This window comes from Lepidochelys kempii, chromosome 22, assembly GCF_965140285.1.
Source record: "Lepidochelys kempii isolate rLepKem1 chromosome 22, rLepKem1.hap1, whole genome shotgun sequence".
NCBI lineage: Eukaryota > Metazoa > Chordata > Testudines > Cheloniidae > Lepidochelys > Lepidochelys kempii.
The window spans coordinates 12,471,691-12,543,779 of NC_136401.1; positions in this window are offsets into that span (position 1 = coordinate 12,471,691).

Below are 72,089 nucleotides of genomic sequence, written 5' to 3' on the forward strand. Positions count from 1 at the left end.
AGCTGGAATAACAGTATGTATTCCTGAAAAATATTTTATATTCAAGTACAAGTATCTAACATCCAGTTCAACCAGCAGATACATCAATGCAAACCTGATCATGTCCTAAGTGCTGCGTTCATGTAACATGCTTTAAGCATAGTCAACATATTCTAGCTTTTGAGTAGAGTTACAATCTGAAAAGTTATTTTGCACAGAAATGCCAGTAGTGATTCTGGGGGGACCGCTTGCTCCCCTGGCTCATGAAGTCACACACTGGCCACTTCGACCGCAGGTGCAGGATGACAGCTGAATGTGCTTTCGGTTGATTGAAGGGACATTGGCAGTGCTTACTCACTAGATTGGATCTGAGTGAGAAAAAAATATTCCAGTTGGTTACAGCTGCCTTGTGTGTTCTGCTTAATATCTGTGAGGCAAAGCAGGGAAAGCTGCCACAAGTGTCAGGGCAGAAGTGGAGCACCTGTCTGCTGCCTTTGAGATACAAGGGCCATTACAAGAGCTCAACAAAGAGCTCTGCAGTTACGTCAACCTAACTTGGTAGTGTAGACCAGGTCAAAGGCTCGCCAGGAATAGGGACGCCGAGAGATGAAGGGTTATTTTTAAACAGTCACTTTTCAGATCACAGGCTACACTTTAGCAGAAAATCACTATGTCTAACCCCATTATTACATTCTTTAAAATCCCTTTCTTTTAGGAAACAAGGAGAGTTTCTGCTAACTGTGCTATACAATGGATCCTACCAGCAGAAGCATGGATTCAACTGCCCTGGAACTTTTATTTTTAAATTAAAAAATAATAATAAATAGAGGATTACATGGCTCAAGGAATTGGTATCATGGCACAGAGCCACACATCTCTAACTCACCAGTCTGAACACATTTATGCTGGTGCTGACTGAGAGCTATTAAGAAGCTTGTTCCTAGTTTGGTGACTTGTGAGCCATGAATAAAACATCTTAGTTTAGTTCCAAGCATCCACATGGCTAAACAGCGGTATGAACTGGGCATAGGACAATCAGCCAAGAAACCTAGGTTTTAATCCTAGCTCTGCCACTGACTTGCTATGACACTTTGGACTAGTCACTTCCCCTCACTGTGCATCTCTTTCCCTTCCCACCCTTCATTTATACAATAGGCTCTTCAGGTCAGGGACTACATTGCACTCTGTGTATGTGTGGTGTCTCACACAATGGAGGCCCCATATCAGCTGAGATCTGTAGGTGCTACAGGAATCCAAAAACAAGGGCTGGTTGAAAAACAGGAAAATGGTTTAATGAGTATTTCTGAAGTTGAAGTTGTCACAAGGTTTAAAATGTCCCCATGTTCTGTTTTTGGTGACATTTTCTATGATACTTTTAACCAAAACTTTTACTGAAGTGGTCTCAGATTTGTATGTGTGTCTGTAAAAAAAGCCTATTTTCATGAAGAAAACTGGTATTTGGTAATCACAAGATTACAGAAAAATGGTTTCATTAACAATTTTGGTTGAGTAGATCACACAAATCTTCACAAAGAAAAAGGAAAATGTTGATCACGTAGGTGATTGCTGTAAGTCTCATATTTTTAAAGACCTTCTTAAAACCAACTCATCCCCATCTTTGGATGACATTTTGCACCAGCTCCCCAAGTAAATAATAACAAACAAACAACCCCGAGCCAAGCACTAACCGGAATCCTTGATGGCAGCCACAACAGAGCCCAGAGCTGGATGGAGCCTAGTGGCTGAATTTCTGGCGAGTGGTATCCAGGGTCATAGTTGAAGCTGATGGCCTGGACAGCTTTGAAGCAGCCTGTGCTGAAACTATTCATTCTTGATGCAGTAAGAAACAGGGGGAAAAGGGTGAGCTCTTAACTCAAGCTAGCTAATATAAGGTAAAATCCTAGAGAAGGCAAGCTGGTTTGTAATGTTCGTGAGTTAGCAGGGTGAGTTAAAGACTATGGGAGAGCCTGGAGTTTATCCTGACCTGCTAACTCGAGTTAAGAACACACCTTTTTCCCCCTAGTGAAGAAAAGGGCTTGCAAAGCTTTCAACAGTCCCATCAATGCCTATTTTAGAACACAGCTCTCTATAACATCCCTGTGATTGGGGGCTCAATGAGCCGCCGGGAAGATGCAGCCACCATCACTGGGGAAGGAGAGGTTAGTCGCCCGTATTGCGGCTTGTGTGGGGAACAAGGTAAAAGTTGAGCCTTCTGCAAGCAGCTACGGCTGCAATGAAGTCAGCAGAATGGCACCCGTCCCTGGTACTAATCCAGGCTCTGGAACGATCCTTGAACTAAAACGCCCGCCTAGGCTCTGGGAGGCATCTCAGCTGAGGGTCATGGGCTGGAAGGGCCAGGAGCAGAAGCAGCAGCATCCTGCTCTAGCAAAACTAAGGTGTTGAAGCTATTTGTGTAGCACTGATGTGCGTTCGGAAGACCACAGAGGCGGCACCCTCAATGCCAAATTAGGGTGGCTTTGGAACGAAGCTGTCTTTACAGTCTGGTGGCAGCTTCTGGCAGGCCACGGCCCTCCTCAATCACCACTCAAAGCCCAGGGCAGGCTGCTGCAGCAGCTACTCCCCAGCCGGATGCAGAGCACCCCCAACTGTCACGCCAGCCCGCTTTCCTGCCCAATCAGCAACGGCCAGAGAAACCACACGAGCACCCCCCTAAACAACCAGGTTTAAGCACTGGTTTCCAAGGTTAACAGGAGGCCTGATCCTGTGCCTGTTGCAGTCAATGGTAACATTCCCATCGCTTTCAGTGGAAGCAGGATTGGGACCCCTGCAAATTCCCCAGCTGATGTGGCGAGAGGGCCAGATTGAGATCTCAGCTGCACCCGTGTAATTCCAGCCTCGCTCCAGTGAAGTCAATGGCACAGTTGTCAACTTTCACACTGCGAATAAGCACCCCGACTTTCACAATAAGTCAAAAGTCAAGTTAATCCCATTTCAGAACAAGCCCATCCCTAAGAACCCCAATACTCTATGTGACTAGATCCCCCCGGTGTGCAGTCTGGGACTGTGGTGGGCCCACTGTGCACACCTGACTCTCCCCCCCCCGGAAAGCCCCCCCGGCCCGGCTTGCTGGGAGCCGATCAAAAAAAAAGAAGCAACAAGCTACAAGCCAAAAACTAGCCAACAAACAACTCACAAGCCAATTAAGCCAAAACCAAGCCCAATTTCTGCGTTTTTTCCATGGGTTTGCCATGTTTGCAATGGAGCGAGGCTCAGTTTACACCAGATCAAAATCTGGCCCAGGACCTAGTTCGTAGCCTCCCAGCCAATGCACATTCTGACAACAGGGCCATTTACTGAGTCCCTGGTTCTCTGTTCTGTCTGTCCTGGAGAATTCAGCAGCTCAAGGGAAACTGTTTTTATTGTATTGACTTTTCAATAAACGATGCAATTTAAAAAAGGGGGGGGGGAGGGAAGGGGGTTAAGTTTAAATGCCTAACTAGGATTCCCAGCCTTTGGTGCCTACTCAGCCATCATTGGCTCACCACAGCCAGCGCTTCCGTAGGAGCCCGCCATATTGATTTCTGTGCTGCTCTGGGAAATGCATACAGCTAAATTAAGCACAAAGAACTAGGAACCAGCAGTCCCTGAACTGGGAGCCAGGAAATGTGAAAACCTGATGTTAGACCTAGGAACTGGGAACCAGCCAATCTCAAAGAAGGTGAAAAGAAACAATAACATCATCAACAACAACTGTTTTTGGTTCTTTGGCTTCTTTTTTATTTTAACTGAGAATCCCTGAGGCACTTTGCAAATGGTTTTTAATGAATTCTGTCAATGAGCTTGAGTCAGATGGAGCAGAGAGTTGAAGTGACTTGCCCCCGGCCACTTAGAAAGTCAATGCAAGATACATGGATAGAATCCATAAATCCTGACTCTCAGTCCAGTCAGAACCAGGAACCACTGAGCCCTGAACTGGGAGTGAGGAATTATGATTATCATTATACACACAGGTTTCAGAGTAACAGCCGTGTTAGTCTGTATTCGCAAAAAGAAAAGGAGTACTTGTGGCACCTTAGAGACTTACCAATTTATCTGAGCATGAGCTTTCGTGAGCTACAGCTCACTTCATCGGATGCATCACGAAAGCTCATGCTCAAATAAATTGGTTAGTCTCTAAGGTGCCACAAGTCCCCCTTTTCATTATACACACAGCTGATCAAAAGCAAGGAGGAATCATGCTTCGGAGCCAGGTCTTACAAGATGTTCATGTACATCTACCATACCCCAGAGGTTCACCACAGATCGGATAAGCATCCTGTCTTTTGTGTGCCTAAGCAAGCCGCACAGCTGAAACTATTGAGGTTCACCCGACAGTAGGGTGGATGAGATATGAATTGGAAACAAAAACCTTTCCATGCTCTACACACGGTAGTCATTTCTCAAGATACCTTAGGAGGGAAAGAGAGAATTCTGCCTCTCAAGGGAAGCACATGCCATTCATTGATCGGGGCTGGGCTATGCTGATATTTACTAGCTGGGCACGACATTTGTGTTTCTGTTTTTACTTTATTATTCTTTTTTAACTGCGGAGTGATTTTATTAATATTAATAAACCTGCAACTAGTGCTAATTTCCTCCATCGTTTTACTAATTAGCTCGATTGAATTGTGAGGATCATCTGCATGAGTAATGACTCCCTGTGCACTAGTTCACTGTTCTGCTTTTGCTCGGAAAAGGAAGCAGAGAGAACTGAATCTTGCATGGCCACCCAGATGTCAGAAGCAGAAGGAAGTTCTCAAATCACCAGATTCCCCCACTTCTGGATCATATTTGTATTCATTTTCATGAACTCAATGTACAAGTCACTAGTAGAACACAATCTGCTAATTAAATTTCACTCAATACAGCAATTTTCACCTCAGATCAGCTGTGTCCGTGCACATTTTTGCTATTAAGGTACTAATAACATCTTATTTACCTTATAATGAATTCCACCAGGCTTATCATTCAGTTCGAGATATTAATGAGCACAAATGAGAGCAACGTGAGGGGAGGGGGAATAATTCCAAAGAGATGGAAACCACAATTCCATTTTCTTTCCTTTATAGTCCTGGCAAAAGGTAGTGCCAGGGAACGAAGACCTTGATTTAACCACAGAAGAATCACATACAAGGGCAGCAAGCTCCTCCCATGCATCAGCCCTAACTTGGAGTGAACCATACCTTGGTGTATGAGAGGAGGCCAATTTGCATCCTCCACTCAGCTTCTTCTGAGAAAGCAGAATGGTCATGTTTGCCGGTGAGGAACAGTGCCTCTAGTGGATGGAATCAGGACTGCTTAGTTGTATATGTCAGGCCCCATGCTGCAAACAAACTAATACTCTCTTTTAGCTCAGCTGGCAGGGTTCTGAGCTCTTGAAGCAGGACGAGCCAAATTCTATCCCTGCTCTCATTGGGAAGTCCTAAGTTTCATTACAAAAAAAGGTTTCTTTAAAAAATAAAGTAATACGTTTGCATCGAAATTCAGGGTCTCAAATTTCCACATGAGTTTGCACTTGTTGGGCTAGAATACACCCCTCTGGGCATGCAGAAGGGCAGGTGTGGCTTTCCAGGAGCCTGGCCACTGGGCCTGCATTAGAAAATGGGGATCACATTTAACCTATTTGTCAAAGGAAGGTGGGAGGTGGGAGAGGCGTTCATCTAGATTATGGATTTTGGCAGGATGCGGCTGTTGCCTGTGTTTCCCTGGGAATGGTTCTAGGGATGGGTCCGAGCTGCACATTTTAAATCCAGGTCTCACCGGTGTGGCCCCTATTCTTTCTCTTGTCGGAGTCGCTGCTTTCTGGAATCCCCCCATTGCGCTCCCTTTCTAAGGGCTTGTGCTCCAACCATCCTTTCCCAGGCCTCGGAACCTTGGATTTGATCTTGGCGGTACACGAGACGCTCTTACTGAGCATCAGTCAAGTGTAAGTCACTGAACAGCAACTCAGTGTGCTCCCTCCCAGAAGAGGCTGGACATGGTCTCTCAGCACAAATGTGTCCAGCTTTTCATGGAACGGAGGCTCATCCTTTCTTTGTCCCAAATCAGGGTCAAGTCCAAGAGACACACAGGATCAAATCCAGCCCTGGCTAACCTGACTTCAATGGGAATTCCACCTACTTCCAACCAGGGCTGTGACCGGTCCATGGTCTCCTAATAGCCAACCACCACGAGGAAAAAAAAACAATCAACTAACCAACCCTGCTATTCTGCAGAGTGGCTTTTTCTTTTCTTTGCAAGTTACATTGATGTTCACAACTATAATTGGCTGAAGCAACATTGACATCCAGTGGCCGATTAGACTAATTGCAGAGTATCTACACTGTATTTTCTCGGGGGATGGAGAAAGGAATTAGTGCTTTGACAAGGAAGGAAGTCTGATTTGGAACTGAACAGGAATGCCCCTGGCACTCCACCCATCTCCATCCAGCATTACCCCTATGCTGTACCTAGTTCAATGGCTATGACAACAGGACCGCATTTGTGTCCCTGCTGTGTTGGGGAATCCCGTCTTAATGTTGTGTGATTCATAAGACCCTCTAAGAAACTGGAAACTATTGGGAACTGGATCCTCAGCTGGAGTAAAGCCGCACGGTTCCACTGAGTGGTGTTCTACTGATTTACACAAGCCGAGGTTCTAGCCCCGTGGCTTTGTCTCACCGTTTCCCCTTTCCAGCCAGGTTGGCAGCTGGTGTAAACTGGCATAGTTCTGCTGAAAACTATGGAACGACACTGTTTTACACCAGCTGAGGGTGTGAACCAGGGTGTTTCCCTCCCGCCCACCCCCCTTTGTTTCTAAACAAGTTAGAAACCAGCACAGCTGCCTTGCAACCAGTTCCTTATCTATATGCCGGCATCATGCAGGACATCAACTGCTCTGGCAGCAGTGCTGGTCTGTAAACAGTGGATGCAGCCTGCAAAAAGCAGCAGCCAGGCACTAGATTTTACATTGGGGGGGGGGGGCTGAAAAGTGCAGATCCCATGTGTGGAACAGTAAATGCAACGCCACTGGTACGATGCGCCACCGCCTCGGCTGGACAGGATCGGAAGTCTTCAGCTCTGCGACAGACTCAACGCTCCTTGAGAACGAATGGAGGTTCTCGGTTAGCTCAAGTGGCATGAGCTTTTGGGCAGTGATCTGATCTATAGCTCAGTCAGCAGAACATCAGATTTTTAATCTGAGAGTGTTAAGGCTCATGCCCGATTCAGATTACTCCTGCTCTATGCCTACAAAAACTAGTCTGGTTAATTAGCTGGTAAGCTGTGACTACCTCTTATCATGATGGATCATAGCTGACTCATTGTTACTTGGTGCTACCCGCCTGGTTGTTGTCTCCTCTTGTTGCCTATAGTCTTATCCTTGACTGTAAGGTAAAGGGGCAGGGCCCCTTTGGTGATACGTTTGTACATCACCTACCACAAGAAGGCCTCTAGGTGCTACCTCAAGACAAATAATAAAATATCCCAGTGATTGCCATGAAGTTCTGAGTGGACCGTGGTGTGTGGCATCATGACAGCTGTGACATCTGGCTGGCCGCAGATACTTTCACAATCATAGGTGCCGACTCCGTGGGTGCTCCAGGGCTGGAGCACCCACAGAAAAAATTTAGTGGGTGCTTAGCACCCACAGGCAGCCAGCTTCTCCCTTCCCCCTGCAGCACCTCCCATCTGCCAGCGACCCCGCCAATCAACTCCTCGCCCTCCCTCCCAGTACCTCCTGCTCACCGTGGTCAGCTGTTTTGCGGCATGCAGGAGGCGCTGTGGGGGGAGGTAGATGAGTGGGGATGGGGCACACTTAGGGGGGAGGTTGAAATGGGCAGGAAAAGGGGAGGTGGAGCGGGGGCGGGAAGAGGCGGGGCAGGGGTGAGGGCTTGGGAGAAGGGATTAGGTGTGGGCTGGGCCTGGGGTGGAGCTGGGGGGTCGAGCGCCCCCCAGGCCCGGAGGAAGCCGGCACCTATGTTCACAATACTCAGTACTTATATGCCACTTTTCATCTTCAAACACTGTACCAGCATTAACTAAAACCAGATACATCCCCTGTTGCGGGGTTATCATTATCCCAATTTTACAGATGTGGAAACTGAGGCACAGAGGGGAAACATGAAGAATCAGTAGTAGGAGTGAGATCGGCATTGAATCGGTTTTTAGTCCCCTGTTGAGACCGTGCTGTAGTATATTCAGAACGGTCATTTCTATATTTAAATGGGGCATTTAGAATCCAGATGCCGTCTCCTCTCCTGAGGGTTAAATCCGGCACTTAGGCTACTCATTAGATCCATTTTTAACGTTCTCCCGTCCCCACTCCCCCCTTTTAAAGAATGCTAAGGAATTTATTGCACTGCACAATTAAATATTGATTGGAAATTCTCCCCAAGTATATTTCCCCTCCATCTCTCCACCTCCATGGGGAAAACGTCAAGTTCTGTTTCCTAAGCTGTTCCCATCTAGTGATTACTTTCATTAGGACACCAGCCTTGTGGTTCAAGTCTTTTCCTTGCTCCCGTACGTTTAATTAGATAATTCTTCCCTAGAAATTATTTATAGCCGAGCGCGGGAGCTATTGTTAGTCCTCATGTAAATAAGACTCAAAGAGGAATTCCCAGAGTCCCCCTGTGACTGGTGAGCCGCTCACTTCATTCCATTAGTGCCAGTCCCAGCACTCCTGCTTAACGCAGACTTCCAGGGGTTTTATGGCTGGAGCTCCCGCTATTAAAAATAAAAAAGTCCAGGCATGAGTTCCTAATTAAACTTTTGATACAGGACCACACAAAGGACGAGTTCCACAAGGTCAGAGCAGGGGACCCACTGGCGTGTGGCAGGAAATTGATTTTTCTAGGGAGGGAATTAAAGCAGAAGGCATGAATGGAGAGAGAGGGGGATGGGAGTTGTGAATGACAAAACCCTCCTGAAACGTGGGGCAGGTGTGTCGAGTCTATACAGGGAGCGTCTGGTTACCTGGAACAGTTTAGAAAACACCCAGCTTCACAAACACTTCGATGACTCAGTCATGGGGCGACTCTTTATTCTTGAATATTCAGAGGGCCACCTGGTATTTGTGAAAATGTGCTCCAACGTAAGCACAGATGATTATTCGGTGGACAGTCCGTCCTGGAAAAGAGCATCATTCCCTATTCTTTATTCACCTGTTCATTTTCCGTCATCTGACCAGGGAAGGGGAACAGTGGCACATGCCTGCTGTTGCCAATCGCGTAACACAAACACATATCAAAGCTTTAAAGTTAATGGTTGGGCAGTGAAGCCATTCAGTACGAACAAAAGACAAAAGCACGAAGACCAGGATCGGTTTTCAAATGAGTCTGTCGCCAAAAAACAAGCCAAGTTTACAACAAATCCTGGGCCTGATTCACCGCCCACATCTGGTTTATACCATTGATGTGTGGCCAATTTGCATCTGCGAATGGGGACTATTTGATGCAAAGAGCTGCATCTAGAGATTGGTTTAGTTGCCATTACTCGAAGGATACGTCCACACTGCATTTGAGAGTGGATGGGAGCGTGCCACCCAGTCTGGGCCGACAGATTCGGGCTAGCATGGCTCGGGCGAGCGCTCTAAATGTGGCTGGGCAGACGGCACTTTGCAGTTGCGGCTTGGGCTCTGAAGCTTAGGGAGTGGGCATCAGAGGGGAAATAAGTCACAGAGATGAAGTGACGTGCCCCTGGTCACAGAGGGAGCCTGGAACTGAACCAAAAGACCTTCCATCCCCCGACTAGAAGCTCAACTGCCCCTCCATCTCCACATGTGTGCTACAAGTCTTTACCCGCCTGCGGTTAGAGTTCTCTGTGCCACACGTGTCCCAGGGGCTGGGCACGCTCTGGCTGCACACACATGTTAGCGGCACATGTGCCGCGTGTATCTGGTGGGAGGACATGCCAGCTAAAACACACTGGTTCCGCTGCCAGTTTTGATTTCTGTTGCCTCCCTGAACGCCCTGCTCTCCGAGCCTGCCTGTGTGAAGCTTCCTGGCCCAGCCAGCGACAAGGGTGCCAGCCAGCCCCTTCTCAAAGCTGCAGAGCCTTGTCAGGAGCCATCACACTTCTGGAAGGGGAACGCCAGGGGGAGGTCTATTATTTTAAACATATAATTGATTCTAATTCATCACTTATCACACAGTGACAGATTTTTATATAGTTTATTATCTCAGTCACAGCACAGGGGTCCGCCAGGGCCGGCTCCTATGGTTCTGCATTTCCTACGACAGCCTCCACCATAGCTGCTCCCGTTATCTGTCGGATTAAGTTAGGGATTCTGGTATCGCAGGGTCCCCAGGTAACCATCAGCGTTCTCCTCCTCTGACTGCAGGCTTGAAGCAGCCTTTTTACACCGCTCCTCCTTGACCTGCCTGCCACACTTAGTCTCCTAGTTCGCTGATTAATTGGAGACTTTGGATCCCCATGACCTGCAGAGACAGCTATTACTCCCTGCCTTCTCTACACAAACACATCCCGACATGAGGGAATCTCTGAAAGAGTCACAGAGCCCAGCACGTTCCTGTCTTTGTAACTTGTGGGCAGATGGGCTACCAGGCCATGATTCCTAGACCCCTCTCCCAGCAGGAGGGGACAATCTCTTTCTCCTCCCTCATTCTTCAGTGATGCTTCTCTCTCTGAAGAGGCTTGGCCGTCAACAGGGAAATTTGCAAAGGTGGCCTCTGATTATGGGTGTCCAATGACACCAGACAGACTGGCACAGACTGTGGCATGGTACCCTCCCTACCAGGCTCTGAAACGGCCCACTGGAGATTACAATGGGCTAGGCTGTGACTTTACAAAGTGCCTCGAGGACTGGGGGGGGATGACACACACACACACCCATAGCTACACTGCCCCAGGAGAGGCCAAAGGAGGAATTGTGACTCAGAGAGATCATGATTTCCTCACCTGCCGCCTGCCTGCTGGGGCAGGGGAGCAAGTATTATATCCCTTTTTATGGAGCAGACGACTCCTTCCTGCATGCCCAGGCACTTATTCTGGCCTATGACTGGCGGGGCAGAGCTAGGGCTCCTCTTGTTCCCCACCCTAAACTTGCTCTCGGGCGGGGGGAGAGGGGCCTTGCTCCTCTGTTCCAGCCCTAAATGCCATCTGAGCAGGGGAGTAAGGTAGGACATACTCCCCTGTATGTCCAAGTAAGGGCTAGGACCCATTACTCTCCTTCCATCCCAAAACAGACCTAAGTACGGTTTGCATGGGACAAGTGTCAGAGTCATAGAGTTTAAGGCTGGAAGGGACCCCCCAGATCATTTAGCCGGACCTCCTGTAATCACAAGCCCACCCACAAACCCTCTCCAGTTACTCCTATATTGAGCCCAATAGCCAGATTAGCCTAAGGTATTACAGCCCTACAGAGATCAAACAATTGTGTGCAACAGGCAGAGAGCAGCAGGGACCGAGAAGCGCCAAGGCCCGAGGCCCCTGCAATGGAATGGAATTGATTTGGTGAGATAGACCCAGAGGATCCTAGCAAGAAACTCATGCCCCAAGCTTCAGAGGAAGAAAACAAAACCCAAACAACCGTTGCCCCCACACCATCACCACTGCTACCCCAGGTCCCTGTCTGATGGAATGAGAGGCCTCGCTCCCCCTACGGCCTCTTGCCAAGATGTCCTGCAAACAAAACAGCTGAATTTGCTTGCATGTTCTAGCAAAGGAGACCTCTGGCAGGAATGTTCCCGGGCACGGTGAATTTTTAATCAAACCGGAGGGAACATTAATGAAAAAGTAATGTTGAACAAGACTATTCACCTCCAAATCCAAACACTAAAAGGTTTGTGGTCAGCCGGCACAGCTAGATGGAACAGACCAAAACCATGGGAATGGGGCACCGGAACAGAACTATCCAGAACAGCTAGAATACTGTCAAGTACCAAATACGCGCAGCAAACTGCTCACCAGTGATCCAGAGGCTAAGAATCATTCGCAGACAGGGCTAGCGAAGCAATTTCGAAGAGCAAATGCATCTGAAAAAATGGGGAACCTCTGGTGGACAATTAGCCAAATGGAAGGAAGAGACTAAATTATTGTCTCACCTCTGGTTTGACCTCACCACGTGGTCAGTGTCTCATGCAATGTGGGGGTTCTGATGTTCATTCAAAATCTAGATACTGCAGTGACTGGTGTTCAATAGATTTCATGAATAAATGAAATAAATTGAATAGATTTAGATTCAATTCGATTAAGTAAAAAATGTCGAATCATTGAAACGTCGGGCTGGAAGGGACTTCAAGAGTCAGCTAGTCCAGCCCCTGCCCTAAGGCAGGACCAAGCAAACCTGGACCACTTCTGGCAGATCTTTCTTCACCGTTTTCCTTAAATCCTCCAATGAGAGGGATTCCAAACCTCCCTTGGAAGCCTGCTCCAGAACTTATTTATCCTTATAGTTAGAAAGTTTTTGCCTAATAGCTAACCTAAATCTCCTTGGCTACAGAGTAAGACAATTACTACTTGTCCTACCTGCAGGGGACACAGAGAACAATTGATCACCATTCTCTTATATAACACCCTTAAAGCATTTGAAGACTTATCAGGTCCCCCCTTCAATCTTCTTTTATCAAGGCTAAACAGGCCCAGTTCTTTTAACCTTTCCTCAGAGGTCAAATTTTCAAAACCTTTTATCATTTTTGTTGCTCTCCTCTGGACTCTCTCCAATTTCTCCACATCTTTGTAAAGTCTGGCACCCAGAACTGGCCACGATACTCCAGCTGAGGCCTCCCCAGTGACAAGTAGAGAGGGACAATTACCTCCCATGTCTTGCGACTCTCCTGTTCATACACAGCAGAACGATTTTAGCCTTCTTTGCAACTGCTTCACATTGTTGACTCATTCAATTTCTGATCCACTGTAATGCCCAGAGCCTTTTCTGCAGTACTAATGCCTAGCCAATTATACCCCCTTTTCATAGTTAGTTATGTGTTTATTTTTTCCTTCCTAAGTGAAGTACTTTGCACTCGTCTTTATTGAATTTCATCTTTTTGATTTCAGACCAATTCTTCAATATGTCAAGGTTGTTTTGAATTCTAATCCTGACCTCCAAAGTGCTTGTAACCCCTCCCAGCTTGGGGTTATCTGCAAATTTTATAAGCATACTCTTCACTCTAGTATCCAAGTCATTAATAAAAAATTGACGAGTACCAGATCCAGGACTGACTCCTGTGAGACCCCATTAGATATGTTCTTCGTTTGACAGTGAACCATTGATAACTACCCTTTGAGTACAGTCTTTCAACCAGTTTTGGCCCCCTTATAGTAATTGTGAAAATGTTTTGTGGGACAGTGTCAACAGTCTTACTAAAAATCAAGATATATCATGTCTACCACCTCCCCACTATCCACGAGGCCAGTAACCCTGTCAACGAAGGAAATTAGGTTGGTTTGGCATGATTTGTTCTTGACAACTCCATGTTGGCTATTACTTATAACCCTATTATACTCTAGGTGCTTACAAACTGATAGTTCAATAATTCGTTCCAGTATTTGTCCAGATATCAAAGTTATGCTGACTCATCTGTAATTTCCAAGGTTCTTGCTCCCCCCTTTAAAGATAGAGGCTACGTTTGCCCTTCTCCAGTCCTCTGGGACCTCACCGATCCTCCAGGAGTTCTCTAAAATAATTGCTATCGGTTCTGAGATTGCTTCAGCTAGTTCCTTAAATATGCTAGGATGAATTTCATCAGGCTCTGCAGACTTCAGTACATCTAAATATTCTTTAACCTGTTCTTTCCCTGTTTTGGCTTGTGTTCCTCTCCCTTTGTTGTTAATATTAATTGAGTTAAGTATCTGGTCACAGTTGATCTTTTCAGTGAAGATTGAAGCAAAATTGGCATTTAACACCTTCGCCTTCTGATGTCATCCATTATTGGCTCTCTTTTCCCTCTGAGTAGAGGGCCTACACTGTCCTTCATGTTTCTCATGCTCCTGAGGTATTTATAGAACCTCTTATTGCCTTTTATGTCCCTTGCTAAGATTAACTCATTTTGTTCTTTAGCCTCTTACCCATTAATGCTTTTTTTTTTTTTTTTTGCACTCCTCCTTAGCAATTTGTCCATCTTTCCATTTTTTGTAGGATTCCCTTCTGATTTCCAGGTCACGAAAGAGCTCCTCCGTATTGGCCTCTTACTATTCTTATCTGTCCTTCGCATGGGGATAGTTTTCTGTTGCACCTTCAATATTGTCTCTTTGAGAAACTGCCCGCTCTGCTGAACTCCATTTTCACTTTGATGTGTACAGGGAGAGAAGATTACTTTAGATTGCAAACTCTTCATTTACTGTGTGTTTGTACAGCACCTAGCACAATGGGACGCAGACTGATTGGCCTTTCAGCACCCCCACATGATAAATAATAAATAAATAACAAGGAAAAATTAGATCAGACAGGTTTAGATTAAATAGATTGAGATTACATAATTATAGATGAGAGAATGGGGGATTAGATTACACTAGATGAGAAGAGACTGATTTAGATTAGACTAGATTAGATGTGATGTGTGATCAAAAATATTTAGATTAGATATGATGGAAGAGGATAAGGGAGAATACTTTTCTGTGCTTTAGGGTTTCTCCTCTCTAGCTATCCAAGTGCTCTTTTCAAATGCAGGTACATACTATTCCCTATGTTACAAACGAGGAAACTGAGGCAGAGAGAGAGACACGAAGCAACTTGTTTGGAGTCACACAATGAGTTAGTGACAGTGTGTGGAATAGGGACCCAGACTGCCTGAGTTCTGGCTCCATGCTCAATCCCTGGCAATGCAAACCCTCTGCACTTGAAATAACTATCTGAAGGGGGCCCCATTGACTATACCTCTTGCTGCTGATCACAGATGACGTAGGCTGGGGGGCTTTGAATTGCTAAAGAAGAACAACTCCTTTCCACACCAACTATTGCCTTTGCTGGTGACATTTCACTCGCTGCATTATGAGCTTCCTCCCCCACTTCCCCTAGGAATGACACTGCTGTTATCTCCACTGCATCTAAAGCACACACAGACTCAGTTTAGGGACAGTTAATTTCCAATTCTTTCCAGATGGGTTGGAATAATATCCCCAGGTGGTAAATACATTATTAAGAAGGCAGTTTGGTGTGAAATTGGCTATTAAAATATAGATAAAGTTTAATATATTGAGCTCCTTGTCAGAAAAATCACTTTAGAGGGAGCTTATTATTTGTTTGATATTAAAAGAGTCACAGCTCCGCTCCAAGTGACAAATCGCAGGGGGGGGGGAGGGGAAATGCCACTGGTAATGAATAAAAGCTTTTTAACATTTAAATTTAGGTTTCTGTGCAACGCCCCATGCTGCTCTGAGCATGCCCACGCTGCAGATCCATCCATGGTTACTAAAATGTCAGCAGGTCAGGGTGCCTGGGAGGCTGTTGGCCTGCACCGGCCGTTCGAGAAGAGGCCTCACTGAAATCAGAGTGTCTGCGATGAGATGAGTTTGCAGCGCTCAGCTCTGTTGATCAGAACTCCCACCATGCCGCGGTTGGGCTCTCTCTTTCACAAGGGCCCCTCTGCCAAGTTAGCTCCAAGATCTCTTGCGAGCTTGCCTCCTGGTGGCATCCTACAAGGTTAGGGTGGATGGACCAGCGTATAAGGGAAGTTTAAACATGCCTGGAGATCGAATGCCTTTCGGATCCCAAGAGAAGGTGCTCTCCTCCAAGGCATGAGGAGTCATTTGCAAGGAATTATGGGTAAATTTTCAGTTGTACCTACCCTAGGAACCGGTTTTGATCAGATCTCACCCAAATCTCAAACGGGAACTCTTTTTGGAGGGTCCAATAACCACACCAAAGTGTGGATCACTTTCCCCTCTGTAGGCTACTGGCCCATCTCCCCCAGCCCAGAAGGGCTAATGCCACACCCAAAGTCTGCTCAAGCCCTTCCTCCAGGCTGCAGTTTTATTCCTCAAACATAACGCTCACAAGGCAACACCCAACCAAAGCTATTCCCCTGACCAACACAGGCTGCAGCTGCCCTGGCTACTGTTTACACTGGCAACTGAACGACAAAATTTTTGTCTTTCAGAGGTGTTAAAATAAACAGACACCCCGAAAGACAAACGTTTTGCCGACACAAGCGCCGGTGTGAACAGCACTTTGTCAGCAGGAGCGCTCTCCTGCCAACAAAGCTAGTGCCGCTCGTTGGGCGTGGAAGTTTTCTGTCGGCAGGAGAACTCTGTACTGACACAGCAATGTCGCTAAAGGCTGCATAGCGTAGACACAGCCCCAGAGACATTTTCCCTTGAAACTCTGCCACCGTACTTTCCACAGCTCCCCTTCAACTGAGCACTCTTAGCCCTTCGCAGGAGTCACCTGACCCCTTCCCAGCTGGGCCTGATAATCAAACAGGGTTGGCTGGCCTCCTCTGGCCCTTAAATGGGGAAACCCCCTTGTTATAGCCTCTTCCCTCCATTCTTCCTTTCTCATTCAACCTCTATATTTGAGATCAGCCCTGGGAAATCTGACCAAAAGAAGCCACTAGCATCTGAGAAACCCCAGTGCAATTCTGCAGACCCAACAGGTTAGAAAGAACCTCGAATAAGTTTCAGAGTAGCAGCCGTGTTAGTCTGTGTTCGCAAAAAGAACAGGAGTACTTGTGGCACCTTAGAGACTAACAAATTTATTTGAGCATAAGCTTTTGTGAGCTACAGCTCACTTCATCGGATGCATTCAGTGGCTTTCCACTCCATACGGCTAAATTCAGTGTCTTGCATAATGGCAGCTTTCAGAGTAGCAGCCGTGCTAGTCTGTATTCACAAAAAGAAAAGGAGTACTTGTGGCACCTGAGAGACTAACAAATTTATTTGAGCATAAGCTTTTGTGAGCTACAGCTCACTTCATCGGATGCATCTGATGAAGTGAGCTGTAGCTCATGAAAGCTTATGCTCGAATAAGTAGCATCCAAATGCACAGATGCTTATCTAGACGCAAACTCCCTGTCTTCAAAGGTCTTTCCCATCACTAGGTTCAAAGGATGAGTTGTTTTTCTAACCAACCTGTAGCAGTTTCAACTGGACTAACGTTCTGGGTTCCAGTTCCTACTGGTGCCGTGTGAAAAACGGTACCACTGCAACCCAGATCCAATCTGTAATCAATAATTCAACAGAACCTCACAAAGTCCATACCCATCTCCCCCCCCTACTCAGCAACCCAGATCCAATCTGTAATCAATAATTCAACAGAACCTCACAAAGTCCATACCCATCTCTCCCCCCCTACTCAGCAGACAGCTCGAGGTAGGTCTCATATTACTAAGACTTCATTAGTTTTACAAAATACACTACAGCACATTTACTAGCAGGCTATGAAGTATCATAAATAATTAAAACCAAATTACACTTGTCAAGGGTACGAATGAAGTGCATTTCGCAATGCGTTCTCCTTACTTTTTTTAATTGTTTGCCTGCTTACACATTCACAAGGGTTTTATGGGGTGTGTTAGAATTTGGAGATCTTTGGGCCAAAGACATCATGAGCCTGATTCTTAGCTCACTCACCATTGATGTAAATCAGGAATAAATCCAGTTTAAGTTAACAGAGTAATATCCCAATGCCACCAGTCTGAGATCAGCATCAGAAGCTAGAATCATTATTAATCAGCATTATTATTATTACCTGGCAGTTTGCAAAGTTCCGTAATTGGCACTTATTAGATCTTTCACTTGATGAGAATCTACAGTCATAATCCTTTGAGGGAAGGCACGATAGCAGTCCAAAGTGTTTTACAAACATTAATTAATCAATCTCAGGACTTTATTAAAAAAAAGTACTGTTGTATTCTAGATTCATGTGCCGAAACAATGCACCAGGAGAGTACGTTGGGCTATTATTTTATAGACCGGCAGTAGTTTTCTAAAGGAAGAGGAGGTAGGTTGGCATTATTATCCCCATTTTATAAACCAGTAAACTGAGGCACAGAGAGGTGAGACAGTGTCAGAGCTATGGTCGCTGATGAGCTGTCTTTTGCTATCACCGCTAGACAACAGGGCCCACTGCATTCTGGGAAGTGAGAACTTACTGCTTTTACCCAGATACAGTCCCAGCATCTGGTTTCTCCGTTACTGTGTGTGTGCAGGCTTGCAGGCTGACTCACAACCCCTCCTGTTCTCATTCATCCACCCGCACACAAAGTGAGCACGAAACGTCACCATTCTGATCCGGTAGAGGTTCATCTTCACTTTCCACGGGTGCAAACGATGGCAGAGGACACAGGGTGGTGGAGAATCGTGCTCCAAAGCTTGCTTGCTTGCTCTCTGCAAAAGGAACTAACTGAGCGCATAGAGAGAAATAACAGTCCATTCCCCAGCACTGTCCCAAATGTCCTGGCAACAGGGACCTGCTGATTCTAATGCAGAGTGGGGTGTGGGTGCGTGGCAGGGTAGGGTAGAGGAGTTCATTGGCAAATGAAGGTTGTGCAGAGATTTGGGCATCTTACACTGTGGGAGAGGAGGAGCACATGTTGCCTGTCTGTGTGTAATGTGACTGCTTCATGCTACCTTGCCCTTGTAAAAATCCAGACTCTACTTCTATATCCCTGGGCCTCTTCCCGCCATGCCACCCCCCCCCCCATCACCTCCTAAAAGTCACTTCCACAAGTTTATACACCTCCAGGGCACAAGCGTCTCTTTGGGGGACTCCAGGGAGCTGAAGCATGTGATCTCCTTTATCTCCCATTTCTGTTTGGCTCTTTAGATTCTAATGGTTTTGATGTTTTATTAATGGTCCTGTTCTCTTCGAGGCGGCTGGAGTCCTGCCTGTCACTGGGGATTGACAGCTAAACACGAGGCAAGGAGAGGGGAGGAGAGGGGGAGCAGCATTTAGCAGTTGAAGCAAGGTAGTAGGACTCTGGGATTCTATTCCCAGCTCTGCCGCTGACCTTGGGCAAAGCGCTATGTGCCTCAGTTTACCTATTTTGCAAAATGAATAATAATCCCAAAGCAAGGGGCTTCTTCAGTTTTCATTAATATCTGTAAAGAGCTTTGAGATTCTTGGATGAAAGATGTGATAGAAGTGCAAAATATTAATTAGTTTATTAAGAATTAATTAATTGCTCCAACAACTACAAAAGGAAAAAAAACCCCACAGATTCATGAGTGGCTCAGAGGGTCGCATATGTCCTGTCCTGCTCTTGCTGCTGGATCCCACTACTGGAAGCTTTACCACGAACATGACTTGTTTTAGTTTATCACTCTTTCCCCTAAGGCTAAGGGTATGTCGGGTGGGGGGGGGGGGGGGAGAGAGGGGAGAAGTGTGTGACTGTCTTGGCTTAAAACAGCAGCAAAGACAGAAGAGAGTTGGTTTTTTTAGTTGGGTTTGCAGCTTGAGTTCAATCTAGCGTGACCAGATCGTAAGTATGAAAAATTGGGGCGGGGGTAATAAGTGCCTAAATAGGACAAAACCTCAAATATCGGGACTGTCCCTATAAAATCAGGACATCTGGTCACCCTACTTGAACCCCCAGGCTGGTCTATTGGCTTTAACTCCAGCTGCTAACCTGAACTGTCGTGTCTTCACTGCTTATTTAACCTGAGTAAGAGCCCTTTTTTCCCTTTTCAGTGCAAACATATCCTAAGACAAAAGAGGCACACTGGTTAGGAGCTGGCTACCTGTAATTTGGGAGGAAAAATGCCAGTTAAACTATACTACAGCCTTCCCCAGTCATGCCCCTCCACCAATGGATAGAGAGCAAGGGCTTTGCATGCAAGTGTTCCCAGCTCTGCCATGATGTTGCCACATGCCATTGTGCAAAATGAGAGGACAAAGCTATTTAAGTTATATGTATTTTATGATGTCACAGTGCAACAGCAGCCAATCAGATGAGATTTCAATGCTCAGGTATTTCTAACTCCATTATTATTATTTCTCTTACAGTACTGCCTAGAGGCCCTAACCAAGATCGGAGACTAATTGTGCAAGGTGCTGTACAAACATAGTGTAAGGTTATGTCTTCGCTGCCATGAAAGATGGTTTTGTTTCATTTTTCACAGCAAGAGAGCTAGCTCGTGTTAATTATCTCCCTGTAAAACCACACCTTTTTTGGCAGGGAAGACATAGCCGACAAGGCAGACTCACAGACTTTTAAAGCAAGAAGGGACCATCGTGATCAACTGCCTTGAGAGAGCCTGCAATCAAAAGCCAGCTTTTGACAACCATTACTCAGGTCGTGTAGCATCTTACTCTGCAAACAGCCTCATTGAAATAAATGGAACTACTTGCAAGGGCTTCCAGCAAAGTGCTCTCTAGGACCCCGCCCCCAAAATGTTTACCTCGACTTGCTCAGGTGTGTGAAAAATACCGACTGCCTGATCTCCGTGAGGGTTTTATCACATGCTCGTTCACACAGGGTAAGAACACACCTTCACACAGCGCACGCTCAGTCAACCTGTGGAACTCTTCCCAGAGGATGTTGTGAAGGCCAAGACCATAACAGGGTAGATACATTCATGGAGGATGGGTCCATCAATGGCTAGTAGCCAGGATGGGCAGGAATGGTGTCCTTAGCCTCCGTTTGTCAGAAGCTGGGAATGAGCAATGGGTTGGATCACATGATGATTACCTGTTCTGTTCATTCCCTCTAGGGCACCTGGCACTGGCTACTGTGGGAAGACAGGATACTGGGCTAGATGAACCTTTGTTCTGACCCAGAAAGGCCATTCTTATGTTCTTTTTTTCCTAGTGAAGACAAGACCAATGTGAATAAGGCTAAAATAGGCAAGTGTTATCCTCATCTCTGAGCCCTGGTCTACCTAGGAGTTGAGGTCGAATTTAGCAGCATTAAATCGATTTAACCCTGCACCCGTCCACACGACGAAGCCCTTTTTTCGACTTAAAGGGCTCTTAAAATCGATTTTCTTACTCCACCCCCAACAAGGGGATTAGCGCTGAAATCGGCCTTGCTGGGTCGAATTTGGGGTACTGTGGACACAATTAGACAGTATTGGCCTCCATGAGCTACCCCTGAGTGCTCCATTGTGACCGCTCTGGACAGCACTCAACTCAGATGCACTGGCCAGGTAGACAGGAAAAGGCCCGCGCACTTTTGAATTTCAATTTCCTGTTTGGCCAGCGTGGCAAGCTGCAGGTGACCATGCAGAGCTCATCAGCAGAGGTGACCATGCAGAGCTCATCAGCACAGGTGACCATGATGGAGTCCCAGAATCGCAAAAGAGCTCCAGCATGGACCGAATGGGAGGTACGGGATCTGATCGCTGCATGGGGAGAGGAATCCGTGCTATCAGAACTACGTTCCAGTTTTCAAAATGCCAAAACATTTGTCAAAATCTCCCAGGGCATGAAGGACAGAGGCCATAACAGGGACCCAAAGCAGTGCCGCGTGAAACTTAAGGAGCTGAGGCAAGCCTACCAGAAAACCAGAGAGGCGAACGGCCGCTCCGGGGCAGAGCCCAAAACATGCCGCTTCTATGATGAGCTGCAAGCCATTTTAGGGGGTTCAACTACCACTACCCCAGCTGTGTTGTTTGACTCCTTCAATGGAGATGGAGGCAATACGGAAGCAGGTTTTGGGGACGAGGAAGATGATGATGATGAGGTTGTAGATAGCGCACAGCAAACAAGCAGAGAAACTGGTTTTTCTGACAGCCAGGAACTGTTTCTCATCCTGAACCTGGAGCCAGTACCCCTCCGAACCCACCCAAGCTGCCTCCTGGACCCGGCAGGCAGAGAAGGGACCTCCGGTGAGTGTACCTTTTAAAATACTATACATGGTTTAAAAGCAAGCATGTTTAATGATTAATTTGCCCTGGCATTCGCGGCTCTCCTGGATGTACTCCCAAAGCCTTTGCAAAAGGTTTCTGGGGAGGGCAGCCTTATTCCATCCACCATGGTAGGACACTTTACCACTCCAGGCCAGTAGCACATACTCGGGAATCACTGTAGAACAAAGCATTGCAGTGTATGTTTGCTGGCGTTCAAACAACATCCGTTCTTTATCTCTCTGTGTTATCCTCAGGAGAGTGATATCATTCATGGTCACCTGGTTGAAATAGGGTGCTTTTCTTAAGGGGACATTCAGAGGTGCCCGTTCCTGTTGGGCTGTTTGCCTGTGGCTGAACAGAAATGTTCCCTTCTGTTAGCCATGGGGAGGGGGCAGGGGCTAGCCACGCGCTGGGGGGAGGCAAAATGTGACCTTGGAACGAAAGCACATGTGTTATGTATGTAATGTTAACAGCAAGGTTTACCATGAAAGAGTGTACCCATTGTTCTATAAAATGTGTCTTTTTCAATACCACTGTCCCTTTTTTTTTCTCCACCAGCTCCATGTGTTTCAAGGATCACAGGATCTTCTCCTTCCCAGAGGCTAGCAAAGATCAGAAGGCGAAAAAAATGCACTTGCGATGAAACGTTCTCTGAGCTCATGCTGTCCTCCCACACTGACAGAGCACAGATGAATGCATGGAGGCAGACAATGTCAGAGTGCAGGAAAGCACAAAATGACCGGGAGGAGAGGTGGTGGCTGAAGAGAGTAAGTGTCAGGCTGAAGAGAGGGCTGAAGCTGAAAGGTAGCAGCAGCATGATGAGAGGAGGCAGGATTCAATGCTGAGGCTGCTGGAGGATCTAACTAATTTGCTCCAGCGTATGGCTGAGCTACAGGAAAGGCAGCAGGAGTACAGACTGCCACTACAGCCCCTGTGTAACCAACCGCCCTCCTCCCCAAGTTCCATAGCCTCCTCACCCAGACGCCCAAGAACGCGGTGGGAGGGCCTCCGGCCACCCAGCCACTCCACCCCAGAGGACTGTCCAAGCAACAGAAGGCTGGCATTCCATAAGTTTTAAAGTTTTAAACTTTTAAAGTGCTGTGTGGCCTTGTCCTTTCCTCCTCCACCACCCCTCCTGGTGCTTCTCTCCTCCACCACCTCTCCTGGGCTATCTTGGTAGTTATCCCCCTATTTGTGTGATGAATTAATAAAGAATGCATGAATGTGAAGCAACAATGACTTTATTGCCTCTGCAAGCGGTGATCGAAGGGAGGAGGGGAGGATGGTTAGCTTACAGGGAAGTAGAGTGGACTAAGGGGTGTGGGGTTTCATCAAGGAGAAACAAACAGAACTTTCACACCGTAGCCTGGCCAGTCATGAAACTGGTTTTCAAAGCTTCTCTGATGCGCACCGCGCCCTCCTGTGCTCTTCTAACCGCCCTGGTATCTGGCTGTGAGTAACCAGCAGCCAGGTGATTTGCCTCAACCTCCCACCCCGCCATAAACGTCTCCCCCTTACTCTCACAGATATTGTGGCGCGCACAGCAAACAGTAATAACAGTGGGAATATTGGTTTCGCTGAGGTCTAATTGAGTCAGTAAACTGCATCAGCGTGCTTTTAAATGTCCAAATGCACATTCTACCACCATTCTGCACTTCCTCATCCTGCAGTTGAACAGCTCCTGCCTACTGTCCAGGCTGCCTGTGTAAGGCTTCATGAGCCATGGCATTAAGGGGTAGGTTGGGTTCCCAAGGATAACTATAGGCATTTCAACATCCCCAACGGTTATTTTCTGGTCTGGAAATAAAGTCCCTTTCTACAGCTTTTGAAACAGACCAGAGTTCCTGAAGATGGGAGCATCATGTACCTTTTCCAGCCATCCCACGTTGACATTGGTGAAATGTCCTTTGCGATCCACCAGTGCTTGCAGCACTATTGAAAAGTACCCCTTGCGGTTTATGTACTCGCCGGCTTGGTGCTCGGGTGCCAAGATAGGGATATGGGTTCCTTCTATGGCCCTACCACAGTTAGGGAATCCCATTGCAGCAAAGCCATCCACTATGACCTGCACATTTCCCAGGGTCAGTACCCTTGATATCAGCAGATCTTTGATTGCGTTGGCTACTTGCATCACAGTAGATTTGCCCACTCCAAATTGATTCCTGACTGACCGGTAGCTGTCTGGCGTTGCAAGCTTCCACAGGGCTATTGCCACTCGCTTCTCAGTGGTGAGGGCTGCTCTCATCTTGGTATTATTGTGCCTCAGGGCAGGGGAAAGCAAGTCACAAAGTTCCATGGAAGTGCCCTTACGCATGCAAAAGTTTCGCAGCCACTGAGAATCGTCCCAGACCTGCAACACTATGCGGTCCCACCAGTCTGTTTCCTGAACCCACAATCGGCGTTCCACCACATGAACCTGCCCCATTAGCACCATGATGCCCACATTGCCAGGGCCCATGCTTTCAGAGAAGTCTGTGTCCATGTCCTCATCATTCTTGTCACCGCGCTGACATCACCTACTCGCCTGGTTTCGCTTTGCCAGGTTCTGGTGCTGCGTATACTGCTGGATAATGCGTGTGGTGTTTAATGTGCTCCTAATTGCCAAAGTGATCTGAGCGGGCTCCATGTTTGCCGTGGTAAGGTGTCTGCACAGAAAAAAGGCGTGGAACGATTGTCTGTTGTTGCCCTGATGGATGGAGGGGTGACGGACGACATGGCTTACAGGGTTTGCTTACAGGGAATTAAAATCAACAAAGGGGGTGGCTTTGCGAGAAACTGAATGGCCCCCTCAAGGATAGAACTCAAAACCTCAAGGATAGAACTCAAAACTGGGTTTAGCAGGCCATTGATTTCACAGAGGGAAGGAGGAGAAAATGAATACAAAACAAATCTGGTCTATTTCTTGTTTTGATCCACTTCATCTATCTTTATACATCTTGCTGGCAGCAGACTGTGCAGTACGACCGCTAGCCATCGTCATCTCCTGGGTGCTCGGCAGAAGACGGTGCAGTATGACTGCTGGCCATCATCTTCTGCTGGCTGCAGATTAAAAGACAGTGCACTGCCGGTAGGACTCAATCGCCCTGAGACGACACTTAAAAGGGAAATGACCTGGCTGAGTCACTCCCATGTTTGCCCAGGCGCCCCTGACCTCATCGAGGTTGGTTAAAAGAACACTCAGGACTACGCTGACGACGGCTACCAGTCATACTGCACTGTCTGCTGCCAAAAGGCAAGAAACTGCTGCTGTGTAGCAATGCAGTACCGCGTCTGCCAGCACCCAGGAGACATTCGGTGACAGTGAGCTGAGCGGGCTCCATGCTTGCCGTGGTATGGCATCTGCACAGGTAACTCAAGAAAAAAGGCGCAAAACGATTGTCTGCCCTTGCTTTCACGGAAGGAGGGAGGGAAGAGGGGCCTGACGATATGTACCAGAACCACCCGCGACAATGTTTTAGCCCAATCAGGCATTGGGATTTCTACCCAGAATTCAAATGGGCGGCGGAGACTGCGGGAACTGTGGGATAGCTACCCACAGTGCAATGCTCCGGAAGTTGACGGTTGCCTCGGTGCTGTGGACACACTCCACCGACTACATGCACTTAGAGCATTAGTGTGGGGACACACACAATCGACTGTATAAAAACGCTTTCTACAAAACTGACTTCTATAAATTCAACCTAATTTTGTAGTGCAGACATACCCTGAGTACCAGATGGGTAAGTGAAGCACACATTGGTGAAGTGACTTGCCAGAGGTATGCCTATGGTACAGTCAGACTTTGAACCCCAGATCTCCTGAGTATCAAGGCAGTATTTTTACCACCCGACCATCCTTCTTTTTAATACAGGAACATTAAGTCTCATCTGTAGTCTCCTCCACTAAGCTTGCCCCAGTCCTGGCCTGCAACTGCACCTCCTAAGAAAACTCCCACTGCCTGCACCGTCTCCTCCTCACTTGTCTTCCCCTTCAGTCAGACTCGCCCAATTATCTGCCAAACCCGGTATTCTTGGCACTCCCTCTCTGCCTGCTGCCTCCTCCCCTCGCACCGGAGGAACTTGCGGTTTGTACTGGGAGTGCGTTTGCTAGTGGCGGAGGCTCCTTTCAAAGGGAAGCTGAAGAGGTTTGGAGGAGAGGCGGGCCTGACTGAAAGCTTCCCCAGAACGTCTTAATAGAGTCACTTTCACACATCACTTGAAAGCCACCTGACAACGTTCTCTCTTTAGCAAAGAAAATATTGTACAAGTTAATAGCCCTTCAGGTACAGACACGTGCAGGCCCTTTGCACTCAAGCCCTGATGGTGTTTTTCTTCTGCTCGTTCTCAATGCCTTTTCAAAGCATTACGGCCCATGCAGGAGCTGTGGTCAATATCTTCCGAAACAGGGAACCTAGAGTCATAAACTGACCCCAGATCACTGCATTGCACTGGATTCCCAACCAGCAGCACCTGCTGTTATTCTCACACTGGGCTCCCCACCGATAACGCTTCCTGACCTGCAGCATCCTTTGGTGTGATGATACACACCAGAGCAAAACAGACAATACCTCAAAAGGTATTCAGGTGCCTAACTCCCATTGGGGTCAGGTACCTATACCAGTGGGACTTTGAGGGGATCCCTTTGAGAATCTGGCTGGAGCGGTCACTGAACCCACAGGAATCATCAAGGCTCTTAGTATCATAGAATATCAGGGTTGGAAGGAACCTCAGGAGGTCATCTAGTCCAACCCCCTGCTCAAAGCAGGACCAATCCCCAATTTTTGCCCCAGATCCCTAAATGGCCCCCTCAAGGATTGAACTCACAACCCTGGGGTTAGCAGGCCAATGCTCAAACCACTGAGATATCCCTCTCCCCGCCCAGCAGAGCAATATGCAGGAGAGCTGTTCTAGGGAGTCCTGCACAAGGAGAGATTCATGCCCAGCTTCCCCCGAGTGCTTGGCTGGAGATGGATCCCTGCCATGCCTTTCTCTCTGGACAGCAGCGGGCAGGGATGATGCACCATTTCACTTGCGCGGACGAGAGGAGAGAAGCAGGTACTCTCGTGGTCAAGGCCAGGGTATGGCGATGGGGTGTGTGTGTGCGCGCGTCTGTTTTTAACAACAGAACTGTGCCAGCAGGCACAGTTATACCAGCAAAAAAGTGCTTTTGCTGGTATAGTTTATTTTGCTCGATGAACCAGAATATGATGTGCTGGCAAAAAATGTTATTTTGCTGCTGTAACTGTCTACACGAGGAGCATTCTGTGGAATAGCTATGCTGGCAAGGCTTTTATATGCAGACAAGGCTTAAGGCACTGGATAGAGACTCCGGAGATCTGGGTTCAGTTCTGGCTCTGCCACAGACTTGCTGTGTGGCCTTGGGCAAGTCCTTTAATCTGTCATTGCCTCAGTTCCTCCACCTGTGCACAAAGGTCCCGTGATTTTGGAAGGGGTGCTGCAGGTCAGGACTGAGCTAGTGTGAGCCCAGTGTGAGAAGAGCAGGAGGTAATGCTGGTTGGAAATCCAGGGCAATGCATAGATGGATGTGGGGAGCACAGGACTAGACTAGCAGGAAGGTGCTGCACTCTGGATTGAAGTGCAGTGGCAGAAAGGGGTGCAGGCAGGTCAGGACTGAAAGCAGGAGTGGAAGGCAGGGTTGCTTCACGTCATAACTGGTTAGGGAAAGCCACGCAAGCAGCTTACCCTTTGCCTTCTGCATTCCTTCTGTCTCTCACTGACAAGAGCAACATTTCACAGACAAGGCGTGTGTGTGTGTGTGTGTTGGGGTGGGGGAGGAATCGCTTCCCCCTCTTTGGACAGATCAGATGAGCAATCACCTGTAGCAGACAAGCCTCCCAGGCCCATGCCAGTGATTTTGCAACCCATAAAACTTCTCCCAGGTGTAGCCCACGGACAAAGCCCTGGTGGGCTTTGTATGGTGAAGCTAGAAATATCTATAGAATCTTCCTTTCCTTTTATCATATTCAAAACCACCGTTCTCCCTCCTCCACCTCCCCAGAAAGCAGCTCCCTCAGCAAATGCCCTCACCAGAGCCCAGCAACTGATTTAACCTCTGTTATCTCTCCGATTAGCCCAGCCATGGTACAGATAGTTGGCTCTTATCAGCCCATTAAAGAGTCAAAGAATGCTGTTACCAGTTTTTTATCTCCAAAATGCACACAAAGCCCCGCTGATTATTCTATTAATTTGTTAATGAACCTGTCTTGCCAGACAGATTCTCTGCTCTTTTGCAAGACAGGAATGGGGAATTCAATCTTTCTAGGGGCCCAGGCCCTTGGCTCAGAGGGCTTTTAGCTCAGAACTACTATAGGATCGGAAACAGAAGTTCTTTGCCCCCAGACATGTGCCAAACAGATGCATGCAGTGATTCAGAAACTGCTTCAGCATTGTGAAATAGTAAGTCTGGATGAGGATCTGGTAAATTAGTGACCAGCCAGGTAGGAGAACAGACACTATATGTTCTGGGGCCCAGTGTTTTGCATGATTCTATGCAAAGCTCCCTAATGCAAGTAAGGCCTGGTTGTAGCTCTGTTGCTACCAATACAGGCATTAATTTTCTCAAGTGGCCAGTGATTTTGGATGCCTCCGATTTTGGGTGCTGAGAGGAGCTGAGTATCTGGAACTCTAATTCAAGCCAATGGGAACAGATGGGGCTCATCACCTTGGAAAATCAGGCCCATGGCTCCCAAAAATACAGGTGCCCAAAGTTGGAGGCCACAGTGAGATCACAGAGGCTGTAGGAACTCCGTGGCATTCTGAATCCTTGGGCACACTGACGGGGGACTGAGTCACAAGCTAAGTGACTTGCCCAAGGTCAAAAAGAGAGTCTGTGGCGGAACAAGGACTTGACCCCAAGTCCAAAGCTAGCCTGTCCTAACCACCATCCTTCCTCTCCACAGCCATTAAGGCTAGATTTTTTATTTTTTTTTAAATAATGAAAGCTGAGATTCTCACGAAACAACATGACTCTGGGAGCTTGTTTAAGGGTTTGTGGGGGGGGGGGGAGCTCAAATATTTTGAGAGCTGGCACCACTTAAATGAAACACAGAGCTGCCCCTTTCCTCCCCACAACACTCATCTGCCTCCATTCTTTTCTCCTGTCAATTTTCTACTGCTTACAGCAGAGGGCTGGGTGTCAGGGCTGCCGAGTTCTTTCCCCACTGGTTCACTGTGGTCTTGGGCGTTGCCTTGACACCCTCCCGTCCTCAGTTCACCCATCTGTAACATTTTCGGTGCACCAGACAATATGGCAAATACTCTGCTGCCATTGAGGGTTGGTCGGTGCAGAGGACAAGGGCAGCTAGGCAACCACTTACCGCTTCACGCTAAACCCAGCCCAGGGGCTGCTGGAGAGGGATTCCCCAAGGGGCCATCTCCTAGTGGAGACAAGTCAGAGCACGGCATGTTACGGGCACAGCCTCTATTCGCTGGGGCTGCAGGGAGGGGGTATTAAACCTAGCTATTCTGCCTCTGTGCCTTCTGGGATCTCCCCACCAGGGGTGAGGTGTGGATGGTTTTCACTCTGGGGGCCCAAAGAGAGCAGGGTTAGGGCACAAATCTGCCCCAACATCTGTACCTCCAAAGAAAGGCACCAGGGAAGTGCAGAATAGCATTACTACAGTCAGAAAATACCATGGGAGTGGCCGTGGGCATTCTTGGAGCAATTTCTCCTGCCCCTAATGCAAGGGAAAAGTGGAAATCCTGTTTCAACAAAGAAGAGAGTGACAGAGATTCAAATTAGGATGCTGCCAAAGAGTGGGAGGAGAGAGAGACAAAAATATCTAGCACCATATTAAGAAAGGTCTGTCTATCACAAAGGCTCTGTGCTTTCACTCATGGTGAGGACAATTAATTGCATCCCTGCAAGCCCTCTGCCACCCCCCCTCCACCTCACTCTTTCCAGAAAACTGTTTCCTTTTCAATTTATTTTTAGGCAAAGATAGCTGGATGTTTAAGTATTTCTAAAGCTGCCAATTGCACAACAAATTAAATGCATAACCCCAGTGCACTCTGGAGAGGAATACATTATGGACAAAAGAATCCTGTCATCACACCCACACACAACATTGTTTACTTTGCACTTGTACACGACTCTGCTGTCACTGCGATCTGTGATTCCCGAGGGTGAAAGACAAAAGGCAGAGAATTTCCCAGCAGCTCAAAAAGTCCCCATCTGATGGCCACAAGTGTCACTCATCCCCAAACCCTAGGAGATTGCAGGGGGCTTGGATCGGGAAAGCAGCTGCAGGCATGATCCAAACCACCAAAGTCAAAACGCCCCAGGCTTCAAGGTGATCTATCTGAACCCAGTTCTGGATCCATATGTTGCAAACTGGCCATAGGTCTGACCCACCAGCTGAACCAAGATGCTGGATCCGAACTCCTTAGCTTTTGGGGTGCTAAAAATCTAGACCCAAATATTGTGGTTTTGAAAGAAATGAAAGGAGGTTTTCAAATTTCAAAATCCTGCAGCAGGGAGTTATTTGGAAAGTCTCTCTCTCATTCCATGCTGCCCCAGTTACTGCTATTCCCACTTCTAGATCCTGTTTTCACGCTGAAAGTTCAATGGGTTTGTTCTAAAGATCAGAGCTGATCTTACACAGTAACCTTGTTGGGGCTTAAACCTACGTAACCCATGTCCGAAAAATGCCAAACCTTCCCCGTCAATTGTTGAATATCACTTTGACTCCATTGCTCTGGACATCTTCATTTCCTCGTTACATTTTGACCCTCTATCCCAAGTCTTCTGCACTTTCCTTCAATCCTCAGTGGACTTATTCAAGAAAGATTCCTTAAACATGGCATTAAAATAGGGTGACAATATTTTCCCAATGGAAAAATGGACACTCATGGGCCGGGCTGAGGGCCCCTCCTCTTCCCCATGCAGCCAGCCCTAGCCCTCCCTGCCTCCCGCCAGTTCAAGGCTCCCCTTCCAGCCATGGGGCCATTCCAAGGCCCCCCTGCCACCAACCTCCCAAGCCCTCCCTCCTGTACAGGGCTGGCATTAACATTTGCCCCACTCCCCCCACACACGTTCCTCCATGTCCCACTAGTGGTAGCAACCCACCTTTTTTGCCAAAAGGTCCGGACGGCCAGGACAGGACTTAAAAATGGGACTGTCCAGGCCAAAATGAGACATATGGTCACCCTATATTAAAAACAAAAGCAGTGGAGAACCAAGCTGAATCATCCGGGGCTGGGCTAGTTGGCCTCACAGGTCTTATCCATCTGGAATTGGCTATTATTCATCAAGTCACAGTATGTTTCCATTGCACAAGGGTCTGGCAATATTCTTATATGTTCTCTGCAGTCAAGATGACAGGGTAAGGACTTTAAGGAGTACATAAAAAGTAAAGAATGGGTTTACAAAACTGAAAAGGGGAGTGGGTATGCGAGAGACAAGAAGCACTACTCATTACCCATGAACAAGGGGTTAACTTGAGCTCAGCTGCCTCCTGCCCTGTCTTGCAGAGATGCTCAGAGGAAAGATGGTAAGTGTGTCTGCTTAGGAGACAATGTTTTGGGGAACATACCCAGTGCCAGAGCTCTAGAACCCAGAGCTGGGATTTTTTCTCTTTATTCTCCTTTATTCTGGTGTTAATGAGGGATTTTGATCTCTGTTTAGCCATGCTGTTCCCTAAGGGAAAGATCTTGGTGGCTGCTGTTGAATTTGTTAGTTTCTCTGTTCCTGCTGAGTCACTCCACCTGCTTGCCATATGCTTAAGCGCTTTTCTGGCTCAGCTCTGGAGGCTGAACTGTTAGGGTGATGCAGTGGGATGCTGCAGGTTAAGGGTCACATTTCCAGAGGAAGCACCCCACAACAATTAAACAATGGGAGCAATGTGATGATTAGACTCAGCATTACTCTCTCCCCAGCTGACAGCCCCACTACTAGAAAAATGAGCACTCCCTTCATATGACAGCCCTTCACCACTGACCGGTCTTATGCTGCATCTGTCCCATGTGCCCCACTGCTTCGCTGCACCACATGGCAACACTCATGCCACAAAAACGAACACATCCATATGTAGATTGCAAGCTCCTAGGGGCAGGGACCATCTTTTTGTTCTGTGTCTGTACAGCACCGAGCACAATGGGGTCCAGGTCCTTGCCCAGAGCTCCTAGATGCTACCCCAAAACAAAACCATAAATACTACAAATACGCAGTGGAGCCATGTGGCACTCATTGACACTGTGAGAAATCAGGAAGAGGAGGTGTCCCAGATCAGGGCTAATCCTACAATCCAATGGCAGGACATCTAAAATCCAAGGGCGTGTCATTCAGGTAAAAAAATTTAAAGGTGGTTGTCTTTACAGGAACTCAGTATCATCCAATGGCATTCGTCTTGCAGGATATGAGGCATGTTGAAACTCAGACACTACACGTTCCCTTCTCAATGGGGGGATCACCTCCCTCCTCCCTCCCTGTACCTTTCTGTCCAGCCAGTGCTTGACATATGAATCTAAAGGTTAAATACGTGTGGCCACGAGGATAAAAGGCCACAATCAATTATCATGTCTGCCTGTCCACTGGAGTCAATTTTTAATTATGGTGATTTGGTATTTGGGGAGGTGTGGCGGTGAGGTGTAAGAAGGGAGAATGTGTGTGGGGGGGGGAGGGCTAAATTAGGATTTTTATTTTGCACAGGTTTCAGAGTAGCAACCGTGTTAGTCTGTATCCGCAAAAAGAAAAGGAGGACTTGTGGCACTTTGTTAGTCTCTAAGGTGCCACAAGTACTCCTTTTATTTTGCACAGACTTTCCTCTAACAGCATGGTGCACAGTGCATCCCCTTTCCCCATCCCCTTTTCACTCGCTTTGCTTTTGCTGCCATGCGATGATTCAGCAGAGATGGTGATTGTAAAGACGCAGCCAAAAGCTGCCGGCCAGAACATTTCCAAATGGCAGCAACACCGAAGTGAAAAATATTCCCACCACAGCTTCCGGGAGCAGCCAGCTGCCAAAGAAATGCACCCTCGTGCCCAGTCTCCTTTAGAAGTTTGCTTATATGCCCCCGTTACGCATCTGAAGGAACTTCCAGCTCCCTGCCCCTGAGCCTCAGTCAGACCTGCACAGAGAACCTCGAGGCTCACTGAATCTTTATGCCCTTTGCCAAACCTGCCAGTATGGGGGCCCATTAGTGTCGATCACCCACGGTGTGGGGCAGGACGTGCTTCCCAATGCAATTTTTAAACTACATGGAAATAGTGTATTTCCCCCAGCATCACACAGGCAGACATTCAGTCACAGCACTGCCCACGCACGGCTTTGTACCAGGAGCTCATGTTCACCGGGACGCCCAAATCTTTTTCAGAGTCATGGCTTCCCAGGATAGAGTCTCCCATCCTGTAAGCACGGCCTACCTTCTTTGCTCTGAGAGGCGCACACTGATATTTAGCTGTATTGAAAAGCAGAGAGTTTGCTTGCGACCAGTTTACCAGGCCTTCCAGATCATTCGGTGTCAGTGACCTGTCCTCTTCGATATTTACCAACGCCCTGATTTTCGTGTTCTGTGCAAACATTTTCTGCCAGCAACACGCCCGCATGTACTCCAAACAGGCGCTCGCATACCCATCACACACACAAACTCAGAGCAGCACATACATCCAGACAGAGCAACTCCCTCTGCCAGCACTGTGTGTGCATGCGCGAGATACACACACACACACACAACACACTCCCAACAGCCCAGACTCACATCCACAGCTACCTTCTCTCTGCCTGTTGTAATAATTAACTATTTAAAATTCTAAGAGTGCTAATCGCAGCAGCACGGGCTGGGTTCTCATTAGCCAGGATCAATTCCTGTTGACTATTCGCCTCCAGGGGTGGATGTGGACAGAATGAGTTGATGATTTCTCTCTTGCTATGCCAAAGCTAATGAGTGGCTGCCGCTATCCTGGTGCAGTCACTCTCCTGTAATCAGTCAAAGTAATAAGCAACAGCACCTTCTAGGGACGCAGGGTATTCTACATAAATATACATAGACAGTCAGTCATGCCAATGGACTCACATCTCAATGAGCTATGGCCAAGGCTCAGTCCTTCCCTAACTGTGGGCGGATGGAAAAACCCACAGCCCTGGAATAAGTTTAGAGGCACTTCACAACCACGCTGGGGAGACTCCAGAAAAATGATAATATCTACCCACACACACAGTCCCAGAGCCTTAAGAGGCCCTAAGCACATCATCCCCGAAGAAGCACTTCCATTGAATAACACTGAGCTCCTCTAAAACCCAATAGTTACACACTTCCTTCAGGGGAGCTGGGATTTTGAGGCCTGTGCAAATACAGCTGGTTGGGGAATGATTTTATTTTTCCTGGGGATTTTTTTTCCTCTCATTTTTGTTGACATTTTTCTTCTAAAAATTTCAGGAGGAGAAGAGGGTGTTTGACAGACTTACTCCTCCAAGGCAATCCATACAAACAAACAAGCCAAACTGATAGCGCCGTCAATTCTTAGTTTCCAGAGCGAGGGAATACAACACAGTCAACTCAACTGTCATCTCATTGGCAATGTTATTTAGAACCTGCCCCTTCTGCATCAGCTCAACCGCTCAGAGCCCAAGGATCCAGTTATATGTAGCCAGCTGGCAGGAGTTTAAGAGAACTCTCCTTTTGCCGCTGGGGCATAGCATCCTAGCTACGATCAGTTTTGACCAGAAACCTGCCCTCACCCTGTACCTAACTCCATCAGCCTCATTCAAAGTTGGTACCCAAGAAGGACGTTCAAAACTATTTATCCCTAAGAGGTATCACAAGTGAGATTAAGCACCAGAAAGTTTGAGCAGGGAGTTGGGGGAGGAGGGAAACCTTTTTGATATTGATAAAGCATGGAGCATAAGTCAGAGATCTTTAGAGTGAAGTGATCCATGTTAAATTACCTTGCTTAGGAGCTTCTGGTATTGGAGATCTCCATGCCCAGAGCCATAAACAACAGAGCGGGCAGTAACTGGCCTAACTCATTGGGAAATGTAGCTAAATTATCATGCAAAATCCAGGCCCTAATTAAAGAGTTTACTCTGTGAGACAGAAAGAGAGGAGAGCACAGACCGGGAAAGAGGAGCTTTATGCAATTAGCGGGGACAGTGTTTCCCCAGTGAGTCAATGAGCAGGTAGCCATGAAGTTGTAAGCATGTCACCCAGGAGAGGCAGGAGGATGGCTTGCCCATGTGAAGATGCAAGCATCATGTCATCTCGGGACAGACAGGGATAAGTGAATGTCATTTCCAATCAGGCCTCACATGGGCAGGTCGCAGGACAGCAGGAAAACGAGAATTGGCAGCTGCCTTCGCCGAATGACCAAGCAAGCCTATTTTTGCTCCTTACCAGAAATTAGACAAAGAAATTAAACTGGCACCTTCTTTTAACAGCCTGCTGTCACCCAGGTGGATGAAAGAATCCTCCTTCCTGAGCCTGGAGAGAACAGCACAACCAGACTCGTTAACAGCCAGGATCTGAAAGCACTTCACCGATATCAATGTAGTCCGAACACTGCTGCGAGGTGGGGAAGATCAACCCTGTTTCCCAGGTGGGGAAACGGAGGCACAGAGAGGGGCTGTGACTTGCCCAAGATCAGATAATAAATCTGTGGCAGAGCCAGGAATGGAACATGAGGCCTCATTCTATTTGCCATGGGATATGAGTAACTGCCAGCTTTTCTAACACTGGTGGTGGAGGTTTTCTAACACTAGTTATTGGTTTCAACCAAGAAGCTGCCCTGAGGGATGTGAAGTTTTTCTCCTGCCACGGTGAATTGGCAAGAGCAGAAAGAGATTGAGGGCTGCCCACTGTTCATCGGTAGGGTTATATTAGGAGAGACTGAGGAAGCTAGCAGAGTTTGAGGGGTTTTGCAGGTTTGTGGTTTGTAGAATCTTCCCCTGGCCTCTTCTATGATTTAAATCCATGAATTTGCATTCCCAGGAGGAATTCATCTCAGAACAAACCAATACAACGTTTAGGTGTATGTAGGTAGTGTGTGTGTGTGTGTGTGTCTGTATATACATGTGTGTATACAAACACACAACTTTAATAGGTGTTACTCAGATCTAACAGTGGGAAAATCAGGTCTTAGGCATCCTGATTCCCAGACCTTGGCTCTAACCATTAACCACTGTAGTGTTGCAGTGTGCTATTAAACAGGTGCTCCATCCCACCTCCAGCCCCAGGGGAATAATCCCTCTTTAGAGAGGAGACATTCGAGAAAGCTGTATTCTATTCAGTTCTATTCTGGTTCCCACAACACACCCACGGTGCAATCGGAGAGCTCAGGCCTGCACATGCTATATAAACGCAAGGCACTAGCAATAAAAATCCAAGAGGTGGGAACTCAGTTTGCCTAATTCTGAATCCACTCCAAAACCTGTACGGTTGAATGTTCAATTCCAGTAGGAGCGTTAACGGTTTCACGAGCCAATCAAGAGACCCAGAAAAGAACAGAGGAGTGAGGGAGAGGGGAGAAACCTAAGAAAGGAAAAAAAAAAAAACCCCACAGCATATATGCGTTCATATATACACACAAATGGGGCCCAATGGAGGAAAATTAAAAGCCTGGAAGTTTCACCATTCTGCCCCTGCATCCCTGTCTGCAATGTCTCGATAGCAAAAAAGGAGCATACATACACACACAGAGAAAATTATATAGTTCCTCATTTTCCATGATTAGGGATAACAATAGGTCTCAGGCTCAGAAACTGCATGAACAGAAGCCACCTCTAGCATTCCCTGTGCCATATTACATGAGCAACTGCACCACCCAAAGCGCTGGGAGGCTTTGAAGACAGGCTGAGAAAACCAAAGCTTGAGTCTCAAGACAAAAATCTAACCCATCGGCAGGTCTGAAGGCAACCCAACTTGTGTCAGCTGTGCCCCTATTTCACAGTGCAGGCTTCCCCTGAGAGAGGAAAACTTGTTTTTTTCATAAACATAACTGAACCTAGCTATTATACAGCACTTTTAAACAGTAGATCTCAAGGTGCTTTACATACGATGATCAGTATCATCTCCAGGTTACAGGTGGAGAAACTGAAGCACGGAAGCCTAGTCTTGAGTAGGAAAAAACAAAAGATGTGTTCTTGACTAGGGATAAAATCCTAGTGGAGGCAAGGCAGTGTGTAGTTTTCACATAAGTTAGCAGGACAAGGTAAACCTTTGGCTCCTCCATAGGGTTTAACTCGACTGGCCAATCTGTGTGAAAACTATAAACAATCTTGTTTTCTCTAGTTAAGACCACACTCCCCCCTGCTCCCAGTGAAGACCCAGACAGATGAAGTGACTTGCCCAAGGTCACCCATTAGACTAGTGGCAGACATGGGAACAGAACCCCAGATAGAGACACATCTCGGTGTTGCACCCATTCGGTCTGATTGCCTCCCCAATCACTCTTGACAACATTGCTTATTAAAGGGAGTGGGGAAGGAAAAGATTCATGAATTGGAATTGATTCTGCAAACTCCTCAAAGTAATTTGAGAGATTTCCAGAACTGCACTAGTTTGTCCATCTTTAGCAACAGCACTACTGATGAACAAAGGGGAAATCTAGCAGCCAAGACTGTCCGTCACTTCACCAAGGGGGGAGGAGGGAAACAAACAGAGGCCTCAAGGCAGCCTGCTTGCTGAAAATCAATAACTAGTATTAAAAATGGATCTATTTACCATTGGAACAGACAGCTCAGGACTTTGCCATAATTCTGAGGAAAGTCAATATTTACTGTGAGTGTCTCAAGTAAAGATTGAACTTCGATTTACTGAGCCCATTATTGTGCGTTAATAATATGCCAATTGATTATTAAACCATATTTACAGAGGTTATGAAAAATGGGCTGGAAAAAGCAAGGGTCTCTGATGCAGGATTATGAGAACTAGGGAAGGTAATTGCACAAGACTGCATTAGCCAAACTATCTTCATGTTGTTAAAACGCATTTTATAAAGGCATTAAAACAATTCAGAGAGGGAGATTACCTGGGACAAGTCACAACGAAGGCAACAGGACACGTTTCAGCTCAGTGCCCCCAAAACATGCAACTGTTTATTAATTTGTATGATGGCTGCACCTCAAGGCTCCAACTTGGATCACAGCCCCGTTCTGCTAGGTGCTGTACATACACAGCAACCGACTGGCCCTGCCCTAAAGAGAGCGCAGTCTAAACGCAAAAGACAGAAAAAGCATGGGAAGGGAAACTGAGGCACAGATAAGTGAACTGATGCACCCAAGGTCACAAAGGAAGTCTGGTGGCAGGGCCAAGAATTAAACCCAGATTTCCAGAGTCCCAACCCCGGCCTTAACCAGCCTTCTATGTATACTTCTGTGACTACATAGCTAGTGATGAGCTGCACCTGAAGGCTGTGTGCTTGCTCTAGCTACTCAAACTCTCATGTGAACCTCTGAGATAGATTTATAATTCAATTTACAAACTGTTGTTGTTCGTTTGACACTAGTAATTGTCCTGACAAAGTGTAAATTAACCGTGCACAGCAGCTTAAGCACATTTACCGCAAGGCCCGTGTGAAATCGGCACACTTTGTTCTGTGAATTTTCACTTGCAAGTTGCCAAACATGTCAGACTTGAGTGCTGCATCTTTCTACAACAAAGCTAAAATAACCACAAGCATGTCTGTCCTATTGGAATAATTCGGGCACCGCGCAATCCTGATGATGCAGTCTACGCCAGGCTCTATTTTTTGCAGCTGGGAGAGTTCACAGGAGCTGCACAGCTTTCAGAAATGGCATGCTGCTGAAATTTGCATTGGGAATCTTTGCCATTTTAGATTTTTCGCGATGTGTCCACAAATGTCACTTCTTGCGACATGTTCAGCAAAACTATCAATGTTCATACTGAAAAATACAGGAAAACGTTGATTTTTGCATGCTTTTTGTATGGCAAGTCATGCTCGTTTTACTAAAAAACTAGAGAAGTGAATTGTTTTGTCAAATATGTTCCCCCACTCCCCCCACCCAAACTCACGATCTGGAACTTTGAGCTTTGCATTCGTTGTTAATTTTGCATGCATCCCCCCCAACAATTTGACTGGCTTCAATTTGAAATAATATACCCTACCACTGCTCTTCAGTGGATTGCTGCTCTCTGGGCATTTACAATTTTGCTTGGCTTGTGGCACAGGCTACAAGGAGATTTTGAGCACTCCAAGATCTGGGCTATTGGAAAACAGGATGTCGGTCTGGCCTATGCCGAAGACAGAGGTCACTTGCAAAATCCAGATCTGGGTATGGAATTGGAACTTTCCCAAAGCCCAGCCTCATTTGGATCCAGGGATTTGGTTCAGGCCCACGTCCTAACGAACATGTTGCAAAGCTAAAGCATTGGGAACCTGCAGAATTGCACTTTGTACTCTCTTCACACACATTTCTCTGGACACACACTAAGTAAACTTATTATGCCTGGGCTATTAGGGACATTTTAAATACAGCTGATAAAAAAATATGGAGATCAAAAGCAGAGCTTTAAAAACCCAGGAAATTAAAAGTAAATTGAGACCCAGTCGGCATTATCACTTCCAAAGGGGATTACCCGCAGGGAAAGTAGTTTTCCTGAATTAGTTGAAGATTGGTTTTAATTTTTCTCTGCCTCTGCGCCCCATGCCATTTCTGCTTGTATCTTATCCCTGTATGTACACCCCCATATGCAGTAGCAGAGCCATAGTTCTCTACTTATGAGTTTGATCCCACCTCCGTAAGGAGGGGAAGGGGCTCATAATTCATGCCCTGTGCTCTCCAAGGCAGTGGGGTTTAGCAAGCAGCAAAGGTTGGAGAGAGGTGGATTTCAAGATGACATACAGAGGAAGAAAAATGATCTCCCAGTCCTCCACCCAACTATTGTTGTGTTCCCACCTCATCCTGACTCTCAAGGACTTTGTGCTGCCCCACTGAAATCAATGGGTATTTTCCATACGGCTCCAGTGGGAACAGAATCAGGCCCCTTGATGCTCCAAAGAGAGACAGAATCCCCCAAGGGTTCCGTCATTGTTCCCTGGACAAATAGCAATTTTGAACCCCAAGCTTAGCCGTCAGTTGAACCCTGGCACATGAGCAAGAATTGCTGCAGTGACATATCTAGTCCCAGTGAGACTCCACAAATCCTGTAGGCTTCCGAGTCATTGTCTATTTTTGTGCCTTGAATCCTGAAAATACTTTGCTCTTCTATAAGCACCTTCCATAGGAGGATTTCAAAGCATTTTGCAAACAAGCAGATTAAGCCTCACTTTTTATTAATCCCAGTGCAGGAAACTGAGGCCTGGGAAAGTTGAAGAGACCGTCAATGGGAGAAATTAAAATCGGTCCCAGGAGACCTGGTTCCCAGTCCTGTGTTCTGACCGTTACATCACATTTCCCTCCAAGAGCTGGGAATAGAACCCAAGAGTCCTGGCGCTCAGCCCCCAGTGGTAATCAGAACCTCTCACCACAACCATCATTATTTTCTCATCTCCAGCTGCATCCTGTCCCGAACGCCCTGGCCTTGTGCAAGGAGGACAGACAGCCCGATCCAGGCCCAGTCCTCCTCCTTCTCCTCCCAACACTACCAGGAGGCTTCAGGAGGGAACTAGCCAGGATGGGCACTCGAGAGATACATGAACTTGTTTTCAGAATATGACTTTTTTGGCGTTGTTTGATGGAGCCGCAAAGTTTCCCTTGAAAGAGGCTGCTCTACGGCAGCAGCTGCTGGAGGGAAGGTGACAGATAGGGTACCGGATAGCTTCTGTTTACCTCTCCTGTCTGGCTGACTGCAGCCGGAATGAAGATAATCTATGAGCAGTAATGTGCATCAGCATTGCTTTCTCCCCTGTATAAATCAGGAGGGCGAAGGGTTATTGAAAACAGTTCTTCTGGTGCTTGCCTCCTTCACACCCACAGCATTATCCATCTGGCGCTGAAGGTCACACCAGCCTCACAGGAGGGGATAATCACGAGGTGAGATGGAGGGGTTCACTCTATCATTTTCAGGGTAGAAGGGAAGCTTTTTCAGAACCAGATCAAGAGATCTGGGGGTCCAACTTTTTGCACAGCTTCGCACAAGAGGCTGTGGGGTCCAATGGACAGAGCACTGCTCTGGGTCTCCCAAGAGCTGGGTTCTGTTCCCGGCTCCACCACCAGCTGACTGCGCGACCTTGGTCAAGTCACTTCCCCTCTCTGTGCGTTAGCTTCTCTTCCCGCGCTGTCTGCCAAGGAAGCTCTGCAGAGCAGGGCTGACTCTTGGCATGACTTTGTGCAGCACGACAGGGCTCTTAGAGAGTCAGGGCCAGTGTAAACACAAATTCATAATACTATCCATGCCTCAGTTTCCCCATCTATAAAGTAAAGGCAGGACTGAGCTATTTGCAATGGAGAGTTCATTAGTGTTTGCACAGAAAACCAGGCCCCTTTTATTTAGGTTTCTCACTGGAATCAGCGGCCCGTCTTGAGGCAACCGCGTTTGAAAACGTCCTCGGTGCCTACTCAGAGGCCACGTTCTGCCGTTGAACTCTGTGTAGCCCCCTGGCCCGCCAACTGAGGCTGTGGAATGAGGGAGGCGTACAGCCAGGGGCATAGATGCCAACTCGTGGACCACCGGAGCTGTGGAATTTGATCCTCCCACTCCACAGAACCAGTCTGCCCAGCTCAGGCATGACAGCGACACAGCGGGGGAGATAAAGTGGCTCAGACAGACGGACGCCGAGAGAGGAACGGGCAGACGGACGGCAGGCAGGGAGGCAACAGGATGGTCCTGGGCTGGGAGGCAAAGACAGGAGCAAGCTGGTGGCGCCCTCTGGGCTGAGCTTTGATCACGCGTCCCCCAGGCACGTGGTCCCTGCCCCCCCGCTGAGGAGCTGAGTTTCAGAGGCTGTGATTTATCAGCCCCGGTGACACAGCCAATAATCTCATCCCTCTTCCCGACACCGCACTGGCGCGGCCGTGATGGAGCACCCAGTCAGACCGCACTTAACAGGCCGTGACGTGTGACTGACGGGAGCGGGGGCCTCACGACTCCGCAGCCTGGCGACCCATCGAACAACCCCACCTTGCGGACGCATCTGTCCCCTCCTCTAGCCAGACTGGGCTCCCCAGGTCCAGCCCTCTCCTCCACCCTCCCCTCCTTGGCCCCTGCTGCTCTCCCCTCCTCCTCAGCGCCCATTTCAGGCTCCCTCCTGGCCCGATAAGCTTTTTAATGGCTCTAATTTATCTGCTGCACAACTTAATTAAAGTCAACGCCAAGGAAGAGCTGATCAAGTAATTGACCCAGCTCCGGATCGTTTTCCTCCCCCGGCCAGTCCCAGACAAGGAATGACCCAAAGCACCTGGCTTCTTTGCCTGCAATGCATTCTGGGTTGCATTTGGCTTTTATTTCTCCAGACACTGGCTATTTGTTTTTCCTACAGGACCCTGCATGCCACAGCCGCTCTCGCAGGGAACCTCTTGGGTCTCCAGCTCATTATTTCCTAGGGGCAAGGCTCACCCTCCCTACCCCTTCACTCCCTTTCTCCCGCCTCTTTGCTCACCTCCTACGTACACGTACAGGTTGGGATCAAACCAACAGGCTCAAACTTTGCCCATCGGTTTGAACTAAACCCTCGTTATTGTTGGGCGGTCGATAACGAAGATTGACTCAAAACTTTTGTTCTTCTTCATTTCCATGCCGTTCTCCCCCTCTGAACCAAAAGGTCCATCTGGAATAGCCCTTCAATGTTCTCATCCCCTGCTTCCTCCAAACCTCAACTAGCGAAAGCAAAGGGGAAGGAGAGGGGGAAAAGAAAGAGGGAGGAAGGGAAAAAAGGGTGATGTAACAACTGAAAATGAGACGATTAAGCCCTGTGTACACTACAGAGCGAGGCTGACGTAAGGCAGCTTGTGTCGACGTAACTCTGTCAGAGTCCACACTAAAATGTCGCTCCCCCCGATGTAACTTTCCCGCGACACCGACTTGCCTCAATTTCTGCGAGCGGCACAGTGCTTCGGTCGAGGTAGTCAGGTTGAGGCAGCGTTAGTGTAGACACTGCATTGCCGACATCGACTGGTGCTGCCTCTCAGAAATCGCCCCACAATGCCCCACCCTGGCAGCCAAAGGGGTGCCAGGGCCCCTTGCCTACACACAGCGCGTAGTGTGGACGTGTAGAACAGATTCAATTACTGCGGCGGCGGTACGGTGACGTAACCTAGGTCGATGTAAGTTTGTCATGTTGACTTGCCCTAAGCCATTTGCGGCCTGCTTCACCCATCCCCCGGCAAGCAGGGGGGGGGTGGTGGCGATATTTTAGCAGTGTTGTAGATGAAGTCACGACATTTTCAGTGAGGCTTCGAAGACATGCAGGGAGACAGTGGGCAGAACTGAAGAGGACTCCTTGCTACCACCGTGAAAAGGGGTCATCTGCTCACAGAGGGCCAGCAGCACCTGAACCTCCCAGCCACCCCTCCTCGATTCATTATTATTTATATTGTAGTAGTACCTACTCTCCCCAGCCGAGATCAAATCTGCTCCATGCTAGCTGTTGTACATACACATAGTGAGAGACCGGCCCTGCCCTGATGAGCTTGCAGCCTAATTAGGTAAGAGAGAAATGGCGGGTGGGGAACTGAGGCAGAGAGAGGTGAAGTGACTTGCCCAAGGTCACACAACAGTCAGTGGCAGAGTTGGGAACAGAATCTACCCAGTAGACAACACTACCTCTCCTTAGCTGTCCCGGGTCTCCATAGATTTCTCCTGGGGCATGAAGCACCCACATAACCAGTCAGGACATTAGCTGTCTTCCACTTATTACTCTGTGAACAAAACCTTCCAGTTGTTGGCTCCCTGATGGACATCCGTGGCCCACTTTTGCTACAGGGACATGGTGAGTTTGCAGTGGCATCGTTATGGGAAACCCTCTGGGGCCTGAAAAACCGAGGCCTGGGTATTTCTGACATTTTGGCCCTGCCATTCAAAGCCATGATTAGTACCTGCTTCAGGAAAAACGCCCGAATCAATAAGCATTTGTCCTTGGTATCCATGGCACGCTGGTGCCTCTGGCTTCTCCGAGCCTGTTGCAAACCTATTTTTCTCCTTTCTCCGGCATCATCACTTAGGCTAGGTGCTGAGATAAACCTCTGAACCCCCTTTCCTCAGCTCTCCCGATCGATAACCAGCCCTCTGCTAATGACCATTCCATCCCCCTTGTGGAGTGGATCAGTCAAAGAGTAGGGCTGAGCTAGGTTGCCTACTCATCCCTTTTTGGACACTGACTAATCACTGCCATTAGATGCAGAATCACAGACAAAGAAGGAAGACAGAGAAAGGACTGACCCGATGTTTAATGCAACTGATGACCAAGTGCCCATCGCAGCTGCAATGCTGAAGGAATTCTAATGTACCCCAGGGCAAGGCATTTCAAAGTCTTTCACAGCTCCCTGTCTACACTTGCCTGCAGCCGATTAGAAACCCCCTCTTGAGTGCTGCTCAGGCAATGAAGCCTCCTCATTGGGTGGAGCAACCTGGGAGAAAGAGGTTGCAATGGGCTGGGAAAGCTGTCATTTCATGGATCAGCCCTACCTGTCTGGGCTGATCTCTGAGACTGGCTTATGAACACTCATGCCGCACCACTGAGCTCCTTCCCCCAGATTAATTTCAGAGGGTGCCATTACAATTCAAAGCATGACTACTCTTTTTTCATAGCTGACCTGTTCATTTAATTACCTGGGGACCAGGAGAATGAGGGGGAAATGCATGAAAAAGTCACTGCATAAGAACAGCCCTTTTTGCTCAACACACCAGCTCCCTGCGTGTCTGAGCCCTACGGAACGACACGCTATAGTGACAAAGTAAGTTGGGGGGGGCCTCTAAACTGCAGAACAAATGCATGAGGCAGTGAACTGGGTTCTAATATGGTTCATGCATCATCAACTCAGCTGTCCTGACGGCGGAATCTTTAGCACGGGTCAGAGGTGGACAGAGATCTTGCTGGGTTTCCAGAGCCTAAGACATAAGCGTGACAGGCGGAGAGATTGGTTCTGAGTCGTAAATGGAGCAGAGTGGCTCTGAAAGTTGCTGGGAAGAAACAGACATAGAACACCACCAGGTGGTTTTTACCGCCGGTTTTCTGATTACAGCAGCACCATAGCTTTTGTTGTTGTGGTTGCTGCTGTTTTCCTCCCTCGTCAAACCCCAGGCCAGAGTCTCCCCTTTTACGTAACGCAACCTGGTCAGGAAAATTTCAGCTCGTCTCCATGCACGGCCAAGGCAGCAGATTCCCCTCTCTGCTGTGTCTTTCTCCGAGTTTGCAGATCTGGACTCCTGCCAGTCACAACCTGCCTTATGCGCCAACTCAGGTTTATATTTGCAGGGGGGCTTTGTGCCTCATTGCTGGGTTTCCAGTCTGAAAAAACTGTCCGACAGCATGACACAGTCATTGCAATTAGCATTATGAGCCAATCAGCATCAATGGGAATCTTCCCATTGCCTTCAAGGAGCTTTAGCTCAGTCCCTCAGTGAGAAATCAGTGTGCATTGTGCACGACTATTCGGCTGTACAAACAGCTTAGTCAAAAAGGTTATGGCAAAGAAATGGAATACAACATGCACTTCTGAAGATCCCATGGCACTTTGCAGACATATTCTGATACACACTGACTCACCACCCACCCAGTCCCACTGACTTTAGTAGGCTTGCTTGTGGGGTGAGATGCTACCTACCAGGAGGCAGGATATCAGAACCTTGCCTAATAAATTAAGCCTCGTAATCCCCCTGTGAAATAAGTAAGTATCCATTGTCATGAAGATTCATGCAACTGCCTCAATCCCCTCCTGATAAAGTAACACAGAGTATTAAAATGGCACTGTTAAAAGCAGAGATGGGGGGGGGGGGAGTGGTCTCAGATCTTAGGGGGCTGCCAGGGCATGGAGGTTTTGGATCCAAGATTCTGGTTTGATCTCATTGCCAGTGATCCAAACTACCAGATCTTCTCCCTGTTCAGTTGAAGGCAGGCCAAGAAAGTTCAGATCAAATAAGGATTGATCCAAACATTTGCCCCAGTCTTGAAATGATTTCCCCAAAGCCTGAAAAAGTTTGAACAACAGTCTTTCTTCCCTTCCCTTCCCTTCCCTCCCTCCCTGCCCCACTATTTTCATAGTGTTGCCTGCCTGCCTCTCTATCAGCACTTGTCCCAGATGGGCTAAAATAGCACAAGCAGAGACATTCTGCTAAGATCTTCAGATTCACTGGGAGCAGGAGGTATAGGCCTTCCAGGCCAAGGCTGCAGATCCACAAGGCTCAGTGAAGTTTTTGAAGTGAATCCCTGAAATTCTGCCATCACTACAAATGGGATGAGCTTGCACAGAGTTTTCAGACTGTTCAGATCTGGAGGGTTGGTTTGCATCCCTTCCTTCTCATCACTCGTTCAGTTCATGTCACTCAGGGTAAGAGTGAAGAACTACCACTGAAATGTGCTTTGAAGATCAAGACTGAATGGGCAGCATGTCTTTGTCAGGCTGGGAAATGACTGATCACTGGTTTCAAAGGCAATTAAGCTGCACTATTACTGTAATATGCCACATCCGCCTTCCCTGTCTGGTAACCTTCTTCACCACCTACCCCTCCCCTATCCACCCCATAGGCCTTCCTCCTGAAAGTTTCCAACGGGCTTCCCAAATTAACCTTAAATCCCACACAATTGTTTCCTTCCTATCACTGTGGAGGGAGGGATCCACACTTTTCCTGACTTCTCTCTGAATTTTTCAGGCAATGGCATTTCCAGGCCCCGACTGGAGAGTTACAGAATTTAAAATAATAATAATAATAATAATAAAAAAAAAAATCTACTCAGCACCGAATCCTCTCTTGCGCCCTGGTAAATATTCATCAGCACAGCTACTCTTCCACATCCAGCCCCCGCCACAAAGAGAACGACTAGCGATGTCACTCCTGCCTTAGGCATCGTACTAATACGTTGGGAGTGGGGGAGTGAAGGGGGATATTTTGTGGGAAAGGAATGCGGGAGATATTTTCTAGAATAAAATATGTATCTCAGGAGCAATGTCATAGGGGTTCAGGTAACAGAGGGATGAGTGAGATACAATTGTCTAGACAGAGAGAGATTAGACAGCCAGACTGGATGAGAAAGAGAGAGACAGAGATTTACAGGCTCTTTCATCTAGAAGGATCCTAAAGTGCTCTACAAACTGTAGCATAGACAGGGATCACACTCAGAAATGCAGCCACCTCTGTGGGGACAGATGCAGCTCTTTAACAGAGCACTGGGCAGCTGGAAGAATACAGGTTTCAGAGTAACAGCCGTGTTAGTCTGTATTCGCAAAAAGAAAAGGAGGACTTGTGGCACCTTAGAGACTAACCAATTTATTAGAGCATAAGCTTTCGTGAGCTACAGCTCACTTCTTCAGATGCATATCGTGGAAACTGCAGCAGGCTTTATATATACACAGAGAATTATTATATAATGTGTATATATAAAGCCTGCTGCAGTTTCCACGATATGCATCTGAAGAAGTGAGCTGTAGCTCACGAAAGCTTATGCTCTAATAAATTGGTTAGTCTCTAAGGTGCCACAAGTCCTCCTTTTCTTTTTGGAAGAATACAGTATCTGACAACAGCTACAGGGGAATTTAGGGAGGTAGAATTACCCCATATAGGAATAGCCAGACATAGCTGCCTCCACAAACCTACCATGGCAGCTGCATAGCAAGGACCTCTGTCCTAGGTCTCCCCTGTGCATGGGCTGTACCCCTCCAGCAGCCCAGACCATTCATTTCTTTCTCTCCCAAACCTGAGCCAGGGCACTGGTCCCGCATCGACTCAGAAGGCAAACCCATCATGCCATCACAACCCACAGCACCCTGGGATTTCTTCAGTACTCTCTCATCCAAGTCTCTACCAACTCCAAACCTGCTTAGCTCAGGAGGGCCAAATGGCAGCCCAAGGGGGTACAGCTGCAAGTGTCCTTTGTAGAGCTCTGAGAAGTCCAACCTCTAAGAGGGTTTTTTTTTTAATTTGTTCTGTTTTAAGTTCTAATAGCTCATCGACCATGGGTAGATCCGTAGGTTATGCTGGTCCATCATCTCATGGTGTCTGCCTACCCTGCAGTCCACTTATTTCATATCCTAACACACCTGTGAACAGCTCGCACTTCACGGCAGCCACTCTGCTGCATGTTACAGTCACTTAGAACTTCACGGGCAGAGGGAACAGAACTGGGATTTCCCTGCTCCGAAAACTGGGGGCCCTACCACTTGAGCCAAAGAAGAATCAGCCTTAGGTGCCAGCAAAATAGGGCTTATGACACAGTGTTGAGCAGTTCTGATTCCATGCAGCAGAGGGCAGTGCTGCTTCCTAGCACAGTACACCACCACCACTTATTTTGCGGTAGCACCCACAGGATTTAACGAGTTCAGAGCCTCGCTGTGCTAAGTGGGGTACAAACACCTAGGAAATTACAGTCCTGGGCCCAAAGGGTTTAGAACTGTCATGAGCCACCGCTGCCGGGGACTTAATACCTTTAGGTGCAGTTTCACAGCTTGTAAAACTAACGGACAGACTCAGCGAGGGAAGTTTTCCACACACAGCCCAGGGACGGAGCAAACTCCCCTTAGCCCTCAGCTGGAGGCAGCCCTTTTGAGGTACAGAACAGGAACGTCAGCCCCAAGGCATACTCAACCCTTTTTGCAAAGAATGCCAGCAGGGAATGGCAATTAGTGGCAATAGCCTTTATGGTTTCATTGACATGGATGTCTATCTGCTAGGATCCTGACCGAGACCCACCAATGCTGTGCACACGTCCCTGAGACAGCAATGCCTCCGTTACTTGTGACCCGAGAATATTTGAAACAGTAGAAGACAGGCAGTCAATATCCATTACTGGAACCCTGAGCCACTGCTCTCCCAATAACCAATTGATAGTTGTTGACATAATATACAGAAGTGAGTTTATTCTCGGCTTGATTGGGATGTACTTAATTAACATTAATGGGGCACATGCATAGGGATTGAGATGCGAATACAAACTCCGAAGTATATTAAATCTAAAGAATTACTGCAGACTTCCTGGCCTAATTACAGTGCATTGTTGAAATACCACTTAAACATAGTGATTATTAAAAGCATATTATTGATTGAGGTTTAACTGCTATGCAAATAAGTCTAATAGAAGCAAACTGAGCTACAAATTCATTACCTAGCTGTAAATCCTTGATAAATATGTTTTCATGAATCAGTTTGTTGTTTATTATACAATAAAAGTTTATTAAGCCACAATTAATTGCATATTTGGGGAACCTTCATTGAAAGCTCCCTCCGTTCACTGTCAGCACAGGAACTATGCCAGGCATCCTTGATAGCCACTTTGCAGGCTCTTTTCCTCCCTCGTGAGTGGCTGAGAGCAGGTGCTTCTCACAGCTTGCTCTAAATCAAACTTCACTCACTGTTCAGAGTCAAAAAGTCACTCCAGACTGGAGTCTGGCTTTATTAAGAAATTAACAATGAACAAAGTTCAGCTCATACTCTCTCTCCAGCCCTGGCTCATCCTCAAGTTCCTCTTTCAGCTCTGCTCTGCCCACACCCTAGATCCTCTCTCCCCAGCTAACCATTTCCACCTCCATCATTTCTGAGTGGGGTAATGAGCCACCTGGCCAAAGAGAGTCAGCAAAATCCATTTAGCACTTGCCCAATTCAATAACAAGTGCTTGTGTAGCTTGGCGGTCGTGCCTAATGTGAACCTTAGTGTAGACAGTATTGTGAGAGGCATAGGTTTGGTCACATTCTCTGTTGAAAGTGACCATGACTAGACCTATTTAGAGTCCTGCCTGCTATGTTTTATCTGCATAGATGTTTCAATCTTGGTGCACATGCCATACAGGAATTTTATGATATATTTAATATGCCGCAAGGATGTGGAATCATTACAGACTGCAGCACACACCCGGTCTTGCATTCACATCCCTACTGGGTCTCACAGGCAAGTCACCAGAACTTGTTGACTCAGCCAGAGACCTGGTTAAGCTGTGTTTATGGGCACAACTCAAAAAAAAAAAGTTCACGAGAGGGAGGAAGCATCCAAAATTTCCAACCTCTGGATAATAACAAGCATCCACTACAGCATGTCCCTAAACGTCCAGGATCCCTCAACTTCTTCGATATAATTCCGCAGGTGACTCTGAAGGGAGTACACTGGGATCCAAGAACAAGACAGGCCATTTCAGTGTGTACAAATGGACTCTGGAGGGGGCGGGGGGGGGCGAGCAAGTGTAATGCAGCAAGAGACACAAAACCGTAGACTTCTACAAGAGACAGACTTATAGGTAATGATGGGTTCAAGCCATCAGATCTGGTTGTGGATCTCAAGCAATCCAAAGATGTTCTAGGAAGTTCAGCTCCAGGGCCTGGGTTTTGGCCTATCCCCACACAAAACAAAGCCATATAAAGAGAACAGGGTTACAAATCATAGAGTGACGTGCACAGAGATCTCAGCTGGGAGACACATGCAGGGAATGGGGATTCATGCCTCTAAGAATGAGACCCCTGGGATAGTAGGGTTTCCCATACATAGCCATTCCAAGTGGTCTGTAGCTCCAGCATGCTGGTTACTTCTGTGGGAATTCTGCATGACTGCACATGCACAGAATTCGTGTCCCCTGCAGATTTATTTGCTTTCCGGCAGAAAAATGACTTTCTGATAGGGAAGCAAAGGGAAGCTGCATGAGAAGTCACACATCATTCCCTAGCTGTGCAGGTACATTGTTTCATATACCCGGAGCAGCCAGGGAGAGATAAATCACTGCAGGGCTGGGGACACCCCAGCCTGTGGCTCCTACCCTGAGCTAGGATCAGCTGCTAGTCCCGGCTGGGTTGGAGCAGGAGAGGATGGAACATCCTCTTCCCCTGCAAGGAGTGGCTGGGGCTGTGCCAGACCCACACCCAGAAACCTTCCTCCAGCTACAGGAAGCTCAGCATTCTCCCCTGCTTCCTGCCCCCATTGCTCCTCAGCTGCGGGGGGATGGCTCACTTTACAGGGAGCTGCCCTCCCATCCGCCCAACCCCTGTGCATCTGGACCTACCATACCCAGACAACCCCGCCAAGCCTCACTTGGTACATCCAGAACCCCCCTAGCCCTCCATACTCAAACCCCGCCCCATTGGACCTCAACCCTTGCATCTGGAGACCCCTGCACCCAGACCGCTGCCTCCAGACTCCCACCCCTGCAGCCAGACCACCTCCCACTGATCTCTCAGCACTCAAATCTCCATCCTGATGAGCCCCACCCCACTGCACCACCCTGAGTCCCCACATCCAGACCCACACACCACTGATGCCCAACTAGCTGCACCCAGACCCCCACCCCAACAAGCCCCACTCCCCCAGCACCCAGACCCCCCTGCTGATGCTCCCACACCAAGACCCCTCCACTGAGCTCCAAGCGCTTTCACCTGGAAGCCCCTGCAAAGTCCCATTACCCCTGCACCTGGAACCCCTCCAACAAGCCTCTGCATCCAGATACCCCCACACCTAGACCCCCAACTGAGCTGCCTGCACCCAGATTGTCCCACACAGAATCCTCTCATCCCACAATTGGATCCCCCCACACTGAGCCCCTCCACACTTGCATCCTGCCTGCCTGCCCCACACCTGGTGTACCTGGCACAAAGCGGCAGGCCCAGGCCTTGTGCTGTGTCAGGGTTGGGTGCAGCCTCACCACGGAGTCTGTGGGTGGGGGGGCTGCAGGGTGATCTCCCACCTTCGTACAGCCAGTGGCCAGTGCACCCCACTGCCATGCTGGAGTCGCTGCATTTATTTATTGACAAATAAAACTTGCAGAATTTTAAAATATTGTGCACAGAATTTTTAATTTTTTGGTGCAGAATGCCCTCAAGAGTAACTGGTAGATTAAGAGCAGATGAGACCACTTTCTTTCCCCTCTCTTCTCTCACAGACACCCTGTGGAGTTCCTCCACTAAACCTTTCACTAGAAGGCCCAATAAAGCAAAACAACAACAACAAAAAACAGTGACATTTCCCCAAGAAAAATATTAAATTTCTATGAACTTCCAATCTGTTGAAAAATTTCAACCAGCTCAAGAATTCAGCCACTGTAACTAGTTGACTTCCTCAGGTCCCATTCGCTAAAACAGAGTCTGAATTCCTCCTAGGGAATGAACTATATTGATGGATAATAAGTAAAATAAGCAGCAGAAATATTTTACGTTTATCCAGAATTTTTCCTCCATAGATCCCAAAGCACTGTACAACTGAAGATCAACATCAGAGCTCTTTGGAAACCAGAATATCCATCCTGATAAAATCACAATACTTCAGTGTTCATTTTCATCCTGTGTTAGGATGAAAAGTTGAAACACTGGAAATTCTGGTGGAACAAAAAATTCCAAGGAAGCTCTGAAATGCTGACATTTTAAATCAAATCATTTTGTATCTAAGGACCAGCATTTCCACTATTTCAAAGTGTCAGCTCACAAAATATTCTGTTTTGAATTTTCCCTGGAAAAAACGTCAATGAAATGGGCCTTTTCTCCTGTGAGACATTTAAATTTCACTGAAACTCCATCTTTCCCTGGGAAAGTTTGGGGGTTGAAAAAATTTGACCGACACTAGTAAATATTATTTACAGTATGTCCATTTTACAGGTGGGGAAACTGAGGAACAGAGAAAGTCATGACTTGCCCAAGATTATACAGTTCTTCCCACCCACTATGCATTTACTCTACCGACAGGGAGAAAGCTATGGAGTGATTTTATATAGTGCACTTTGCCCTGAATGACCAAGACTGATGGAGAGTTTAGTTTAGTTTGTGCAACAATATCAGGAAAGGAAACGCTGAATCAATCTATCGGAGAAAAATTAATGCTCTCATTATAAAGCTTAATTATTAACATCAGCCTCCGGTTATTTCCCTTGACATTAATTTCATTTCTGACTTCAGAGCAATTGCTCTTCTCAAACCTGCACAGCTCACAACAGGTGTTGGCTGTCTCTGGAATGTTTACAGCTTTACACATGGCTAGTGCTGATCAAACAGCCTCCTTGGGAACCGCATCTCCTCCTCCCCACACTAGACACTGTCGGTTCATTCCTGCAGAAGTACAGACCTTACTTCGAGAGAGCAAACCCTGCCCCATAGCCCTACGGACCCTTTCTCCCCACCTCCCCTAAGAGGCACACTTGTACACTTACACACTTGTACTGCAGATCCTGCCCTCCTCGTCTCACACACTAAGCCTCATATGCAAAGTACCCTTTCTCACGTGCTGCACTGACATTTACATGCACCCCACGGTACTGCAGCCCCTGCTTCCTTCATCTCACACAGGCCTGTTCAGCCACTCACACAACCAGCACACAGTACTACCGTCCCCCGCTGTCTCACACACCCACAGGCACACTCTACATTTTCTGTGTCCTCCCCTCCTCCACACACACACACACACACACTGCTAAATTCAGCTTTCAGATTCTGGTTTCTTATTTCAAGCCTGAGCAGTTCCACCAGAACACGAGAGCAGAATTCGGTCTGTGTTAAAAGCTGCGCAAAGGAAGCCATTTGGAAGGCCACAAGAAGAGGCTTTTATTGGTCTTACCAAATCCAGCGGCAATGCTGCGGATTCCTGAGTGCCACCTAGTGCCATATTTTCTATTTGCTACGTACATACCTACAGACATAGAGCACTCTCCTAACAGCCTCTGCCTCACGCCCACTATTTGCACCCCCTCTGGTATTGCTGCTAGCCTCCTTTCCTTCCACATGCCCCACCCAGCGCCCCCACACGTGGGTGAGACGTGGCTACAGTCCCCACCCCTTGCACAGGTCACACAGCATTCCGCGTACCGTGCGCACAAAGTTCCCAGCCATCTGCGATACCCTAGGTTCTGTTTCCTCTCATTACCAGGCCTGGAGGTGGCAGTGTAACCCATTGGTGAGCACGTGTTGCAGGTCCCCGTCTGTGCCTGATCCACAAAAGGTATGAGGTAATTACAGTCTCAGCTCAAGCTGTAGTAGCTCAGGCTTTTAACTCTGGAAGTCCCTGGTTCAGTCCCCAGTGTGTCAGCCAAGAAGGTCCCCAGTGTGTTAAGTAAAGGAAGTGAAATAGAAACCTTCAGAACCAAATTAGGGCCATCCTCTAGTCGTTTTTTCCCTGACCTGGCTTAACCCCACAGTTCTCACCAGCATCCTCCATCACCTTAACAGCCAAAGCAGTATGGTGGTAACCCATCAGCTCTTTCGCAACTAAATATATTACACAGGTTTCCTCTCTGCCAGGTCCTCCCCTGCAGGAGAATCAACATTCTCTTGTTGCTAAAGCATGACTCTTCAAAGATGTCGCGATCCCACTGTGCTTTATCCGACATACCAAAAGTATGTGCGAAGAGAGGCGGCTCTAGCAAAGGTGAATCGGGGATCTGATACATATATACTTTATGACAGACCGGGCAATTTCCTGCCATGTCCTTGGGGGACCTTACTGAACGAAGTTTAAATATCTTTGGGGTCCATTGTATTCGAAGGAACAGTTTATGTATTATTGTGGGCTGGGACTGTATGGAACCTCTCGACTGGGGAGATGTGATAGATGTGAGATCTGGGGGTTCAGAGGACTATGCCAAACAATGGGCCAGACAAGCAGGAACTTTCGGAGTAAAGTGTGAAACGGTTTTCCTGGGGAATATCTAGGGGAAGGTGTTAGCCGACGGTGAATGCAAAATGCCCACCTCCAGCTGTGCAAAACCCACCCTTTCGAAGCTATGCCCTGAGGACTGGGCTATTGTCTGCTGATCCCCTGCTACATGAGGCCAAGATCAAAGGCCCAAGCTGTATAAAGGAAAGTCTGAACTATTCAGAGTGCTCTGGTTCTGAATCTGAGACAGTTATGAACTTGGAAGCATGGGGCAAAGCCAGTTATGGATTTTGACACCTACCAGAGCCCAAGGTGTGGGGGTGAGCTCTGGAAAGCTTTTTAGCATCTGTGTAGGTTCTGTTATTGTTTTTAATATGTTTCCCTCTGTAATACTTTCATCTTAAGAATAACTGTGCTGTGAGGAGACTTGGAAATGATGGCCGTTAAACACTGTTCATAACCTCTGGAGAGAAAGCAAAGTGCAGACACTGGTCTTGGTTACTGGGAATATTACAGTGTAAGCAGGGAACTGTACAGCCTGGAAAAACCCAGGTCTTTACCGAAGAGGTGAGGTCTGAGGGGCCAGGAGTCTAGAGTGAGTGCCCTGGGTGGACCACAGGGGAGGAATACAGGTACAGTTGTCCTCAACTTTAACATACGTATATATATTTCCTAGATATATCATTTATTGGAAACACATCAGAGGCCATTCGAGAACATCCGATAGAGAATTGATCGCTAGGTCATAAAACGAACTGGTGGCGCTAATAAGAAAAGCAAACAAGGGAACCAGGGAAGGGAGGAGGGACATGCGCACAGGGTGATTAACAGTCTTACCAACTAATTCCATACCTGTTTAGAGTCTTCAGGGAATCGGGAATCAATGGGATGGACTGGATCCATGCTAAGCCTCCCCTGGGATCCAGTAAATCTCTGAACAGAGAAAGCAGCCCTTTCGACACCATTAAGAGGGAAATGGACCGGACACGTTTACAGAACAGGATCTATTGTCACTATGGTTTGGCTCTACACTTAAAACACACGATGGCATCGTTATGCTGGCAATCCCCCCAGTTTAGATGCAGCTACACAACACTGTCTGGGGAGGTGCTGTTCTTACACCAGCAGAAAAACTCCTTCTGGTGCTGTCTGCTGTGTCTACACTACGGGAGTGCAGACTCTCTAGTGTAGACATAGCCTTAGGCGGAGTAGAATGTTTTAAGTATGATGGATTAGCTAGATGGATCTTCAACTAGGAAATGGATGACCTCAGACTGGAGACCCTCAAGAGCATTTTAATGGCCCACCTTGTTTATCATACACATTGTAAAGAGAGTGGTCACTTTGGATGGGCTATTACCAGCAGGAGAGTGAGTTTGTGTGTGTATGGGGGTGGGGGTGGGGGGGTGAGAAAACCTGGATTTGTGCTGGAAATGGCCCACCTTGATTATCATGCACATTGTAAGGAGAGTGATCACTTTAGATAAGCTATTACCAGCAGGAGAGTGGGGTGGGAGGAGGTATTGTTTCATGGTCTCTGTGTATATAATGTCTTCTGCAGTTTCCACAATATGCATCCGATGAAGTGAGCTGTAGCTCACGAAAGCTCATGCTCAAATAAACTGGTTAGTCTCTAAGGTGCCACAAGTCCTCCTTTTCTTTTTGCGAATACAGACTAACACGGCTGTTACTCTGAAACCTGAAATTAATCAACAGTATCACTTTACCAGACGAAAGCCACAGCAGAGTCTGTCCCATTTGGATTTTCACCCCCCATCCCATTCTAACCCACAATGGGTCAACATTTGCTTGAGAACCAGCTAATGCTCCATGGCCTTAGACATTGTGCCAGTGAATTGGAGGCAGATGGCATTCATGATTCACCCAGGTCCAGGGTGGAAACATCAAGAAGGATACTGTACTGCTTTCAGTGAAGTCAATGGAAATGTTACCATTTATTTTGAAGCAATCAGTATTGAGGAGGAGGTCTATACTAGGGAAAAGTTATGTAGAGTGTCAAATCCTGAAATACCAGTATTGACCAGCAGCTCAGCGGCTGGGGCCTTTAGCCTAGAGTGAGTTGCTACTGGCAAATTTTATCCGTTGTGATCAGATACTATAATGATGGGCAAAAGAAAGAAGGGGACTATATCTTCGGCCATATTTACACTGAAGATTTGGTCAACACAAGTTACATCAGCGTAGGGCTACTGCAGTTAGTATACAATTAGTGCACACTTGGCTGCTTGAGTCGGTGCTTCGTGTGCTCACCAGGCATGCTTGTGTCGATGCAAACTGCGATGCACCATCGGTAGGTATCCCGGTGTGCCAGGCACTGCCATATACCTTCTGGGAAGTTTTCACAATGTGCCGTAGGGTAGAAAAGGGTCACACCGGGAACTCTGGGAGATACGGGTCAAGATCCCATCATGCAGCTTTCTCCGTTCCACAATGCCATCCCTATGCCATCATTTTCACACTTTTTAAAAAAAGATTCCATAAATCCATACAGCCCTGTTTGGTGTCCACCAATTCGGACAGAAGTACAGAGCCTGTCCAGATCTGTGAACTATTCTCGTGAACATTGCAAATACACCACACACTATTCTCCGGTATTATCAAAGAACCACAATAGTGGGGGACATACAATTTCTTCGAGGACAGATTGCGGATGGACATAGCGGAAAACAATTGAAGGTTGTTGCTGGCGTTCACAGGGCGGAGCACCACTTCTGGGCCTGAGAAACAAGCACTGACTGGCGGGATTGCATCATCATGCAGGCTCCAGTCAGTCACATTCATGGGCTTTGCTTTACGGCAGTCGGGCCCTGACGGTTTGTGGGCTGTTACGAACTGTGTAGCGTACACACAACACTGTCTTATAATGGACCTATGAATTACTGTTTTGCTGTACATTTATAACCATGACACTGTCACTGAAATGATGAATTATGCGGTGCGTGCTGTACATTTATACATATGATTGGATGTTTTCTTGAGTGCTGTGGTGCTGAACGTGTACAAGAACTGGGTGCTTTGAGTACTGCTCTACATTCTACAGTACATGTAGTGAACTAATAAAGATCAATTTATTTAAAAAAAAAGAATTTTATTGACTGACAAAAGCAGTAAAAATGCAAAGAATAAAATACAAACTTCAAACATACAGTCAACCAAACAGAACTTTCAGTCTAGAAAGGTAGCAAACAATTCTGTCTGTTTCAGAGCAGAGATGCACTCCATTTTGGCTACACTATACCAGCCATACCGCTCCCAGGTCAGAGCGTGTGGCCAGGATGATCAGGTGGGTAGCTGCACACAACACGGCAGAGCTGCCAGGTGTGCTTGGCAAACTGGGCAGTTAGGGAAAGGCATTTCAAAGGAGGGTGGCTTCTGGTTTCCGTCACCCCTGAGCAGTGGAGTTCACAACTCTGATGGACATTGTGGGGCAGCTGATGGAGGACCGTTTGGGTTGACACAGGTCACGCAGTGACTACACTCACGCTGCATCGACCACAGCATAGCAACCATGGCTCAACTCCACTCGGTTGTGGCTCAACTGTGTCACTGTAACGGGATGCTCACATCAGCGGGAGACAAATTTGAGTGGAGACACATGCACAAATAGGTCAATGCGAGACGACTTAACTTCGTAGCGTCGCCCAGGCCTAATATGCTAAGACTCTCCATACCACCCATATTTGAGTTGCAATGACTCTTAACCAATGCCAAGTGGAAAGGAGTAATTGTGACAACCAGACACCCCAAAGGGAGAAGAGGAGGTTTCAACCCCCCAAAATAACTAGCTAAACCAACTGATCACATACTATGTTATTTCACTAACATAAGAGTATATCAAATAAGATCTTTTAAAGCTTGTGTCATAAATATAAAGGGAAGGGTAAACCCCTTTAAAATCCCTCCTGGCCAGAGGAAAAATCCTCTCACCTGTAAAGGGTTAAGAAGCTAAAGGTAACCTCGCTGACACCTGACCAAAATGACCAATGAGGAGACAAGATACTTTCAAAAGCTGGGAGGAGGGAGAAAAACAAAGGGTCTGTGTCTGTCTGTGTGATGCTTTTGCCGAGGACAGAACAGGAATGGAGTCTTAGAACTTAATAAGTAATCTAGCTAGGTATGTGTTAGATTATGATTTCTTTAAATGGCTGAGAAAATAGCTGTGCTGAATAGAATGAATATTCCTGTCTGTGTGTCTTTTTTTAACTTAAGGTTTTGCCTAGAGGGATTCTCTATGTTTTGAATCTAATTACCCTGTAAAGTATTTACCATCCTGATTTTACAAAGGTGATTCTTTTTTACTTCTATTAAAAGTCTTCTTGTAAGGAAACTGAATGCTTTTTCATTGTTCTAAGATCCAAGGGTTTGGGTCTGTGGTCACCTATGCAAATTGGTGAGGATTTTTACCAAACCTTCCCCAGGAAGTGGGGGCAAGGGTTGGGAGGATTTTGGGGGGAAAGACGTTTCCAAACAACGGTTTCTCAGGAACCCAGATAAAGTTTGGTGGTGGCAGTGGAAGTCCAAGGGCAAAGGGTAAAATAATTTGTACCTTGGGGAAGTTTTAAGCTAAGCTGGTAAAAGTAAGCTTAGGAGGTTTTCATGCAGGTCCCCACATCTGTACCCTAGTGTTCAGAGTGGGGAAGGAACCTTGACAGCTTGTAATGCACTGAACTCAATCACCCATGGGATAGGTCGACAGGGTATGGTCATGAAGGTATGTATGTGTAAATATAGAAAATTCTCATTGCCTCTGTGGTGTGACTTAGTGTCACCACATAACAGTGCGGTGAAGCAACCAGGCACAGCCAGGCTACCTCCCCAACCAGGTGAAACTGGCTTCAAGCACCTACCCGCCCTCCAGTAGAGAGCAAAAGAAAACAATGAACCATCAAGGCAAATGGGAACAACTCAAAACAGAAGAAAACTCAGGTTTTTAAAATTAAGAAAGGAGGGAGTTCCCCCCACTTCAAATATGGAGAGTGACTGAAGAAAAAACCCTGCAAACCCTTCTAAAACAGAAGAGGTTTGAACGGAAGATCTTCCAAAACGTGGGCAACACAGTCTCCAGGCAGAAGGCTGCCCATGGACGCTGGATTCCTCCTACAACTGGGAGTACACTGAGAAACTGTTTTACTCATAGACTTAGACTTTAAGGTCAGAAGGGACCATCATGATCATTAGTCTGACCTCCTGCACACTGCAGGCCACGCGGAACCTCACCCACCCACCCCTGTAATAGACCCCTAATCTCTGGCAGAGTTACTGAAGTCCTCAAATCATGGTTTAAAGACTTCAAGTTACAGAGAATCTACCATTTACATTAGTTTAAACCTGCAAGTGACCTGTGTCCCACGCTCTCTGCCAATCTGACCCAGGGGAAAATTCCTTCCTGACCCCAAATATGGCGATCATTTAGACCCTAAATGTGTGGGCAAGACCCACCAGCCAGACACCTGGGAAAAAATTCACTGTAGTAACTCAGAGCCCTCCCCACCTGGTGTCCCACCCCGGCCGTTGGAGATATTTGCTGCTAGCAGTCGCAGATTGCCTACATGCTATTGTAGGCAATCTCATAATACCATTCCCTCTATAAACATATCAAGCTTTTAAGGCAATAGATAAAATCCCTTTCCTAATAAGAATGATCGAATAGGAGAGCATAAAGCCTGAGGTTGCGTCTTTATGTTTATTTTTGTGTCACTTGTATACGTTTGCCTTCCCTTACTATTTCATCTTTGAATTGGCGGATTTTTTTCTATTAAATAAACTTTGTTTATTTTAATCCCAGGCAGGTCTCTGGTGTGCCAACTACGTGCAGGGTGGTGTGCCAATGTGGGCTGACAACTGGGCGGCTGGTTTCATGCCTGGGGGTGACAAACTAGAGGGAAACGGTCCAAGTGTCTGGTAGCTAAGAACTCCACGAGGATGTATGTGGGGAAACCGAGGACTGGAAGGGCTGTTGATCATCGCCCTGCAGAGAGTAAGTGCTCTGATGAGACCTTGTGCTGGTGAGCACACTGCTGGTCAGGGAATGGAACAACTGCATGGCAAAAAAGGCCCTGAAAGCTGTAGGACAGGTGGTGACAGAACCCCTTACTGGTCTGGGTGGAGCCCAACACATCACAGTAATGCAGACTATAATTTCTTCAGGGCAAAGGCTGTCCTTGACTGTATGTTTGCATAGAGCCCAGCACAATGGCTGTACCACAAACAATAAAGGAATAAAACAGGTCGCTGGCTTTCTGCGCTCCACTAGGGATTTGTGTCAATATGATGTTTGGGAAAGGAGGGAATTAAATAGCAACAGGCATAGACGCCTGTCAGTGCTCCAAGCCCCTCCGTACTCGGTGCTGTACAAACTAAGAATTTAGAACCTAATTCAAAACGCACTGCAATGCTGACCCGCAGCACCGTGCTGTACCAGCTGGGGGCCTGTCCAAATGGTTCAGCCAGTGCACCTTAGTTCTGATTTACAACACCAATACTGTTCCACAACTGCTCCACCACCGCATACTCCAGTTCCACCAATGCATCTCACTTCTGACCTCCATCTCCCCCAGCAATTCCGGTCCTCGCCACTTCCCCCCTTCTCCCACCAGAGTTCTGCCAATGCACTTAAACCCCAACCTGCAGCACCCCCTGCTAATCATAAGAACAGCCAGACTGGGTCAGACCAAAGGTCCATCTAGTCCAGTGTCCTGTCTTCTGACAGTGGCCAGTGCCAAGTGACCAAGAGGGAATGAACCGAACAGGTAATCGTCAAGTGATCCATCCCCTGTCACCCATTCCCAGCTTCTGGCAAACACAAGCTAGAGACACCTTTCCTGCCCATCCTGGCTAATGGCCATTGACGGACCTATCCTCCATGAATTTATCTAGTTCTTTTTTGAAACCTGTTATAGTCTTGGCCTTCGCAACATCCTCTGGCAAAGCGTTCCACAGGTTGACTGTGCGTTGTGTGAAGAAATACTTCCTTGTGTTGGTTTTAAACCTGCTGCCTATTAATTTCATTTGGTGACCTCTAGTTCTTGTGTTATGAGAAGGAGTCAATAATACTTCCTTATTTACTTTCTTCACACCAGTCATGATTTTATAGGCCTCTATCAGATCCCTCCTTAGTTGTCTCTTTTCCAAGATGAAAAGTCCCAATCTTATTAATCTATCCTCATACACAAGCTGTTCCATACCCATAATCATTTTTGTTGCCCTTTGCCAAGTCCAGTCTTGGTCTCCTCATAGTTCTGCTGATGCTCCTCAATCCTAACCCACAACTTCTAAAGTTATCCCACTCCAGGGCTCCTGCACACCTCTATCAATGGACCTTGATCCCGAGCTGCAGGCCCTTCTGCTTGGCCAGTACTGAGTCTCTCCCAGTGCTGCCCACGCACCCTATTCCTGACCTGCACTCCCTACAGCCCTCTGCCAAATCACAGCCATTGATTTACAGTGCTGCAGCCCATCACTTCACCTCTCTCCACCCCTTTCTCCTCTCTCTTGATTTACATCCAGTCCGCAAAGCTTCCGGTGTGAGGATGCAGAGCTCCTGGATAAGTATTTCCTCCTCTCTCATCAGGGGCCTTGTTTCTGACAGATTTACAAGGCTGGGCCCTGAAATTTTAATTAGATTGACCATCTCCCTTCAGGACTCTTATCTGTGAGACAGGGGTAATGCTTTATTTAGAGTCTCTGGCTGGAGCCACCACTCACCCACTGCATGGTGTCCCAGCTCACCTTGTCAATGGCTGTGGAAGGGGACAACTGAAAATGAGAATGTCCTGGGAGAATGTTACTGGCTGTGTTTTGTTTACAATGCACCGGCCACAGGCAATACACCAGCCATGGCTGGGATGTTCGCTACCACACCGCTCCAGATGTGCTGCCCAGATAGAACATCTGTGAACAGAAGAGTTTTTTCCAAATCCTAACCATGTCAGGACGGTTTTACAACTCTGTCACTCCGTAGGTGTGCTTGTCCATGATTACAGCAGGGAACTATGGGACCCGGACTCCTGGGTTCCCTTCCCACGTTGACTCGCTGGGTGACCTGAGCCAAGATTCTAACGTACACTTTGCCTCAGTTTACCTTCTTGCCAAATGGGTATAACAAATTCTTTCCTATCTCCTGGAGGCATTGTGAGGTTTGTAAAGAGCTTTGGCTGACATGCACCGGAGATTAACATAGGGAATTAATACCAATAAACAACAGCTACTGGCTTTGTGCGATCTACAAAATTAGGCACTCTCATGGCTGGCTCGGCAACAAAACTAAGGGAGCAGTGCTGAGCTCACTGAAGAACTGTGTTTTGATCCGGGCAAGGCACAGATACATTCAGCACCCCCGCCAGTTGGAAAACATCCTTCTGCTTAAAAGGGGGCTTTAACTTTTAAGCATTGCTCTCGGATTGTTCCGAGATAGCAACAGGTGGAAGGCAAACTAAAGGTTAGACAAAGATGCAGGCTGAGGTTTTCAGTTGCCCGAGAGACGGCTGCCCTGTTTCTATTAAAATTAATGGGCATTGAGCATCTCAGTCTCCTAGGTGACTTTGAAAAGCTCCTTGGTTTTGTGTTTTCTGTCCAATGCCCCAGTGACACTCTCTCCCACATCCCTCCTCCCCTCCCCACAACTGCTGGCAGAAGAAACTGGTTTACGCAAAACAATTTTTTTTTTGCAGTGAAATAAATGATTCTTTTTTAATATCAAACTCATCTCCTCGTCTCCCATTTGCCCTGTAATTTACATACATATAAATAATTACACACTAGGAAACAAAGGGAGGAAAGGAGGAGGGTTTCGAGCTGAAATCTCTCACTGAGCAAAGTCAGAAGAGCTCCAGTGCAGGACCAGCCGAAGACACGGACCGTGTCCTACAGACCAGCCACCTCCCGCCTTGCCCTCTTTTGACAGGCTGTCCCTGCAGCCCGCTCAAGCTCAGCAGCTGTGCGCGGCTGTTCTGCAAAACCTAATAACTCTGCAAAGGGTGTTCATTCTCTGCCTGCAAAGCAAATCACACTTACTGTCAGTGACAGCCCAAGCCCTGGGGAATCGCTTCAAGTGCAAATCTGGGAAAGGTACACAGATTACAGCCAGCATTATTCAAGGGTGGGCAGGGCACACCCGCCATCCGGAACAGACGAATGTATTGGAAATACATTAGGCTGGGGGGGTGGCTTCCTAGGCAAACCTCTCTCCTGGGAGAGGAGAACACAGAGATAAACAGCCAACAAAAAAGGGATTGCGCGCCGGTGCTGTGCCATGCCACACCATCCATCTACTCTGCAATGGACACAGAGAGCAGATAATGCATCTGAGATACTCTGCCCACTTCCAAGGGCATGCAATGCATCTGAGATGGAAGGTAGGGGGGCACTGCATCAGACACAAAGGGCATACCACACATCTAGGATGCTCTGCCCACCTCCAAGGGCATACCACACATCTGAGATGCAGTGCCCCCCTACCTTGCATCAGACACAAAGGGCATACCACACACCTAGGATGCTCTGCCCACCTCCAAGGGCATGCCACACATCTGAGATGCAAGGTAGGGGGGCACTGCATCAGACACAAAGGGCATACCACACATCTAGGATGCTCTGCCCACCTCCAAGGGCGTACCACACATCTGGGATGCACTAGCCCCCTACCTTGCATCAGACACCAAGGGCATACCACACGTCTAGGATGCTCTGCCCACCTCCGCGGGCATGCAATGCATCTAAGATACAGTGCCCTCCTACCTTGCATGTGACACCAAGGGCATACCACACATCTGGGATGCTCTGCCCACCTATGAGGCAATGAGCATCTAGGGAATACCAACCCTCTCCGGCTGGAACATCTGGCCATGGTGTGCACCTGTTAGATACACTGCACCTTCACCAGTGATGCCTCAGCCACACCTGGGAATGCACCATGCCTGTAAATTCCACGGTGCCCTTGGGATGGGCTGCACATCTGGAACACACAGCCTCCCCCCGGATATGACATACACTGGGGATGCCCTGCATCTGCAAGAGGCATCACACGCCTGGGTGCATGCCGCTCCTTGGAATATACTGAAATACGCAGCCAGGGAGGAAGCCGTGACAATGAAAAATAACTGTTAAATTGGGACGGTTGGCTTGGGTCTTGGATCTACGGGGACGGTTTGTATTTCACCCAAGCCTGCTCGCCCAGCACTGAGAAAAGCCTATGAAATGCACCTGGAGACTGCATGGCTCCTGGAGACTGCCTCTTCGTGCGTCCCCCCAGCCACATGGAGGCCCTTGGAGGATGCTCTATGCATCAGACAATGAGCTAGCTCTGTCCCTCCTAGGGCTGTGCAGCTTGGACACCCGCAGCACCTTGCCTGGGTCACCCTAGCATTAGCCAGGAATTGCGTTTTGCTTTTTTCAGTGGGATGGAGATGGAAGGGTTAACAGCAGCCCTCCCCCCACCATCCCCTCACCCCAGTAGGGAACAACTAGGGGATTCTTGTTAGAAGAGCTCATCCAAGGGGGCGGGATGGGAAACCTCTCCCTGACCCAGGTTATTTGGCACTCCTGCTAAAGGCACCAGGTGCTGGGTTTCGGAGCCTCCTCTGTTGGAGGGTTGCATCCTGCACTTGTACTGGGAAGGGCTTAGAGACCCGCTGCGGGGGCTTTCCCTTCGCCGGTGCCTCGCTTCCACATGGTAGAATACTACGTGGCGAGGAGCAGAGCTTAGACCAGCACATTCACGTTGTTCTGCGCCCCTTACGGGTCCCCACTTCCCAGGCCGACGCCCAGCATCACAGCCACTGGTGGCAAAGAGGGCTGAGGATTACAGCAGAGGAGTTAATGCTGCCAGCCCTCTGCCCACAGCCACACCAGGTGTTGGTTTTGGTGTGTGCACCTGGGGTGCTAATTCTTCAGTGGGGAAGAACCCAATGCTCATAAACCAGCTCTTCATTTCATCAGAGTGATTTCCTCTCGCTGTGATTCCACCCCCAACATGGGGCCAGATGCTCCTCTGATGTAAATCGGCACCACTCCATTGAAATCACCAGATTATGCCAGCTGGGGATCAGGCCTGAGATCTCTAAGAAACAGTGAACTTCTCCAAACTGGGTTATTACCTTCCTCTTCCTTTCCCAACCTGCCATGAAAGAGAATGAATTATACGCTGGGGATGTCAGCTCCCAGGTACCGTGCTATGGAAGAAGGAGAGGAGGCGGTGGTGAGAGAGAGAGAGAGAGAGAGAGAGTGTCACAGACAGAGGAAACATCCTTGTGGGACTAAATTGCATTCAACATAATAAACTATCATCTTGAAACGAGTGTTCCAATTGAGTTTTGATGTAAACACTAATATTTCCTCCACTCTGCTATTCTCTTCTGGGGAGATCTCATGTATATTTCACTAGGTGTCCTGCCGACTATTGCACTCATACATCAAAGGGCTGGAGGACAAGGAGCCTGATTTTGAAAACATTATTCTTTTAGAGATTTATTCTCTCGTCTTGACCACCTCCTCTGCTGAAAGAGAGCAGCTCTCCACAAATTATGTTAATGGCCTCTGTAAAACACACCATGCAATCCTTGTGCTGCCTCCGGGTAAACTTTGCACTCCATTTAAAAGTCTCCCTCCCCCACCCCTCTTGGTCTATACTGTCTTAGGTACCTACCTGCCCCCCATTGCCATAGTATCCAGCACCTCTTCTGCCAGGCAGGGAAGTGGCTACTGGTATCCCCATTTTACAGCTGGGAAACTGAGGCACTGCCCAGAATTTGGAGGTGCGACTGCAGCAGGTGGAGACATACCTGACCTAGATCAAAGCTGGCTCAAGTAACAACAGCAGGAAGCCATTACAGCACAGGCTAGCCCTACGGGCCCTATGACCCTGGGTACATCCTTGAGTGACTGCACTGCCATTGTTACTCAGATATGTCTACACATGCTCCAATCACACTTGCTGGCTGCAATACCCAAAGAGGCTAAGCGACAAGCTCAAGGACACACAGGATCTATGTAGCAAAGTGGGGAATTGAACCTGGGTCTCACAAATCACCAGCAGGCAGTTTAACCTTGGGGCCATCCTCCCCCTGTGCATCTAGGCCCCAGCCTTCACACCTTGAGTTTTTTCCTACATTCTCTCATGGCTGCACTTTCTCTGTTGTGGAAGCACTAATATAAACGGGGCTCAGGTATAATCTAATCCTGCTCAGAACTTCTTATTTGTCCCACGGTACTACCTAGTGGTCCTACCAAGATCAGGGCCTCATTGTGCTAGGCACTGTGCAGACAGAGTAAGTGTTCCTACCATGACCTAAACAGATAAGACAGACACACACTGGGAGTGGATACTTCTTATCATCCCATTTTACAGAAGAGGAACTCAGACCCAAAGGGGTTGGGTTGATGTGCCCAAGGTCACACAGGGAGCCTATGGCAGATATTAAAACTGAATCCATTCATCTGTAAGCAAAGCTATCCAGGTGTTCCTACTGGTCTCTTTCTGCAACTGAAGTAGGGGGAGAGGGCACTCAAGGAAGTAAAGTTATTTAAAATTAAAAGGGAAACTATTTCTTGAATGCAAGAGCTCATTTATCTGTGGGACTCACTGCCGCAGGATATCGTTGAAGCAAAGAGCTTAATGAAGATTTCAGAAGTAATGAAGAATCTTATATTGACCCTTACAGGAAAAGGATGACTCTGTGGTTTAGACACTGCCCAAGCACTCAGGAGATAAGGTTCGATTCCTGGCCCTGGCAGTCATCCTGTATGACCTTGCTGAAGGTCTGACTACACTCTAAGTGTTGGTGTAGTTATAGCAGGGGTTGGCCTACCCACGCTAGCTTTAATCTAGCTAGCGCATGTAACAATAGTAGTGACGACAGAGTAGCAGAGGCTTCAGAAATTCCAGGAAAATATATTTGGGCAGCTAGCTGATACCGATGGGCTTAAACTTGGGCTGCTAGCCCATGCCACCCCATCTTTGCTACTGTTATTACCCGTGCTATCTAAATTAAAGTACCACACATGTGCCTTCCCAGACTGCAATCACACCTTCATTTGCAGTACCCTTAAGTCTCCCTGGGCCAGATTTTTAAAGCCTCTCATACAGGTTGTAGCCATTTCACAGTGCAGGCCCTTCTGGTCTGAGCATCTATCTGCATCTTTAGGCATATAACTTCCTTGAAAATAATCTGGCTCTCTGTGCCTCAGTTCCCTCTTTGGCAACAGACCCTTCGTCTTGTCTATTTTGATTGTTAGCTCTTCAAGGCAGGGACTGTTTCTTGTATGTACAGTGCCTAGCACAATGGGCCCCTGATTTTGGTTAGGGTCTCTGTGCGCCTACTGTAATATAGATGGTAAATAAATAAGGGTAAGAATAGAATCGGCACTGGTGCTTGGATAAAAATAAAAGGGATTATCTACCCAGCCTCACACTTCTGGGAATAAGAGGATCACCAGCTGGGGTCAGGAAGACATCCCCCCTTGATTTAATATTGCACGGTGAGGTACTGTGGAAGGGTGGGCGTTGGTCCCTGTTTGTGTGCCAGGATCTCAGACTCAACAGACCACGTGGCACACCCTGAGGCCCCACCCTGGCCTCCTACCCATGCAGCTAATGGGATCACAGCCAACATGTGACCGAGTTGCTCCCTGTGTTACACCCACTGCCCAGACAAGCACGTTATGCCAGCTCTTCTGAAGTTGATGAACCCTTGCTGCATTCCCAGGCTGCCACTTGCACTACTTGGGCCCAGAGCTCCCCACACAGATGATCTGAGCTTCTTCATAAAGAGTCACGACCATTTCCCAGCCCTGCACACTCCACCTAGCTATCCCAAATGCTGCTCCACCTCGGAAGCCCTTGTTAGTGAGTTCCCTCTTCTGTAAGGCTGCCTGGGAGCCCGGCACACGCCAGGGCCAGACCAGAGCCTTGCCTCTGAGCAGGTAGCATGGCAAAAGGACCATATAGCGAAGGGTGCAGGGGAGACAAAACAAAACACAAGGCTCTGAGCAGATCCAAACCTTTCAACAGGCTCGGAGGGACCACAGTTCACACTAGCCCCAGGCTGTTCCAGAGTCTCTCCTCAGACCGAAAAAGGGATGTGAATTGAGATGTATGGGGAAGAGGATGGGAAAAGAAATGCACTAAGTGAACTGGAATATAGAATCATAGAATATTAGGGTCAGAAGAGACCTCAGGAGGTCATCTAGTCCAACCCCGTGCTCAAAGCAGGACCAACACCCACTAAATCAGGGGTTGGCAACCTGCGGCACGTGTGCCAAAGGTGGCAAGCGAGCTGATTTTTAGTGGCACGCTGTTGCCAGCCGGGTCCCGGCTGCTGGCCCCACTCAGCCCGCTGCCTGCCTGGGTGAACAGAACCCCTGGCCAGCAGCAGGCTGAGCGGGGCCGGTGGCCGGGACCCTGGCTTGCAGGAGCCGGTGGATGGAATCCCAGACCAGCGGCGGGCTGAGCAGGGCCTGGCTGAATGGAACCCCCGGCCGGCAACAGGCTGAGCGGGGCCGGCGGCCGGGACCCCGGCTTGCAGGAGCCGGTGGAACCCCAGACTAGCAGTGGGTGAGCCACTGTCGGTCTGGGGTTCTGTCAGTCACCCCGCTCAGCCTGTTGACGGTCTGGGGTTCCGGCCACTGGCCCCTTGCCAGCTGGGGGCCCAGACATTGGCACCGCTCAGCCTGCCTCCGGCCTAGGATACCAGCCACTGGCCCTGCTCACCTCGCTGCTGGTCTGGGGTTCCAGCCACCCAACCACCTGCCAGACGGGGTCCTGGCCGCCGGCCCCGCTCAGCCAACTGCCAGTCTGGGGTTCCGTCGGGGGGGCCCCTGTAAATGTAAAAATTTATTACTGGCATGCAAAACCTTATATTAATGAAGACTTGGCACGCCACTTCTCAAAGGTTGCCGACCCCTGCGCTAAATCATCCCAGCCAGAGCTTTGTCAAGCCAGGCCTTAAAAACCTCTAAGGATGGAGATTCCACCACCTCCCTAGGTAACCCATTCCAGTGCTTCCCCACCCTCCTAGTGAAATAGTGTTTCCTAATATCCAACCGAGACCTTATACAGGAAGGGGGGACATCTGCACTGACACTGGGGAAGTGAGACAGTTGCTGGAGGAGCAGCTGAAAGGAGACCCGCAACACAGATTTTAGGGCTGACTGAGCCATGGAGTTGTGTTAGCACCGTGTGGACAAGTGGCAGCATTGCACACTGTCCTTTCTGACTCCCCGTTTAAAGGGAAAGCAGCAGGAGCCAGGGCCCTTGCTCTATGCAGAGTAGCACAGGGAGAGAAACACATTTCCTGTCTCACCAACATTGTCAAGACATCCAGTCTGCCCACCCTGAACTGGGACGAAAAGTCTACATCTCAGAAATGTTTGTGAACCAAAAATCGGGGGTGAGGGGAGTGTGTGTGGTCAGGAGGAATCAATTTTGGTCACTCCAAATATTTCCTTTCAATAATTTGGTTTTGCTTCTTGCTCTTTTGATTTTTTCCCCCCTATAATTAGCTTAAATGTCTAAATAAACTCATTGCAAACTGAAAAACCAGCATTTTCATTTTGAAAATGTTGAAGCGACACATTTAAACAATGCTGAACTATTTCATTTCCATTTATTCCACCCCCGCCCCCTCCAAGTTGAAAAATTGGTCAGCACTGACCCCTTTCTCCACAAAGAGTTTCAGTTTCAACTAGGAGAGACATTTTCTGAAGAAAACAGAGTTTGTTGGACATTCTCGACTGGCTGAAATGCAGAAAGAGACATTCTACAGCCCCTGCTCCTACAAGAACCCCTGCTTATTTCCCCCGACACACACGTGTGATGGGGTAAACTCACTGCGGATTGTGTCTCCTTGTGGCTGCTCTGGCAATTAGCTATTTCCTGGTTTGGGACCGTCTTGTCGGTTACTTAAGCCCCCTCTCTCTTCGCGACCCGGGGTTCTCCCTCTTCGCGACTAGGTCCTCTGGCCAAATCACTGTATAGTCCTCTCCTTTCAGGGTAGCAAAGTCTCTTCAGACCAACTGGCATTTCCAATCCTCTTGTGCCACTTTCCAGTGGCTGGTAGGGGAACCCAGGCTTGCACTCTGCACTGGGATCCAGCCCAGGGACCCTATAACAAGCAACCAAGGTCTGCACAGTCCAACCCCTTGCTGTTGCTTCCTACCTATTTCTTTCCCCACATCTCCTCTGGGGCTGACCCCTATTCCAGGGCAAGGACCCTGGGGCTTATTCTCCCTCCTGGGTGTTCTCCTCTCTGAGAGAGGCTGCAGGTTCTTTCCCTGCAGCAAACGTCCTGGCTTTAGAATCCCTCCTACTTCTGCCCAGCTGGGCTTCTGTTCAATTAGGCCCTGCTCCCTCTCCAGGTGCATCCAAGTACCTTAAGTGGCTCCTCAGACTTATATTAACCCCTTCAGGGCCTGCCCTGGTACACACCCCATCGCAGCACATCCTCTAAATGAGCATGAAGGCTCACAAGGCCTGCTCTCCGTGTGGGGCAGACCACTGTTCAGAATTGGGTGCGCACAATGATACTTTGCATTGCTATAGCGCTTCCCATCCAAGCCCCGGCTGAACATGCCCTGAAAAAGGGTCACCTCACAGTATCTCCACTGCAACCAGAAACAGGAAATCTTCGCCAAGATGCCTCATCTTGTGAGATCCCCAAGGTGTTCTGATAGACCTGAACCAAAACCTTGGATCTGAACCCATCTGTCTTTGGGAAAGCTTGGAGAACATCAAACTGTAGTGGTTCAGGCCTCTCTCTCTGTCTTTAAAGGGCTAACCCAAAACCAGGCTTGCACCCCGAAAGGATGGGGAAGATAGACCGACTGGGTCACAGGCCAGGGCGGAATGCTCCAATCACAGGACACAATGGACATGCATCCTGCACAATACACATAACCACCCTCCCACTCCTCTCGTCTCCTGGGGAGACGTCCTGAAATGGTCATTTGTTCTACTGAGGAGGCAAAAATACACAAGCCACTTACTGGCCAGACCAGGAAGCTACCAGCATCTCAAGTATCCTGAGCTAGGCTTCACATCTATTATTGTTGTTTATTATTTGTATTACTGTAGCACCCCAGTCATGGACCAAGACCCTATTGCGCTAGGTGCTGTATAAACACAGAACTATCAAAATAAATGGTCTTTGGCCCTGCGAGCTTGAGCCAGACTCCCATGCAGAGAAGCACCTGAGTTGCCAGGACATTCCTCTGAATCAGTCTCAAACCAGTAGCCCTTGAAAGGTTCAACCACCTCCAGTTATCCGTTGGAAGGGGACAGCTCCTCAGATCTGCAAAACGCATCTCTCCAGTGCCATCTGGAGCTCGCCCCCTCTACCATCTGCTGCCCACCCCAAATTAATCTGCAAGGGTCTGTTTGTGAGGAGCTCCCCCTTTGACCCATTGCTTTGGAGCCTCGAAGTGGGGGGTGGGGTGGGGGGAGAAAGATCAACTCTGCAAAGCCAAACTGAGCCGGATGCAATTTGAAAGCTGTCTGGCTGCATTGTTCTGCAAGGGTGTGGTCCAATTTGTAAATTATTTATCTCGCTTTTTGAGAACGTGGAATCATTTAGGAATCGGTGTACAGGCTCAGGAACGAATCAAGAGCCCGCAGTAGAGGAGGAGACAGCTTGGCTTCCTTTGATAGAGATTGCTAACTACACCAGTCTTGCCGGACGAGTGGCCGACAGGCAGGGCACTTGGGCCTGTGCAATCTCAAACACGCCCTCATCACTTGCGTTTTTTTTTTTTTTTTGAAAAAAATCAATTTATGAAAATCT